General features: G+C 46.2%; 2 protein-coding genes across 2 annotated transcripts; one reads left to right on the plus strand and one right to left on the minus strand.

Annotated features, from left to right (window-relative positions):
• Positions 1–1,195: 1,195 nt before the first annotated feature.
• Positions 1,196–11,557, plus strand: LOC140134597 (phospholipase A2 inhibitor gamma subunit B-like). Its single transcript, XM_072155032.1, has 5 exons — positions 1,196–1,353; positions 6,611–6,727; positions 7,022–7,159; positions 10,069–10,209; positions 11,041–11,557. Exons 1-5 carry the CDS (start codon positions 1,296–1,298, stop codon positions 11,238–11,240), a joined length of 654 nt encoding a protein of 217 aa, XP_072011133.1. The 5' UTR covers positions 1,196–1,295; the 3' UTR covers positions 11,241–11,557.
• A 4,007-nt stretch (positions 11,558–15,564) lies between these two features.
• Positions 15,565–40,228, minus strand: LOC140134598 (phospholipase A2 inhibitor and Ly6/PLAUR domain-containing protein-like). The gene is made up of 5 exons (XM_072155033.1): positions 40,070–40,228; positions 38,220–38,336; positions 21,240–21,386; positions 20,692–20,832; positions 15,565–18,728 (listed from the first exon to the last, which is right to left on the minus strand). The coding sequence occupies exons 1-5, from the start codon at positions 40,119–40,121 to the stop codon at positions 18,535–18,537; spliced, it is 651 nt and encodes a 216-aa protein (XP_072011134.1). The 5' UTR covers positions 40,122–40,228; the 3' UTR covers positions 15,565–18,534.
• Positions 40,229–72,089: the final 31,861 nt, after the last annotated feature.

Below are 72,089 nucleotides of genomic sequence, written 5' to 3' on the forward strand. Positions count from 1 at the left end.
CTGACCCATCATTACATCACTACTGACAATAGATGATGTCACAGCTTATCTCCTCCCCCTCCCTGTACAATGACCTCTATATAGATAACACTGACCCATCATTACATCACTACTGACAATAGATGATGTCACAGCTTATCTCCTCCCCCTCCCTGTACAATGACCTCTATATAGATAACACTGACCCATCATTACATCACTACTGACAATAGATGATGTCACAGCTTATCTACTCCCCTTCCTGTACAATGACCTCTATATAGATAACACTGACCCATCATTACATCATTACTGACAATAGATGATGTCACAGCTTATCTCCTCCCTCTCCCTGTACAATGACCTCTATATAGATAACACTGACCCATCATTACATCACTACTGACAATAGATGATGTCACAGCTTATCTCCTCCCCCTCCCTGTACAATGACCTCTATATAGATAACACTGACCCATCATTACATCACTACTGACAATAGATGATGTCACAGCTTATCTCCTCCTCCTCCCTGTACAATGACCTCTATACAGATAACACTGACCCATCATTACATCACTACTGACAATAGATGATGTCACAGCTTATCTCCTCCCTCTCCCTGTACAATGACCTCTATATAGATAACACTGACCCATCATTACATCACTACTGACAATAGATGATGTCACAGCTTATCTCCTCCCCCTCCCTGTACAATGACCTCTATATAGATAACACTGACCCATCATTACATCACTACTGACAATAGATGATGTCACAGCTTATCTCCTCCTCCTCCCTGTACAATGACCTCTATACAGATAACACTGACCCATCATTACATCACTACTGACAATAGATGATGTCACAGCTTATCTCCTCCCCCTCCCTGTACAATGACCTCTATATAGATAACACTGACCCATCATTACATCACTACTGACAATAGATGATGTCACAGCTTATCTCCTCCCCTCCCTGTACAATGACCTCTATATAGATAACACTGACCCATTATTACATCACTACTGACAATAGATGATGTCACAGCTTATCTCCTCCTCCCCCCTGTACAATGACCTCTATATAGATAACACTGACCCATCATTACATAATAATATCATGTGTTTCGCTAAGAACATGACTAGAGAATATTCTTCTCTTCCAGTTTCCTTAGCTCTGACTTTACTGTTTATTGTTAAGTTGCCAAATATGACATTCCCGTCCTGTCACCCCACCCTGGCCCCGCCGTATTAACATTCCCAGGCTACAGCTGAGGACTCGCTGTCCAGTTTGCTTTGTGGATCCTTGGGATGGGGACAGGACCTCTCCCTGGAATGTTTTGGATTCTTTCTGCTCTTGTGACTTCAGGTAAGTTTTCTACTGTTCACTGCTGAGGATCTGTTACACTGTACATTCTACTAACATTCTGCTCTTGGAGAACAATGTGTAGGGTCTTGGCTTGTGGGTTATAGAGTCCTAATGTCCCAAGGCTCAAGTTTGCACCCTGCAAAAGGGGAAACTGTCTCTATTAAGGGGTGTTCACTATCAGACTGCACTAGGTATGCCGATTCTTAAAGGAGAACTGCTACAAATAGTTCATGGTGACCCTTTAAGCAGGCGTTACAATGGGATTATCCCCTCTTATTACGGATACACTGACTGTATGTGGACATTGATGTGGATTCTTAAGATCCTTTGAAGGTTTGGGAACACAGGAATAGTTGTCATAGGGACATAGGGTGAGGTCAGCAGCGGTGTAGCTGGGTGGACATTACAGAGCAGGTGTAGCAGTACTACTCCGGAGCAAGTGCCATGTTCTGTAGATTTCCTACACAAATTTGTACCTAAGATCCTGCGATCTGCTCTCAGCTGTGCCGGATGACAAACTCTGCTCTGCTACATCTCCAAAATGAATAGTATTCGATTATCGGTGATGACAAAGGACACAACTATCTCTTATATAGTTATCGATTGTCGGTGGTGATGAAGGACACAACTGTCTCTTATATAGTTATATATAGTTACTGAGATGTAGCAGAGCCGAGTGTGTAAATCGCAATGATACCTGGTTAAAGGGGAAATTCAAGCTTAAATATTCACCTATCGAGGAGGAAATGTATGTCCTGACGTCTCCCAGCGATTAGAAACTTTCAGTCCACCAGGGTCTCAGGAATAGGACCCCAATCATCTGACACTTATCACCTGACCAGTAAATATGCGACCTCCAGTCACACATAACAAACCCGGCACTGCTACACGGACACACTCCCAGACTCTCTAACTGATGGGTGTTGTAGTACTGAACGCTCCGCTGTGATGGTATCTCACAAGTGTTAGGAAATACTTGCAGAATTTGCTCTTCTAAGGAGAACAATGTTGGGAGTGATTGTCCTCCTGGGACAGAGCCGTCCTATGACCTCGTCCTGCGGAGGACCCTCCCTCCATCCCTCGCCCTAATGTCCTGGAATCCAAAACAAATCCAATGACGAATGACGATTAGAGCAGATGTTTCTATCCCATGACAGAAGGAGGAGGGGGGAGGCAGCGCCCCCGACCCAGTATACAGAGTATATACACCCCTGTCATATCTATATATATCTACGTATGATGGTGAATACATGGACATTACATGAGGGACAGAGGCTACACAGGGAGGAGGCTTCAGCAGAGCCTGGGGTTTGGAGCAGTGTAACAGCGCAGGGATTTCCCAGGTTGTGGTGTTGCTGGGTGCCACCTGCTGGTAGAATCAGTGTACAGCAGCCTGACACCAGAGAGCAGAGGAGAAGCCTCATACCACATGCAGATTATGCTGAGGGTTATCTATCATTTTATATAATAATGATAGGGATTGTAGAAGCCGCTTTCTCTTTCTAGTATGAAAGAGATTATAATAAATAAATGGAAGATTGATAGATAAGTATGAGATAGACAGAAGATTGATAGATAAGTATGAGATAGACAGAAGATAGATAGATAAGTATGAGATAGACAGAAGATTGATAGGAGATAGATAAAAAGATACATATGGGATAGATTGATAAAATACAGACAAATGGGGGACATTGATCATAGTTTTTTAGACTGTTTTTGCTGGGTTTTTTTTATCAATTCTTTGGCACAGTTATTAAATTTGTCTCTAATTTGTGACTTTTTTGGTTGCAACCAAAAGTCCTGCACTTAGTGGTTTTGAGTCCCTGACACATTGGGGCTCATTTATTTACCCGGTCCTGACGCGATCCAGCGGCGCGTTCTCAGACGAGGTTTCGGGTCTTCCAGCGATTCAGCAAGCTCGCGCGTCCAACTTCCAGCACGTGTTGCTGCTGCGGCGAGGTCCGCCGGAGTTCACCATCTTCTCCCCAGTGCATGTAAGTGCTTGATTTTGTGACACACTTCGTTTTTTAAAATTCCGCTGGTTTTCCGAATCCGTCGGGTTTTCCAACAGCCACGCCCCCGGATTTCTGTTGTGTGGAAGCGTCCCAAAACGGAAAAAGTTGGGAAACCCATCGAAAGAGCGGCTGCAAAGCCCTTAGTATATGAGCCCCAGTGAGTGGCTGTTAGACAGATGTTTGTTTGGCATCCAACACTAATTTGTGCCTAAAAAGTCGCAAAAAAGTTGCGAAAATGCACCTACTCTGAGCAGCTGCACTTCAAAAAACTTCACTTTTCATTACTGAAAACAAAGGTCATCGCTTCCGAAATGAAAAATTATCTTTATGCAACATAAAAAATCCTTCAGCGCAGTTTTAAGATGGAAAATTTCTCCAGTAACAACTTCAACATTTTCTACAGGATTTCATTTTGTTGAGTGGGATTATTGTCAATCTTAATGTGCAGATCTGAAAATGCTATCAGGCTCCATTTTTTTTCCATCTCTGTAACTTTTAGTCCCTGCAGTTACACACAATGGGGGTCATTTACTAAGTGCCCCGATTCGCGTTTTCCCGAAGTGTTACCCGAATATTTCCGATTTGCGCCGTTTTTCCCTTAATTGCCCCGGGATTTTGGCGCACGCGATCGGATTGTGGCGCATCGGCGCCAGCATGCACGCGACGGATTCGGAAAAACCGCTGCATTTAAAACAAAAAAAGTGTCGCTTGGGACGCACTTACCTTCACTTGGTCCGGCTCGGTGTATTGAAGTGCGTTCAGATGCTTTTCAGTGCAGCAGACGGCGGAGGAACTACCATCATAAATCCCGGCCGGACCCGAATCCACCGCAGAGAACGCGCCGCTGGATCGCGAATGGACCTTGTAAGTAAATCTGCCCCAATGTGGTTCAGACATTGCACAAGCTGAGGGCCCAATTCGCGTTTTCCTGACGTGTTACCCGAATAATTCCGATTTGCACCGATTGTACGTGAATTGCCCCGGGATTTTGGCGCACGCAATCGGATTGTGGCGCATCGGCGCTGGCATGCACGCGACGGAAATCGGGGGGCGTGGCCGAACAGTAACCCGACGGATTCGGAAAAACCGCCGCATTTAAAAAAAAAAATGGTCGCACGGGCCATACTCACATGCACCACGATGAAGAGGATGAACTCCCGGGCATCTCGGCGGACATCGGCGCAGCAGCGCCACCTGGTGGACATCGGGCGCAGGACCTTGATGAATCGCCGGAAGACCCGAACGCTCTTCAGAGAAGCCGCCGCTGGAACGTGAATGGACCGGGTAAGTAAATTTGCCCCTTTATGTGCAGAGATGAAGCCCTGAACCTTATGTCACCTTTTCTTGCTTTCTTGAAGTCTTGCTTCATTATTGATCATTGGTGAGAGGTAAAGAAGAACCCAAGATCACTGTGGAAAGATCACAGACTTCAACAGATATTGTCCTTTCGAAAAGTTTCACAAGACTAAAATTAAAATATCAAAATCAGTAGGTGGACGGCACTGCCGGGAATGTGCGGTGCTCCGGGTACGGTCCAAGCCAGTAAGTATAAATCAAGAAGTCCCGGCACTCGCAAATGCTGATGATTAAATTTTAATGTGCATCACTGCAATAACATCAATGGGAACGCGTTTTCGGCTCTGCACACGAGCCTTTGTCAACCACCTTGGTTGACAAAGGCTCGTGTGCAGAGCCGAAAACGCGTTCCCATTGATGTTATTGCAGTGATGCACATTAAAATTTAATCATCAGCATTTGCGAGTGCCGGGACTTCTTGATTTAAAATTAAAATATAACTTTTTTAATAAAATACTTCTAAAATGGGAACAAATAACGTTATAAAAATCAAGAGTAGTTTTGGCAAAAACAGTGATACCTGTTAGTGGCTCATCCTCCCCTGTACTAGTATCAGGATATATGCAGAGGATAGGTCACTCGTACACTCCTGCCAGGAGCAGTAGGACAGGGATGATACTTATTATGTAATAAATCTGGTTCTACGTCTCTGTCGTGACTCGGATGCGTTTCTACACCCCGTGTATTCCAGGTGAGGCATCAGGAGACGCTATATAGTACTTGAGGATGAGATAACACGGACTCTCTGACAGCAGGTTTAAAGGGAACCTACCACCACGATTCTACCTATAAAGATAGAACGAGTGGTAGGTGGATGAATGGGACGTGAGGAGAGCCCTTTTTAGAGCTAATCCTCACATCCCCGCTAACTTTTTAAAATCTTTATTGCCCTTATATGCAAATGTGGAAAAGCGGCCACTCCCCCCCCCTCAGTATTCTCTTTGATCCTTCTACCCTGAGATCTTCGGCCGAGAAGCTGGAGTTCTGCACATGCGCAGAACGCCGGCTTCTGGGACTAGGGTGCACAGCTACAAGGAGCTGCGAGCTGAAGATCTCAGGGTAGGAGGAGCAAAGAGAATACTGAGGCGTGGAGTAGCCGGGACGTGTAGCCTCAGCTCCGCCTACTCCACGCCCCAGTAGCCTCTTTAGAAAATTTACATATTAGGGCAATAAAGATTTTATAAAGATAGCGGGGACGTGAGGATTAGCTCTAATAAGGGCTCTCCTCACGTCCCATCCATCCACCTACCACCCGTTCTACCTTTATAGGTAGAAACGTGGTGGTTGGTTCCCTTTAAAGGGATCATTGGATACTGTATTATGGATCCAGTCATATCTGGTGACAAACATGGAAAGTCCTACATGAGGAGATGCAGTGGTCAGGGAGATGTCTCTTGTATAACAAGATGCCGCCAGATAGTGATGACGCCCCGGAGCTGATCCGATACGGATAATCTTTATCTACACAAAACCACATCTTGGACTCAAAGTAACCGTTAGCATCATCACCCAATGAAGGGAGTGAATAGTACAAAGTCCTTCATCCCATCCGTTTTCCCCGTTTTTAGGCGGAATTTCCATCCCGCCTCTTCCTGTAAGATCCGCCTATCCCAATCCCCGCTCCGTGGAGAAGGACGGACCCATTCAACACCCTGAGAATGTAACAGCCTTGAGTCACCATTATGATGCATCATGAAATGCTTGGCCAATGGTTGTCCAGGTCACTGGGATGACCCTGCTGACTGGTGGGGTGTGACCACTGAAGCCCCCACTAGTCATGAGCTTGGGTTTAGGTATTTGGGGGGGTAAATTACACAATAATATGTCCCGGTGATGTGTTTGTATTATGTAACAATCCACTGACTTGTTCTCTGCCTCCGCAGGTGACGCTCTGTCCTGCAAAGTGTGTACAAGCGCCAATACGAATTCCTGCAACGCCTCCAGCGTGGTCTGTCCCGAGGACTATGCCTGCGCCTCATCCTACACCCTGACTAATACACGTACGACGCATCCTCATGTATGATCAGAGTCACATAACACTGCGATATTATCAGGATCAGATACTAAACATTCTCTGTCTGTGTCAGTCTTCACCGCGGTTCTAGATTTCTATTCATTTTCCGTAATTCTTCATTTGCATGTGAGGGTCATTTCCTTTTCTATAGATACATAGGTAGGTAGTTCTATAGAAGATAGATAGAAGAAATATGTAAAAGTATGAATGTAGAACAATAGATGGATAATTAATATGTGATATTATTTAGTATTGAACCTGATTCTCTCCACATTCTCAGATGGGGGGATATTCTCCAGGTCCTGTGCCCCCCGACATCACTGTGACACCCCCGGCAGTATCAGTGCATCCAATGGAAGACTCCGGAGAAGCACAACCTGCTGTTATACTGATCACTGTACTCCACCGCCCCCTACGTGTGAGTATAATGTACTGCACCTCTAGGCTGCCTCGCTGTGCCCCTCCAGTGCCCTCTGCTACTTTTAGGATTCTTTTCACTACTGATTTATCTTTAACCCCTTAACGCCGGGGCCCTTTTTTGTTTTTGCATTTCCATTTTTCACTCCCCACCCTCAAAAATGTATAACTTTTCCATGCACAGAGCTGTGTGAGGGCTTGTTTTTTGCATAATATATTGCACTTCATAGTGACGGTATTTAACCCCTTACCGACATGTGACGTAATAGCACATCACATGCCGGGTCCCGGTCTCGCGCGCCGAGCCCTCTCCATAGCCGCTAAGTCTTTGCTGCATATTGCCGGCACCGAACGCAGGTGTTTTCCTGCTTATCGCTGCTCCCCGATGACGGGCACCGCCATCTTTCCGAGGATCGTCACTCCCCGTTACGTCATCGGGGAGCGGCGATCCATCGCCATGGTAACCTCGGGTCTCACGAAGACCCGAAGCTACTTCGGGTTAACCCATTCATTACAATGTGCTATCAGCACATTGTAACGTATGAGGAGTAAAATCCACATACTGTAGTATGGCAGTATATGATAGGATCGTACAGACACCCTAGGGTTAAAGTATCCTAGGGAGTCTGAAAAATAGTAAAAATAAAAATAGAAAAAAAAGTTTAAAAAAAAATTATAATAAAAAACCCTAAAAATTCTAATCACCCCCTTTCACTAGAACTGATATAAATATAAATAAACAGTAAAAATCATAAACACATCAGGTATCGCCGCGTCCGAAAATGCCCAATCTATCAAAATATGATAACGTTTTTTCACTGTTTTTAACCCCATAACGGAGAATCGCGGCCAAAGTCGAAAATGGCACTTTTTTGCCATTTAAAAAAAAATTAAAAATTCTATAAAAAGTAATCAAAAGGTCGTACTGTCCTAAATATGATAAAATTGTAAACGTCATCAAAATCCGCAAAAATTTACACCACCCACAGCTCCATACACCAAATTATAAAAAAGTTATTAGCGCCAGAAGATGGCAAAATCCACGCAAAAACTTTTGTACAGGAGGTTTTAATTATTTTAAATCTATGAAAACATTATAAAACCTGTACAAATGTGTTATCCCGGTAATCGTACCGACCCAAAGAATAAAGTAGACATGTCATTTGGGGCGCACAGTGAAATCCGTAAAATCCAAGCCCTCAAGAATATGGCACAAATGCGTTATTTTACCAATTTCACTGCATTTGGAATTTTTTTCCTGCTCCCCAGTACATTGCATGGAATATTAAATACCACCATTTTGAAGTGTAATTTGTTACGCAGAAAACAAGTCATCACACAGCTCTGTACATGGAAAAATTAAAAAGTTACAGATTTTTGAATGTGGGGAGTGAAAAATGAAAACGCAAAAACGAAAAAGGGCTGCGGCGCAAAGGGGTTAAAATTCCGTGCCATATATTGGGAAGAGGAAAAAAATCCAAATGCAGTGAAAATGGTGAAAAACGCATTTGCAACGTTTTCTTTTGGGCTTGGGTTTTACGGCTTCCCCTGTGCATCCCCCAAATGACATGTCTACTTTATTCTTAGGGTCATAGCGATCACGGTGATACCAAATTTGTACAGGTTTTATAATGTTTTCATACATTCATAAAAATTAAAACCTCCTGTACAAAAATTCTTTTTGGATTTTGCCGTCTTCTTGCACTAATAACTTTTTCATACTTCAGTGTACGGAGCTGTGGGTGTGACTTTTGATGACATTTTCAATGCTGCCATCTTTAAGACTGTACGGCTTTTGATTTTCAACTTCGGGCGCTACTTTCCAGTACACAGTTAATTGCAGGGAAAAAAACTTTATTATACTTTGATAGATAGGGCATTTTTGGACGTGGCAATACCTTATGGGGCTCATTTATTAAGGGTCTGTCGGACGCATTTTCGTTGGGTTTCCCGACAATTTCTGTTTTGCACTGAATTGCCACAGGATTTTGGCACACATGATCGGATTTTGGTGCATCGGCACCGGCTTGCACGCGACACAAATCGGGCGGACAACCCGACGGATTCGGACAAACCGTGGAATTTAACATTTGGAATTGTGTCGCAAGACACTCACTTACAAGCACCGGGAAGAAGGTGAACTCCAGCAGGACCTCAGCGGGAAAGCGACGGATGCAGGAACTCGGGTGCACGATCTTAGTGAATTGCGGCAGACCCGAATCCTCGTCCGACAACGCACCACGGGATCGCGACAGGACCGGGTAAGTAAATGTGCCCCAATGTGTTTATGTGTTTATGATTTTTACTCTTTATTTATATGACTTCTAGGGAAAGGTGGGTGATTAGAATTTTTATTCTAACTTTTTTTATTTTCATTCTTTTTCAGACCCCCTAGGTTACTTTAACCCTAGGTTGTCTGATTGACCCTACCATATACTGCCATACTACAGGGATTTTCCTCCTCATTCATTACAATGTGCTTATCGCACATTGTAATTAATGGGTTAAAACGAGACAGCCTCGGGACTTCGGTATACCCAAGGCTGTCATGGTGACCGATCACCGCTCCCTGATGACGTCACGGGGAGCGAAGATCGTCACCAAGATGGCGGCGTCCATGCTACAAGAACCGTCCGACCTCTGGAATTGAAAGACCAAATATCAAAGAGTTTAACAGGTAAGTACAAGTCCCTTGTAGGGTGACACATGTTATACTCACCTTGTTAATGTTTTGTTTTTCTATTGGATCAAATACGTATTACATAAAATGCTTATTTGTTATTTAGAAATCATACAATGTGATTTTCTAGAGTTTTTTCCAATACAACTGTAATAAATATGTAATAAAATATCACATTTCTGTATTGGATATTTTTTATCCCTTTACTTTGTTTTTGTACATTTATTTAGTACCCGATGCCGATTTCCAGCCCAATGGCTTGAGCTGCCAGACCTGCCTATCCCTGTACTCCCGGTGGTGCTCCTCTAAGCTCACCATAGACTGCACTGGAGAGGAAGACGCCTGCCTCCTCCAGACCAGCGACTATTATGGTAGGTGGGGTATATGGGGCATCTTCACATCACTAATAGCACTGAGATTAGTAAATCTTGACTTGCATGGGACTGCAGTTAGATTCTTTGAGTCCCATCTGGTAAACTCTGCGCTGGGATGGTTGAGTGTCCATTGAGTATTCTGAGTGCCACCGCTGGCACCCGTGCCATAGGTTCGCCACCACTGTCCTATATACTGTGGTTGGTAAGATTCTATAATAGATAGTGGACCCTTTATCACTATATGTCATGTCCCCCATCATCATCTCCAATGTGACCTGACCAGAATCACTGTCTTCATCCATTGGGGCACATTTACTATGAGTCTGAATCGCGTTTTTACGATGGGTTTCTCGAATTTTTCGCATTTTGCAATGAATTGACGCATACGATCGGATTGTGGCTCATCGGCGCCGGCTTTCACGCGACAGAAATCAGGGGCATGGCCGTTGGAAAACCCAACGGATTTGGAAAAAACGCGGAATTTAAAAAAGAATTTGTGTCGCAAGAATAGCACTCACATACACCAGGAAGAAGCAGGTGAACTCCGGCGTACCTCAGCAGCGACACCTGGTCGACAGCACGACAGAACCCGAATCAGCGTCGGAGAACGCGCCGCGCCGCGACTGGACCGGGTAAGTAAATCTGCCCCAATGTCTATTGTTATTCAAACGCTGCCCCCTAAGGGGTAATGGAGTAATTAACTTATTTTCTCATCCAGACAACTGCTATAGATTATTATGTATTTGATGCTTTTTGGTTTTTATATTTCATTTTTGTATTTTGTATATTATTTTTACAAAACTATCATTCTTATTATTTTTGGTGCAGCCCCTGTAAGAAGATCTGTTGCGGTTCGTGGATGCGCCACTAAAAGTATTTGCTCCCTCGGCACCCAGTGGATACAATTCGGCGACCTGAAAATGAGGTTCAAGTATTCGTGTCTCCTCAGTGCAGCTCCTGCCTCCCCCGTTACTGTGTCACTCGCTGTAGTCACATGGTTGTGCGTCTTGTCTCACACATTTACATAAACCTCACAAAAAGTGTTAATTGGCCTGAGATTATATAGAGTTTATTAAATATTATAATATATTCTTGTTATACAGTATATTATATTATTGTTATAGAAGTTCACTCTCCGTTACAGATAATTCTACTATAAATGTCACTTATTATAACTAGCAGATGGAGCCGTTTTTTTTGCCTAACCTGAAAATTTGCATAATACAATTTTTTTTATTCATTTTTTAATTGAACAATTATGGAGAGAGCAGAAGGGTGGGGGTCCTGCTACAGCCAGTTGTCTTACAGCCACATGTAGGGGAGTGAGGGGGTGGAGGCAGAGCAGAAGGGGGAGGCTCCTGCTACAGACAGTTGTCTTACAGCCACATGTAGGGGAGTGAGGGGGGTGGAGGCAGAGCAGATGGGGGAGGCTCCTGCTACAGCCAGTTGTCTTACATCCACATGTAGGGAAGTGAGGGGGTGGAGGCTCTTGGCTGATTTCTTGTCTTGGTTGTTTTATAAATACTAGGTGCTGGACAAAGTTTGATGGAAGTAGAGAAGGAGATTAAGAATGGAAGCACTTGGATTAGTTTAATACTATAGATTTTTATAGGAAATCTACCATCATAATCCATCCTGATAAACCAAGGAGACCGTTATCAGCGACTCAGGGTGCATTCACACTAGTGATGGGAATTCCGGCTCTCCTGGCTCCTGAACGGCTCTCTATTAAATATATAATAGGGAGCCCCAGGCCAGTCAGTCACCCCATACCACAACACTTTTATCCTGATTTTATCGGGTTAAAGGGGGCATGGTGAGACGCTTGGGGGCGGGGTTTAGTGAGCCGGCTCACATCGTTCACACGAATGAGCCGGCTTTTTTTGCCGGCTCGTTTGCAAACGACCCATCACTAGTTCACACGTGATAGTAGCGCATCAGAACAGCTGAGAAGATGAGATTTGCCTGATTTCATCGCTGTTAACATTGCGTTTACAAAAACACATGTGTTAACACATGGGTTAGTGCCACGCATGAATGCACCCTCACTGTTTTAGGAGTTTGCATCCAGACATTGATGTTCCTCAGTTGTTTCCCCTCACACAGTGGATGATGAGGCCCGAGCGCTGCCCCCGCATCACTGGATAGAAATTGCAATTGTTCACAACAAGTACAAGCTGTCAGCTACATCTGCTCTACATAAGCCCTGGAATTACTGTGCATTACTCTTGGGTGGGGGGATTCATCATTGCTATTTGTCTTTGACTTGATCTTATGTGTTCAATTCCATTTTTGTTTTAACTGAATTCATCAAGTGCCCCCATGCATGTTGTTGTATTTTTTTTTTTTTTTTGGTTTGGCTCATAATATTGTTTTTTACTTGCGTTTGGCAAAAAAAAAATTGGTGCAGGTTATAGAGCAGGAGGAGCTGAGCCGATTGTACATAGTGTCCTGTCTGCAGGCAGCATGTTATAGAGCAGGAGGAGCTGAGCCGATTGTACATAGTGTCCTGTCTGCAGGCAGCATGTTATAGAGCAGGAGGAGCTGAGCCGATTGTACATAGTGTCCTGTCTGCAGGCAGCATGTTATAGAGCAGGAGGAGCAGAGCAGATTGTACATAGTGCCCTATCTGCAGGCAGCATGTTATAGAGCAGGAGGAGCTGAGCAGATTGTACATAGTGCCCTATCTGCAGGCAGCATGTTATAGAGCATGGGGAGCTGAACAGATTGTACATAGTGTCCTGTCTGCAGGCAGCATGTTATAGAGCAGGAGGAGCGGAGCAGATTGTACTCAGTGCCCTATCTGCAGGCAGCATGTTGTAGAGCATGGGGAGCTGAGCCGATTGTACATAGTGTCCTATCTGCAGGCAGTATGTAATAGAAATGGAGGAGCGGAGCAGATTGTACATATTGTCCTATCTGCAGGCAGCATGTTATAGAGCAGTTGGAGCTGAGCAGATTGTACATGGTGTCCCATCTGCAGGCAGCATGTTATAGAGCAGGAGGAGCTGAGCAGATTGTACACAGTGTCCTATATGCAGGCAGCATGTTATAGAGCAGGAGGAGCTGAGCAGATTGAACATAGTGTCCTATCTGCAGGCAGCATGGTATAGAGCAGGAGAAGATGAACACATTGTACATAATGTCCTATCTGCAGGCAGCATGTTATAGACCTTGAGGGCTTGGATTTAGATTCCTAAATCTTATAAGGTTTATCGGTAATTATATTGCAGAAATATTTAACACTGTCAGATCCAGGATCACAGACACCAGTGTATTATGAGTCAGCCGTATGGTACTTTATGGTTCATTTTGTTGGATCGAGATTTATATTGATGATAAAATTATGGCAGTAAGATAGATGCAATACATGTTATGAGAAGACCCCATTGGGCGTCATTTATTAAGGGCCCGATTCACGTTTTCCCAACGTGTTACCTGAATATTTGTGCAGATTGTACCTGAATTGCCCTGGGATTTTGGCGCACGCGATTGGATTGTGGCACATCGGCGCCGGCATGCGCGCAACGGAAATCGGGGGGCGTGGCCGAACGAAAACCTGACGGATTCGGAAAAAACGCTGCATTTAAAAACCGAAAATGTGTTGCTTGGGAAGCGCTTACCTTCACCTGATCCAGCTCGGTGTATTCCGGGGCGTTCAGATGATTTTCAGTGCAGCAGCGCCACCTGGTGGACGGCGGAGGAACTACCTTCATAAATCCCGTCCGGACTCGAATCCTGTGCAGAGAGCGCGTCGCTGGATCGCGAATGGGCCGGGTAAGTAAATCTGCCCTATTGTGTAGGACATCCCAAGGAGATGAATGGGCTCTCATCTTATATGGGCATCAATCGCTTCCTGAAATGAGGAGAAGATAATGCAGATGACAACTCTCCACTTATAAACAGCAGGACATAAACCCAAGGAAAAGACTCAAAGTCATCTCCAAATCTTCCATCAAGAGGTCCATCGGTGGGTAAGAGTATAACGGGTGGTCCAAGTTTTCCTGTTATCCCCTTAGCTGGATATAATGAAGGACTGGCATGTCTGAGCCATCTAGTTACGTTAATGTAACCCTAAGCTCATGAACGGTTGAGATCCCACCAACCCCTATAGTTATCCCTGGCCAACCCCTTAGATTTGTATCTAGCAAAACCACAGATTCCAATGGGTATGACTGACCATCTAATATACATGGGGTCACACCATATCTCCCCTGACCACCAATGTCCTAAGATCATTGCTTCGGGCAATTAGATTTGAACTGCCCAATCTTTATGACCACCACAAGGGGCGTTGAGTAGGTCGTGTAGAGGCTTGTCCCAGGGAACAATGAAAATTCGGCAAACTTTCCTCAAAACCGAGTGGCCAGCCTCATGCCTATTGAGTCTTACGGTGGGACGATCTGATTCTTTTAGCTGCTATAGATTGTCATGGGTGGATTACGGAACATTTTTTTCCCTTTTGGAGTTCTAGGTAAGTGACCCCCTACCCATACAACAGAATTTAGCAATTTTCCATTCTATTCTGGTTGGTCCACTATTCACCCCCTAAATTGGGTATCTACAATAATAAGTGATGTCTTCTCCAGGGAGGTGGCATCTAAGTCACAGACACGCCCCCTACATTCTTCCCGCTCAGGGCAGTATAGGCGGCATATCTTTGACTTATAGGCACTTTCCCTGAAGAAGCTGGTGGCCATTGTCAGGGCTCGGGGTCAGTGAACCCCCTGGACCTCCGCGGGCGATGACACAAGCCAACACCTGGGACCGGAATCTAAGTGCCAACTGGTCTTCACCAGAGCCCACCCCAGAGCAAGATGGTTTTACTGTGGCGTGGTACCACCAGGTCGTTCTTCAGGCATGACTTGTCTACGGTGGCAGCCAAGGTACAGGTACAGTCGAGGCAGTCTCGTGGTCAGTAACAGGCAGATGGTTCAGGCAGGCGGCAATGATGCGAGGTTGAGGACGTAGCAGGTGGTCAAGGCTGGAAGCAAAGGAGCAATGCCAGGGTCAGGTCTGGGGTCACAACGGGAAGTCAGAGCCGGAACAAGGAACGCAGTGGGAAGCTTTCTCATAGGCAATAAGCACTAAGATCCGTCAGGGGTTGCCGGGAGAAGCCGGTTTTTATGGAAACCTGGAAGTGGCCAGCACTGGCCCTTCAAATCTGCGAGTGCCGGCACGGCCGTGCCTTTGGAAGCGGTGACACGCGCTGGGCAGACTGGATGGGAACAGGAGCGCGGAGAGGTAAGTGGGTTGCCTAAATAAACAAAGAGTTTAGTTTTCTGAGCAGAGGGTCTCTTGAACTTTACCCCATTCCTGTCCAGTTTCTAAAAATAAAACACTTTGAAAACATTTTCAATTTTTTGACTTTTATTTAGATAATGTATGTGCCGAATGTCAAACCAGAAAACATCCAAAATCACTTTGGCAGATTAATCGAAGCAAAAATGAACGTTGGTCGTGAGTCTGTAATGGAGCGTGATATAGTAGTACAGCAGACACTCGGTACAAGAGAAGCTCGAGACCCCCTCCACCCGCCCCAATGGTCTAACAGAGTCCTACCTTACCACAGATCTTGAGTTTGCCAAAATTTCGAGGATACATTTCGAGAAAATTTGGAAGTCGGCCAAATAAAATTTTGGCAAAGTTTACTCCAATTTTAGGAATTGAACAACTTTATGGATCAGCCATAGTTGTTTCCGTTTTGAAGGTCCCCACACCCCTCCTCCCCCCAACTAATGACTAAAGGGAAAACGTCTTTCCAAGTATAAAAATGTCCCCCAAACACATAAAAAATTAGTCTCACCTCATTCATCTCAGACTATTGGTAGCAAATGCTGAATTCATGAAAAGGCACAAGGCGTTTCAGAAAAAGAAAAGTTTCCATGCAAAAAGCAAGAAATGTAAACCTACTACGGGGTCTGGATTAAAGGGTTTGCACAAGATTAGAATTACACAGCGTCGCACCACAGGTTGTATGTAGTGTTGCAGATTTGGTTGTATGTAGTACTGCAGATCTGGTTGTATGTAGTATTGCAGATCTGGTTGTATGTAGTGTTGCAGATCTGGTTGTATGTAGTGTTGTAGATCTGGTTGTATGTAGTGTTGCAGATCTGGTTGTATGTAGTATTGCAGATCTGGTTGTATGTGGTGCAGCAGATCTGGCTGTATGTAGTATTGTAGATCTGGTTGTATGTAGTATTGCAGATCTGGTTGTATGTAGTGTTGCAGATATGGTTGTATGTAGTGTTGCAGATCTGGTTGTATGTAGTGTTGCAGATCTGGTTGTATGTAGTGTTGTAGATCTGGTTGTATGTAGTGTTGCAGATCTGGTTCTATGTAGTGTTGCAGATCTGGTTGTATGTAGTGTTGCAAATCTGGTTGTATGTAGTGTTGCAGATCTGGTTGTATGTAGTGTTGTAGATCTGGTTGTATGTAGTATTGCAGATCTGGTTGTATGTAGTGTTGCAGATATGGTTGTATGTAGTGTTGTAGATCTGGTTGTATGTAGTGTTGCAGATCTGGTTGTATGTAGTGTTGCAGATCTGGTTGTATGTAGTGTTGCAGATCTGGTTGTATGTAGTACTGCAGATCTGGTTGTATGTAGTGTTGCAGATCTGGTTGTATGTAGTGTTGCAGATATGGTTGTATGTAGTACTGCAGATCTGGTTGTATGTATTATTGCAGATCTGGTTGCATGTAGTGTTGCAGATTTGGTTGTATGTAGTACTGCAGATCTGGTTGTATGTATTATTGCAGATCTGGTTGTATGTAGTGTTGCAGATCTGGTTGTATGTAGCATTGCAGATCCGCCCTCTATACAGTGGACCTGAATGGCAATACCATATAGAACCCTGGGTCAATGGTGACGCTACTTAGTTGGAAGTCAAAACTTTTAGATCTTTGACGGTCAACCCTAACTGTAACTCATCTTTGGATTTGTGTTGTCTTTTGTTGCATAGGATGAGAGTTTTGCATCAAGGGTTAGCAAGGGAATATTTTTTGCAATATGTATTATGCAATAATTGGAGACTATGGAAGAGGAAGTGGACTGGGACCAATTGTAGGATTATTGTGTGATAGAAGAGTCAGAAGATAGAAAAGGGCTAAACTAGTGTCTGGTTTTAGATTCGATAGCTAGCTTCACCTTAATCTAGGGATTTGGGGGTAAAATTAGCCCCAAATTTTGCATTGTTTACTTGATGAAGTTAGGTTATCGACAAATGTTGTGATTAGAGATGAGTGGATCCGAATTGTAAGTGCCTCCCACCAACTAGCTATGAATGTGATTGGCTGGGGTGACTCCTCTTGCCCGTCATATCCATGGCTAGTTGACCAGGAGGATTATCTGTTTGGACACCAATCCATCATCGGGGCACCCTTAGAGTTTGATTCCTCCCATCTCTAGTTGTGATTACTACCTACCTTACCTGCCATTTTTGTATATGTTACATACAGACAGATTGTGGTGAGGACATACCGTAACATGTTAGGGCAACTCTACCGGTAACTTATGGGACATACTGTACACTTATTTTTTGGGCAAGGTAAAATAACTGTCCAGTCCTGAGTAAAAATGTAGCTATATGTAGCCAATGTAGAGTAAATATACCCTCCCTTTAAGAGCTCCTTCCCACTTTTGTCCACCATTTGCTTGTCTGTCATTGTGAAAGTCCAAAACACTCCCTCTGTATACACCCTACTAAGGAAAAGGACCTGCCATGATGACATCATCATAGGTCTTTTAATCCACTAAAATCTATGATCTATCCCCAGATTGCATAAACAGAGGGGGCAGCAATGTATGTTTACTGTACATTATCTATGTATAGCCACATTTCTATTACAGACTGGAGGATCACTTGAAGTTTAGCTCTAGTTTTACAGCAATACAGAGTATAAGGTTATTAGGTTGTAGGTTCGAGGACCCTTATTTGGATAAACATGTACCTAAACAGTAGCTGTTGTATGAGATACAGGGTAGAGGGGGTATAAGAAGAATAGGGTTACTCTTCATAGTATCTATTAGTATTTCAGACAGTGGTGTACTGGTGAATTGCATGCTCATAAGCCAATTTTTTTTTCATGGTATCAATATTGGAGGCTGAGGGCCAAATGGGGCCGTAGGAGACGTGTATACAATATCCTGCAGTGAAGTCTTGTCTCATGCACAGCATATTCATACAGTATCGATACAAACCAATGAGTGCTTCAGGTTAAGAAAACACTACAAATAATAATAATAATGTCAGTAAATGTTGTGCTCCCACTGTCCCAACCTCCACAGGACAGGATTGTAGAGCCCCGCCCACGAGGAGCTGGCTAGAAAAGAAATTTGGATGAGATTGCCACAGTTACGAGTAAAATGAAGAAACTGGAATGGATGTTGTGGCCGTGGTTGGAACAAGTGATTTCTCTTCTCTGAGTGATGGATCCGTAGTTATGACTTTGACTTCCAAGGTCACAAATCGTTTTAGGCGCGCAGCCACGGAAAGCGTTCTTGGCATATTTTGCTCCTGCAAAATTAGAATAGTAATAATGTAGCAACATATTGACAAGTTTGAAGAAGATGTATAGATTCATTGCATCATCACTCGCAGATGTCCTTATGGTAAGAATAGTCACACTATAGAAAACGGTGTCTGCTGATCTCCTGTGACAACCCTCTCTTCCCCTTGATGGTCTTGCTTATTCTTGGAGATTATAGCAATCTGCAGTAAGTATTCATCAAGCTTGGATCATAGGAGATGGGTTGCAAGGGATGAGTAGAGCAGGATTTAGACACAACCTTCCACCATCTTAACCCTTAGGGTAGTGGTGGCGAACCTATGGCACGGGTGCCAGAGGTGGCACTCAGAGCCCTCTCTGTGGGCACCCAGACCATCACCAGAGATGACTCCAGGTATCTTCCTGCAGCTCCAGACAGCCCAGGACTTGCTGTGCACAGAGCTATTTTAAAGTGACAGGGACTACTGGAGGAGTGGGAAGGTGTGGACGGATCTGGATTATCATTGTAGCTCCTGCTCCTGATATCTCTTCCTGTCTATGGGATCCTGGAGGGAAGCTACAATGATCATCCAAATTTCTTCTATTTTCTGCTTTATTGATGTCCTCAGGGTGCTAATATGAATGAAAGCTGTGGCAGAACAGGGAATTTAAATCACTATTTACATTTCTGTGTTGGCACTTTACGATAAATAAGTGGGTCTTGGTTGTAGTTTGGGCACTCGGTCTCTAAAAGGTTCGCCATCACTGCCTTAGGGTATACTCTTTCCCCTACTCTTCTACCTTCCGATATTTCTATCACACGACTATCTTACAAGCTTGATCATGTCCCTACTACATGGCCCTAGCCAATCATTTTTGTTCCCTGTTATAAAATGTCACTGTTACCCAAAGGAAGTAGCCTGAGCACGAAGGTTTTCAAGTCCACTACTCTTGTGTTAAGGTATCCAGATCCCTGCTTGCTGACAACTTCCATGTTCCTGACCTTTGACTTGTTTCTTGACTACGATTCTTGATTTTACTCAAGGGCGGAACTACAGCGGTAGCAGTCATAGCAAAGGCTATAGGGCCCAAAGTGTCAGGGGGCCCCACCGCTCTACCTGACACACTAAAAAATTCAGGATGTGCACCATTATATACATATTATACTTCAGAAACATAATTCAGAAATTTGCTGTGGGGCCCTACCCTTGGAGTTGTGCCGCTGATCTTGCTCCTGACCTCCTGTATTCTTATGATGTCTGACATTTACATCTCTACTAAAATCAGACTCTTGATCCCTGTCTAGGGGTTCCAGGGTGAATACTAAGGGGTTTGTTAGTGTAATGCCCTTTTTACTTGTACTAAGCCAAACTCTTGAGGTGGCAAAGTTGGCATGTGTTGACATAGCTGTGTAAATTTGAGAAAAATTGAGATAAATGGGGGAGAGGACTGATACATTCACTAATTTAGATTATTATCTTATTGATGGACTCTATGGGGCATATTAATCAGGACCTCTGTGACACATTATTGCTAGCACTTGTGATTATTTGCCCCAATCTGCCACCTTCACGCCAGTGGGGTATGAAGGGAGGTGCAATCGGCCGAGCGGAGGGCACAGCTGGCTGGGAGTGGGGCTTTACTGTTAAAAGTGAAAAGTCGCCGGGTGCGTTTATTTCTACGCCATGCCCTGCCTGGCGTAGAGTAAACGCTGCGCAGCAGCCTGCCCGATACATCAAAAGGAGGAAGCCTCTTGATGTACCCCGCTGCGAAAAATGCAGCAGCGGGCACAAGCTCCGGTATATGATAAATATTCCCCTATATGTATGTTTCGTTATAAAAATAGCAGGGATTTAGGGTCCCACCGTGCACGCCCTGATGGGGGGGGGGGGTGACCTATGAGGGAGATTTGAACATAAAGTAGAAATAAATTTGCAAAATGATGACTCCAGATGATAGGATGTGAAATAAAATAACACCGCTGGTCATTACCTGAGTATACGTCACTCATGATTATACACCTGTTCTCCTGCCCGGTGCAGTCAATTTTCTCTTTACCATAACACCATGCGGAATCGTGAGCTGTGCAGCTGGAACACACCAGCCCGTTCCGGCGAGTTTCATCATTAGGCACTAGAATTGCAAATGTACATAGAAATAAGTCATGTAATTATGAAGCTGCTTCTCTTTACCTATGTTGCATCCCGGTCCCATGGACTACCTTTTACCCCCCGACCCCCATTGCCTTTAGATTATATACGAGGCACCTTCCGCTATAGGAAGTTGTCTGAGCTAAAGTTCCAAGAAGATACATGTTTCTGCCTGCTGGCGTGCCATGGCCTTCAATATTTTAAGAAGGTCACATTTTGAAGAATTCAGAAATGGCAAAGCCAATGCTTCCGTTTCTGGGCATCTTTAGCTTATGTGCAGTGAGAAAGACTGGCAGCTCAGATCTGATTGGTCTATATGGTGTCCTATACTGAAAATGTTCTTTATATGTAACAATCTACTAAGTAAAAGCAGCAACATTTGGGACTTACATGCTGGGGTAGATGGATAGCAAGCATCATTGTAACAGCATGATGTTGCTGTTTTCACGTGCCCTCGTTGGTAGGCGATAATCCCCGCTACTCCACATGCATTGCGCCTTTCACAAGATCTGGTAAATGTCTTTGTCTGCATTCCATCTGAGAAATAGAAAAGATACACGTCAGAAACTAAAACAGTAAAGATTGCTACAAGTTCTGACACTGAACTCTGCAATCTACAGAACAGTGAGTGCATTGCTGGCGCTCTGGAGCTCGTTAGCAGAGGGTGTGTCGTGTGTGGAGCTGCTCTGTGCTTGTGCTCCTGAGCTCCAGGGAGGGAGTTAGGTTCTGGGGATGAGTGAGGGACCCAAGCCCCTGGCTCCTGCTTCCCGGGCCAGGCCGGCGGGGGGCAGGGGTAGCCAGCTACCGGCCAGCGCTATTGAGGACTCAGGGGTGAGACGTTCCACCAGGAGTCATAGGAATGTGGCTCCTACTCCCCTGAGAAGCGGAGACCCCAGAAGCTGGATGTCCATGATGGTGGGGGTGAGAGCGGTCCTTCCGGGGCTGTAGCTATGAAGCGGAGTGCTCACAAAGGTAAGGCTGACCATGCGGTGGGAGGCTGGGCGGTGCAGGGACCCCGGGAGTCTTTGTCCACCTATGTCTCCCGGGTCCAGAGCCACCTCTGTGAGTACGAAGAGGCGACCAGGACCATCAGGAGGCTCCGGGAGGAGCTGCGATGTGCCCGCGCCAGGGTGAATACAGCAATAGGGAAGCAAAGATCAGAAATAACTGGTGAAATTAAAAGACTGAAATCAGACATTGAAAAACTTATTATAAGAAAGTCTTTTATTTGTGAGAACGGAGGTCCATTCAAGGAAAACTATTAACTGACGACAGATTTGCAGACATGGCTGATAACAGAGAGCAAAGGCTGATGGGGTTGCAGCTTGTGTGCTTGGTGGAGGATGATGATGATGATGATGACGACGAGCAGCAGGACAGTGGTCCCCCTGCAGGACAGCCAGCAGTAACACCTCGCTCGGGGGAGGACAGTGACACCAGCAGCCAGGGAGGGGCGCTCATGGCGCAGATCCGGCTGCTCGCAGTGCGCATGGATAACTTTTCTTTTGACGATGAACTCCCAGAGGAAGCCGCTGGGGAAAGCGGCCGGAGGAAGGCTAACAAGACCAGGCCAAAGCAGCAAGAAGAGGTACATTTCATCTTTACCCCCCTCCCTGTAAACCCCCCCGGGCAAAGTTCAGGGTCAGCTCACTGTTCAAGCCCTGCTACCCAACCCCCCCCCCCCCCCCGAGTTCTGCTGTGGACCGGTGCAAGGGTGCAGGGAGATTACAAAGCCAGGTGGCGAGGCGCAAGGCTCCATCTCTGCTTGTAGTAGTGGAGATGGCACAGGGTAAGCATAGGCTGCAAGGCCGGACACTGAGTGTCGCCCCGCGGGGGGCGCTCCATCTAGCACCGGCACTGTGGCCTGCTCCCCAGGGGGAGGGGGGTAGCCTGGTGTCGGCGGCGGTTCCGGTCCCAGTCCTCCCATGAATTATTACTCCATGAATAAAAAAGTCCTGTTCTATATTGGAACTGGTAATGCTGACAAGAGACATCCTGTAGAGACTGGTGAAAGACGGACGGCAACTAAACGCAAACTGATATCTGACGCAGAAGAAGCAGAGGGCAAAAGTCAATCTGGGGTTGGGGTCACCTCTGGACAGACCATGCAGGCCAGGGGAATTGGTTCTGTGGAGGTGGCCTCTTCCCCTATGGCCAAAGATGCTGAGGCTGTCCTGCCAGTCGTTACTGCTGGTCCAGTAAGTGTGAATGGTGCTGTGGCTGAAGGGTCGTTATCAGGTGATGGTGGTGCTGCGAGTGGAGATGGTGGTGCTGCGAGTGGAGATGGTGGTATGGAGAGAGGTATTGCTGGGAGTAGTGGTGCTGCTATGGTGGGAGGTGTTGATGTTACTGGGGAGGTTGCTGTGAGTAGAGATACTGGTGTGACTGGAGGTGTTGCTGGGACTTGTGGTGCTTCTATGGTGGGAGGTGATGGTGTTGCGGAATGTTTTGCTGGTAATAAGGGGGCTGCTATGGGTGGGGGCACTATGGTGGGATCTGGTCCTGTCTTGCTCTCAGCGGTGGCCACTCCTGGCAGAAGTTATGCCATTGTCACTGCTGGGGGAGATTTCGCATCCTCCTCTGCCCGTAGTTCTGTCTTAGGTGGAGGGGCGGTGATGTGTGTCCTCCTAGAACTAAGGTGGTTGAGCTCCTCCTAGAAATGGGCTTCAAGGCGATAGACATCTTTGCCTTGATTCATCCTTATGGCACATCTGAGTTCAATGTCAGTTTTGTTCGCCCAGAGGGACTTGAGCTCTTCTGGGGGAATTAAGAGCTGAAAAAGAACATGTCCGGTTGGCGAGACTTTGCAGTTCAGGCGGTGTCTCGCCAAAATCAGGTCCAGAAGGTGACCGCTTTAACCCATAATGAATCACTTTCTTGCTATGACATCATGACTTGGCTTGGGCGATATGGTAAGGTATTAGAGACGCCAAGGAAAAATCGAGACGAGTTTGGTATCTGGTCAGGGGCCTGGACCTTTATGATGAAGTTAAAGGGCACCTACCACCACGATTCTACCTATAAAGGTAGAACGGGTGGTAGGTGGATGAATGGGACGTGAGGATAGCCCTTTTTTGGGCTAATCCTCACGTCCCGACTATCCTTTTGTAAACTTTATTGCTTGTATATGCTAATTTTCTTAAGCGGCTATTGGGGCGTGGAGTAGCCAGACATGAGGCTACACGTCGCGGCTACTCCACGCCCCAGTAGCCTCGTTCCTCCGCCTACCAGGTAATCTTAGGCGCGCAGCTACAAAGAGCCTCGTCCGAGTACCCGGCGTTCTGCGCATGCGCAGTAGTGCCAGCCTCGGAGCTAAGGCCGCAAACCCGTAGGCCTGCGTTCTGCGCATGCGTAGCTGCGCGCCGAATATTACCTGGTAGGCGGAGGAACTTGGCTACTGGGGCGTGGAGTAGCCGCGGCGTGTAGCCTCATGTCCAGCTACTCCACGCCCCAGTAGTCCTTTAAGAAAATTAGCATATACAAGCAATAAAGTTTAAAAAAGGGTAGCCGGGACGTGAGGATTAGCCCAAAAAAGGGCTATCCTCACGTCCCATTCATCCACCTACCACCCGTTCTACCTTTATAGGTAGAATCGTGGTGGTGGGTCCCCTTTAAAGGTTTCAGGTAATTCGGTTGCCCACATACCTTCATCAGCCTGGATTGCATCCAGATCTTCTACCAGGGTCAGCCGAAGCTGTGCCACAGGTGCGGTGACCCCACACATTTCAGTGCAAACTGCACCGTGCAGAAGTGGGCATTGTGTTGGGATGTCGGCCATCTTGACGCATCCTGTAAGCAGATTCGGTGTCACCTGTTTGGTGACTTAGGTCACCAGTTCAGCTGTTGTCCTCGTTCTTTTGCTAATGCGGTTCTCGCTCCATTGGGTGAAGACCATGAAGCCGAATCTGCTGGGGAGGGGATTAGCAGAGGCAGAGGAACTGAGGGGCCAGGGAAGAAAGACAAGAAAGTGATGCCATCACGACAGAGGCGTCAGGAGAGACGCCAAAGGGACAGGGAGGTGGGGGAGTAGCGGGTCACTGCCACCGACCCTGTACTTCAGCCCAATCTTGTTGCTGAGGCCCCGAAGAATAATGAGTTGCATGAGGAGGTCAGGAGGATCCAGAGGGAGGGCTTTCAGGAGATGCTGAGTCTTCCGCTGGGGATGCTTCCTACTCAGAATGGGAGACTGACCTGGAGTCCAGAGACGAGAATGAAAGATCTAAATAGGACACTACAGTGTCAAAAAAGAGAGGGAAAGGGTCTTCTTCCGAAACTGAGGAGAAGGGCGGTGGGAAAAAGAAAGCCATTTAACTCAATCACTCATGATGGCGGCACCCACTCCGTTGACGCTGGCGTCCATTAATGTCGCCAGCATTAAGTCTGATGCGGCTAGATTTGCGGCCTTTCATTCTCTCAGCCTCGTTGAAGCCAACATTTTATTTTTGCAGGAGACCAGGCTGCCAGATTTGGAGCACACGTGGAGCACATGGGCCTTCCTATTGGTCTCTTGCGGCCGAGCCGTATAGCGGAGTGGCGGTCCTTTTTACCGCACCGGTACAATGCCGACAAGTTATTGAGTTAGAAATAGGGAGGTGCCTGATCCTGGATGTCCTCATGAAGGGACAAGAACTTCGGCCAATTAACATCTATGGTCCCCAGTCCAAATGGGACAGGAAGTGTCTCTTTATGAGGATCAAGCCTTACCTTTTTACAAGTCGGCAGGTGGTCTTTGGAGGGGACTTGAATGCTGTCACGAGGTCCCAGGATAGGGGAGGTTCCAGAGACAAGATGACTTATGATAGCGTCGCTCTTAATAGCATAGCCAGTGAAGCTCGCCTGGTGGATATCCACATCCGGCACACCCCAGGCCACGTGGGGTTCACCTTTTATAGGGGTAGCTGCAGGTCTAGAATAGACAGGTTTTATTTAAAGGAGGAAGCCATTTCTTCAGCAGTGTCCGTTGTTTAGGTGGAGTTCTCCGACCCCTGTTTAATTTTGTTTTCTCTGAATGTTACAGAGACCCCCCGGATGGGAAGAGGCTACTGGAAGCTCAATTCGTCTCTCCTTGAAGAAGCAGAGATAAGACAAACCTTCAGAGCCAGGTACCATTGCTGGGCCTTTATAGCAGTAAGTCAGAGTGGTGGGAGATGTTCAAGAAAAGGGTGGCGAGATCCTTCCGCCAGCTCTCGAGCCTCAGGAGCCTGGACAGGTACCGCCTATATCAGGGCCTGAGGAGGAAACCCGAGCATCTCGTCTCGACTGGAGGAAGTCGTGAGGACATCTCCAGAGTGAAATCCTTGCTGAAGAGGTGTCAGTATGATAGACACGCATCTTTGGTTTTTGAGAGGGATTACGGGAAATACCGCTCGTCCGACCCTTACAGAAACTGCAAGATGTCAGTGAATGGTAAAGTTGTCACAGGACTGTTTGATGGTACGGGATCCCTGAAAAGGTCCAGATCAGGGATCCTGGAGGTCGTCAGATCCTTCTACTCGCACCTCTTATTCAGGAAGGATCTAGATCGGGATGTGATGTCGACTTTCCTGGCTGAAACTGTCCCTGAGCCGGTGGTAGACCCCTCTCTTGATGTTTTGACAGAGATGATCAGTGAAGAGGAAGTCAGCCGGGCGATTGAAGGGCTCGCCCTCAAGAAATCGCCAGGTCCGGATGGCTTAACATCTGAGTTTTATAAGACCTTTAAGGACGCCTTAGTTCCCCTCTTGACTGAGGTATATAATGAGTGTCTTTCCTCGAGCGCTCTGCCGAAGTCAATGAGAAGGTCTGCCCTGATCATTCTGTCAAAGGGTAAGGACCGATCTCGTGTTGAGAGCTGGCGTCCCATAGCGCTTCTCTATGCGGACAGAAAGGTTTTGGCAAAGGTGCTGTTTAATCGGCTGGTGCAGTTTGCGCCCCGGCTCCTTTCAGGGACCCAGCAGTGCTCTGTTCCAGGCCGCAGTACATTTACTGCTGTGCTTTGTATCCGGGAGGCAGTGGAGCAGGGCAGGGCTGGTAACTGGAAGGGGTACTTGCCGTCCTTGGATCAGGCAAAAGCGTTTGATTGGGTTAACCACGAGTACCTCTGGTCTGTCCTTCTGAGGTATGGCCTGCCAGGTTGATTTGTCAATTGGCTGAAAGTTTTGTATACAGGGGCAGAGAGTTTCCCGCTTGTGAACGGTTGGGTTGGCCGCTCTTTTGAGGTTGGGTCTGGTGTTCGCCAGGGTTGTCCTCTGAGCCCACTTTTATACGTGTTCGCGATTGACCCATTCCTTAGTAGGGTTGATCGTGGGCAGTTGGTGGGAGTCGGGATGGACCGGGCGGCACCGGAAGCCACTCTAAGGGTGGTAGCGTATGCCGACGATGTCACCGTTTTTGTGTCCTCGCGAGGGGAGACGCAGTGGGTGATGTCAGAGGTTACTCAGAGGCTTCTGGGTCCAAGATCAACCGGGATAAGTATGAGAGTCTCTGGCTGGGAGAGGGGGATCCAGGGTTTGATCTCCCGGACATTCTTCCAGGGCCCCAGGACTCTGCCAAAGTTCTCGGCATCGAATTTGGCCAGGGGGATTGCCCCATGCAAAACTGGGACGGCAGGCTTAAGATCGCCGCTCAGAAGGTGGAAGGGTTGGTCTTTGACCCTCAGGGAAAGGGTTTACCTGATCAAAACCTTCCTGCTCCCGTTGCTGATTTATCTGGGCAGTGTGTGCATGTTGCCAGAGCCCCTCTGGACTCGGGTTTACAGTCTGTTCTTAAAGCTGTTAAGGGGGAATAGGCTGAACTTAATCAAGAGGGAGGTTACTTACCGCACGAGGAGACAAGGAGGGTTTTGTATGGTCAACCCTGTGGTGTTCCTAGTGAATACCTTTCTTAAGATCAATGTAGCAAACCTCTGGAAAGAGAGGGCTCCTCCGTGGGTATACTCCTGTAGGGGATGGTTTCGGCCTTTCTTCCAGGAATGGGAGACAGGAGGGCAAGTGAAGGATCTTAGCACACCGCATATGGGCATCTTCCGACTTACGCTACCCCGGTTCTGAAGGCGATTCGCCGGTGGGGTCTGGGAATGTGGGAGATCAGGACCATGTCGAGGAAACTCCTTGACAAGAGGGTTCTGTTTGCCCGTTTCCAGAAGCCTCTGGCCCTCAGGGATTGCCCAAGTCAGGATCTGAGGGTGGTTTGAGTTTGTTGAATTCCATCAGGATCCCCTTGAAGTTTTGGGATGTGACTTGGCGCTGCTTCCATGGAAAGCAGTGTGTGAGGGACAATCTGAAGTGTAGGAGCTCTGAGGAAAGGGGTTGTCCCCAGGAGGAGTGCGGTGGCCTGCTGGAGAGCATGGACCACTTCCTGCTTCAGTGCCCCTTTAACACAGAGGTGTACAACCGGGTGGGCGCTTCCATCCATTGGCCCGGGTTGGCCGGTCTCTCCTATGCGGAGTGGGCCTATGGGTGGCCGGGACCACTGCACGTTATTTCTAGTTAGTGTAGGGTTCAGGTACCACACGTGGAACGCACGGTGCTTAGTTTCGACGCAGCTTAAAATCCTCCCGGTGGATGAGGTGGTTAGGAACATTCTGGGTGACCTGGTGAAAGTGCGCTCTCTGGAGTATGAGACGCTGGGAACGGGGAGGGCCTCTCTCCTTTGGAGGGGCTTCTCCTTTAGTGTCCCTTAGTCTGTCATCTCCTCTCCTGGTGTTGGGCTGATGCTGCACAGTAGATTTTTGTTTTGTGTTCTGAGGTTATAGTGATGTTGGGCTTGCAGGCGCCGAACCTGGGCTTTATGTGGTTTGGATTGATGTTGTTGAGATTTTATTTGTATTCTGTTTTCTTTGTTATGTTGTAAATACTGTATATATTGTATATATTGTATATAGTGGGGTTTGGGACATAGTGTTAGGTTGGGAGGGGGGGTGATGGTGGTGGGATTTACGAACTGACCTTGGACTCTATGTCCCTGGGCACTGGTCTGGACTACTTAACACAAACTTTGGACGTTAGACCAGTGTCTGGGGGGAAGGGGAGGGTGCGGGCGAGGGATTTAGTTTAGTGTAGTGTTGTGTGTATTTGTTATTATAATTAAAAAAAAAAAAAAAAAATGGGTGTGGGGTGGTTTGTTATTAGAGGGTGTGGGGTGGGTTTATGTATATTTATAGTCATTTATGTTTATTTGTGGGTGTGTCTTGTCTTTGTTTATTGGTTTGGTTTAGGTTGTGATAATCGGTTGGGTGGGGGTTGTGGTATTTGGTGTTTATTCATTTCGGTGTATTGTAAGTTATTGTTTTTTGCTAGGTGTGAATGGGGCTGGACCAGCAGGTAAGATATTGTATATATTGTATATTATGTTTGGTTTGTATTGTTATGTTTTTTACTTTTATATAAAATAAAAGATCTACAGGATGTAACTCAGGATCAGTACAGGATAAGTAATGTCATGTATGTACACAGTGACTGCACCAGCAGCAGAATAGTGAGTGCAGCTCTGGGGTATAATACAGGATGTAACTCAGGATCAGTACAGGATAAGTAATGTCATGTATGTACACAGTGACTGCACCAGCAGCAGAATAGTGAGTGCAGCTCTGGGGTATAATACAGGATGTAACTCAGGATCAGTACAGGATAAGTAATGTCATGTATGTACACAGTGACTGCACCAGCAGCAGAATAGTGAGTGCAGCTCTGGAGTATAATACAGGATGTAACTCAGGATCAGTACAGGATAAGTAATGTCATGTATGTACACAGTGACTGCACCAGCAGCAGATAGTGAGTGCATCTCTGGTGTGTCTCGTTACCTCGTTAGCTGTCTGTTGCTGTGAGAGGCTGTGTGCTGCTGCTACTCCTGAGCTCCAGGGAAAACCACCTCCACCTGGGGCCTGCTCTCTCCTCTCCCAGGGAGGGAGAGGGTTTCCAGGCATGAGCCAGGGCAGCAAGTCCCAGGCTCCTGCTTCCCGGTCTAGGCCGGCGGGAGGCAGGGGTAGCCAGGAACCGGCCAGCGCTGCGGAAGCCTTGGGGGTAAGAAGATCTGCAAGGAACAGCAGCAATGCTGCTCCAAGTACCCCCAGGCCAGCTAAGGCTTCAAAAAGCACCAAAACCCCAGGAAAGCTGGATACCTCGGGAAAGCTGGGTACCTCGGAAAAGCTGGATACCGCGGGAAAGCTGAGTGCTCAGAGAGGTGAGGCTGACCTCAGTGAAGAGGGCTGGGGAATGCTGAGGACCCAGGAGTCTATTTCCACCTATGCCTCCCGGGCTCTGGGCCACCTCTCTGAGTATGAAGAAGCCAGCAAGACGGTGAGGAGGCTGCGGGAGGAGCTGAGGTGCGCCCATGCCAAGGCAAGCTATGTCCAGAAGAGGAAGAAGGAGCAGATTCTGGCAGAGATATCCAGGCTCCAGACTGACATCCAGGCCTTGGAGGAGAGGAAGGCGTATCTGCTGGAGAGGAGTGGGCCGTTTAAAGAAAAGATCCTTAATGATGAGAGGTTCCGGGAGATGGAGGAGGAGAAGCAGAGGCGGCTGATGGGGCTTCAGCCTGAGAGTCAGACGGAGGAGGAAAGTCCGGTACCGTGCAGTGGGCCCCCTGCAGGACAAGCGGCCATGTCATCTGGCTGCAGTTCTGCCGGCCTGGGTGAGGATAGTGACAGCCACCAGGGAGGGGCTCTGATGGAGGAGATCAGACGGCTCGAGTCCCCCATGCACCTCCAGGACTTTACTTTTGGAGACGATCTGCCGGAGGATGCACCGGGGGGCAGCAAACCACGAAGGAAAAAGACCAAATCCGTGGAAGTGGTGAGTCTAGTCTACAGCCCCCTCCCCGTAAAACCCGAGTCGGCCGCAGGGTCAGCTCACTGTGCGAGCCCCATTACCCAGCCCAGCGCGGGTCCTGCAGTGGACTCAGTGTCAGGGAGCGGGGAGATTACAGGTGTGACATCTGATGTGGCGATGGGCTCCGTCTCTGTTTGTGGTAACAGTGGGGGAGCAGGGGAGGCATCGGCCGCAAGGCCGGACAGTCAGGGCAGCTCGGATGTGGCGATACGATCAAAATCCAGTGCTGTGGTGCGTCCCCCAGTGGGAGGGGGGGATAGCCCGGCACTGGTGGCAGCTTCCGGTGCCTCTTCATGCTGTTGCCGCTGATCACTTAGGTGGGGGGCGGCGGCAGCGTGGAGGGGTCGCTGAGGCTGAGGGCTCCGGACCTCCCAGACAGGACAGTAAAATTTTATTTTGTGCTGGTGTTGGGGATGATCCAAGTCCGGATGCAGGTGAAGAAAAGCGGTGCCTAATACCTGCGAAGGATCAGCGGCGAATTCTACCCAATTATAAGAAAGCTAAATTAACATCTGCTACTGATGATGTGGGGGGCACAAGTGTGACAAAAGTTGGGGTCCCCTCGGGGGAATGCCCTAAAGGGGGACCCTCGTCCCTTGTGCCTGAAGATGCGGAGGTGGTTATGCCCCCTATTTCCCTTATGGCCCCTAATGTTGCTGCTGGTCCAGCTGGAGCAAATGCTGGTGTGAGTGGTTCAAAAACATTACCAGTTATGGGAGTGAGTGATGGAGTGACTGATGGTGCGAGTGGCATGGAGGTAGGTAGTGTTAATGTGGTGGGTGCAGGGGTTGGTCCGGTTGCTCCCCCAGTGGTGGCCCCCGTTAAGAGCTATGCCAGTGTCGCTGCTGGGGGAAGTAGGGTTCCATCATCCTCGTCTCTGGGCTCTGGGGACGGCTTTTTGCAACGGCGCCTCCTGCAGGCCTTACAGAAGGGTGAAAGGACGATCAATGTAGCGGGGCAGGAGGTTGATTTGTCGTTTTGGATAGAGAGGCACGGCCTGTCTGCCTTCCGAGAGCAAAGAGGCAGGGAGACATCATGGTCGCTCCCGACAACCAGGCCGGGTGCTAACCGTAGGAATGTGGTCCGTCTTCGGTGGCGTGGCAGTGATGTGTGTCCCCCTCGGACACGGGTAGTTGAGCTGCTGCTGAAGATGGACTTCAAGGCGGCTGACATCTTTGCCTTGATCCATCCCTATGGTACATCTGAGTTTGATATCAGCTTTGTTCGGCCGGAGGGGCTTGAGCTCTTCTGGTCCAACTATGAGCTGAGATACAACGAGCCCGAGTGGCGGGACTTTGCTGTGCAAGCAGTGTCCCGCCAGAGCGAACTCAAGAAAGTGACCGTTCTTACCCGTAACAAATCACTATCTTGCTTTGACATCATGACCTGGATGAATCGTTATGGAGAGGTACTAAGAGTACCAGAGAAAAATCGAGACGAGTTTGGTATCTGGTCAGGGGCCTGGACCTTCATGGTGAAGTTGAGGCGTTCAGGTAACTCAGTCGCCCACATCCCTTCATCAGCCTTCCTGGGGAGGGATCGGATCCTGATCTTCTACCGGGGGCAGCCTAAGCTGTGTCACAGGTGCGGTGACCCCACACATTTCAGTGCAAACTGCACCGTGCAGAAGTGTGCGTTGGGGGTGTCGGCCATCTCGCTGCATCCTGTACAGGGCAGATTAGGTGTAACCTGTGTGGTGATCTCGGTCACCCATACAGTCGTTGTCCTCTTTCCTTCGCTAATGCAGGCTCAACCTCAGCGGATGAAAGCCATGAGGCTGAATCTGCTGGGGAGGGGACTAGCAAAGGCGGAGGAATGAAGGGGCCAGGGAAGAAAGACAGGAAAAATACGCCTGCCCAGCTAAGGCGTCTAGAGAAGCGTCAACAGGAGAGAGAGCGGGGGAAGTCTCGGGCTGCTGAGACAACCTCTGGAGCTGTCCTGGAGACCACACCTGTCGCTGAGGCCCCAGGGGATGATGTACTGGATGAGGAGGTCAGGAGGATCGAGAGAGAGGAAGGTGCCACGTCCTCAGACTCCTCCCATTATGAGAGTATGGACGAGGATAATAGGGCGTGGCTAGAGGAAAAGCGTAAGCGTGGCGCCTAAAAGAAGAAAAAGGATAAAAAGAAGGGAGGTGTAAGATCTTCTCCCTCCCTGACTAAGGTACCCAAGGAAGGTGCAACCGACCCCCCGCTGGTCGAACTTTCAAATCGATTCCTGGCCCTGGATGGAGCCTCTCCTGCCGATGGAGGGGCTGAGGGTGAAGGGCCAGAGGTGGCGGAGCCTGCAGGGGGTGCCGAGTCTCCCCCTAGAGACTCAGGGTCCTCAGGAGGGGAGACTGGCCCAGAGTCTGGAGACGAGGATGAGGGGGCAGGTCCTGGATCTGCCCCTGAAGCATCAGAGGTGAGGGAGATGGACACCATCTAAAAAGGGGGGTGTTCATTTCCCGAGCGTGGTGGTAAGATGGGTAAAAAGAAAGCCGTCGGCACCCACTCCGTTGACGCTGGCGTCCATTAATGTCGCCAGCATTAAGTCTGATGCGGCTAGATTTGCGGCCTTTGATTTTCTCGGCCGTGTTGAAGCCGACATTTTGTTTTTGCAGGAGACCAGGCTGCCAGATTTGGCGGCCGTGTTTAAAGCTAAGAGGGAATGGAGACACGGGCCTTCCTATTGGTCTCTTGCGGCCGAGCCATATAGCGGAGTGGCGGCCCTTTTTCCCGCACCGGTAGAATGCCGACGAGTTATTGAGTTAGAAATGGGGAGGTGCCTGATCCTGGATGTCCTCATGAAGGGACAAGAACTTTGCCTAATTAACATCTATGGTCCCCAGTCCAAGTGAGACAGGAAAAGTCTCTTTATGAGGATCAAGCCCTACCTTTTTACAAGTCGGCAGGTGGTCTTTGGAGGGGACTTCAATGCTGTCACGAGGTCCCAAGATAGGGGAGGTTCCAGAGACAAGCTGACTTATGATAGTGTCGCTCTTAATAGCATAGCTAGTGAGGCTCGCCTGGTGGATGTCCACATCCGGCACACCCCAGGCCACGAGGGGGTTCACCTATTATAGGGGTAGCTGCAAGTCTAGAATAGACAGGTTTTATTTAAAGGAGGAAGCCATCTCTTCAGCAGTGTCCGTTGTTGAGGTGGAGTTCTCCGACCACTGTTTAATTTTGTTTTCTCTGAATGTTACAGAGACCCCCCGGATGGGAAGAGGCTACTGGAAGCTCAATTCGTCTCTCCTGGAAGAAGCGGAAAACAGACAATCCTTTGAGGACTTTCTTCAGAGCCAGGTACCATTGCTGGGCCTTTGTAGCAGTAAGTCAGAGTGGTGGGAGATGCTCAAGAAAAGGGTGGCGAGATTCTTCCGCCAGCTCTCGAGCCTCAGGATCCTGGACAGGTACCGCCTGTATCAGGGCCTGAGGAGGAAACTCGAGCATCTCGTCTCGACTGGAGGTAGTCGTGAGGACATCTCCAGAGTGAAATCTTTGCTAAAGAGGTGTCAGTACGATAGACACGCATCTTTGGTTTTTGAGAGGGATTACGGGAAATACCGCTCGCCCGACCCTTACAGAAACTGCAAGATGTCAGTGAATGGTAAAGTTGTCACAGGACTGGTTGACAGTACGGGGTCCCTGAAAAGGTCCAGATCGGGGATTCTGGAGGTTGTCAGATCCTTCTACTCACACCTCTTGGGCAGGAAGGATCTAGATCGGGATGTGATGTCGGTTTTTCTGGCTGAAACTGTCCCTGAGCCAGGAGTAGACCCCTCTCTTGATGTCTTGACCGAAGTGATCAGGGAAGAGGAAGTCAGCCGGGCGATTGAAGGGCTCGCCCTCAAGAAATCGCCAGGTCCGGATGGCTTAACATCTGAGTTTTATAAGACCTTTAAGGACGCCTTGGTTCCCGTCTTGACTGAGGTATTCAATGAGTGTCTTTCCTCGGGCACTCTGCCGAAGTCAATGAGGAGGTCAGCCCTGATCATTCTGTCAAAGGGTAAGGACCGATCTCGTGTTGAGAACTGGCGTCCCATAGCGCTTCTCAATACGGACAGAAAGGTTTTGGCAAAGGTGCTGTTTAATCGGCTGGTGCAGTTTGCGCCCCGGCTCCTTTCGGGGACCCAGCACTGCTCTGTTCCAGGCCGCAGTACATTTACTGCTGTGCTTTGTGTCTGGGAGGCAGTGGAGCAGGGCAGGGCTGGTAACTGGAAGGGGTACTTGCTGTCCTTGGATCAGGCAAAAGCGTTTGATCGGGTTAACCACGAGTACCTCTGGTCTGTCCTTCTGAGGTATGGCCTGACGGGGGAGTTTGTCAATTGGCTGAAAGTTTTGTACGCAGGGGCAGAGAGTTTCCCGCTTGTGAACGGTTGGATTGGCCGCTCTTTTGAGGTCGGGTCTGGTGTTCGCCAGGGTTGTCCTCTGAGCCCACTACTGTACGTGTTTGCGATTGATCCATTACTTAGGAGGGTTGATCGTGGGCCGTTGGTGGGAGTCGGGATGGATCGGGCAGCACCGGAAGCCACTTTAAGGGTGGTAGCGTATGCTGATGATGTCACCATTTTCGTGTCCTCAGGAGGGGAGGCGCAATAGGTGATGTCAGAGGTTGACCGCTACTCAGAGGCTTCTGGGTCCAAGATCAACCGGGATAAGTGTGAGAGTCTCTGGCTGGGAGAGGGAGGTCCAGGCTTTGATCTCCCGGACACTATTCCAGGGCCCCAAGACTCTGCCAAAGTTCTCGGCATCGAATTTGGCCAGGGGGATTACCCCATGCAAAACGGGGACGGCAGGCTTAAGATCGCCGCCCAGAAGGTGGACCAGTGGAAGGGTTGGTCTTTGACCCTCAGAGAAAGGGTTAACCTAATTAAAACTTACCTGCTCTCGTTGCTGATTTACCTGGGCAGTGTGTGCATGTTGCCAGAACCCCTCTGGACTCGGGTGTACAGTCTGTTCTTCCAACTGTTATGGGGGAATAGGCTGAACCTAATCAAGAGGGAGGTTACTTACCACACGAGGAGACAAGGAGGGTTGTGTATGGTCAACCCTGTGGTGTTCCTAGTGAATACCTTTCTTAAGATCAATGTTGCAAACCTCTGAAAAGAGAGGGCTCCTCCGTGGGTATACTCCTGCAGTGGATGGTTTCGGCCTTTCTTCCAGGAATGGGAGACAGGAGGGCAAGTGAAGGATCTTCGCACACCGCATGGGCATCTTCCGGCTTACGCTACCCCGGTTCTGAAGGCGATTCGCCGGTGGGGTCTGGGAATGTGGGAGATCAGGACCATGTCGTGGAAACTCCTTGACAAGAGGGTTCTGTTTGCCCGTTTCCAGAAGCCTCTGGCCCTCAGGGATTGAGTCAGGATCTGAGGGTGGGTTTGAGTTTGTGGAATTCCATCAGGATCCCCTTGAAGTTTTGGGACGTGACTTGGCGCTGCTTCCATGGAAAGCTGTGTGTGAGGGACAATCTGAAGTGTAGGAGCTCTGAGGAAAGGGGTTGTCCCCGGGAGGAGTGCGGTGGTCTGCTGGAGAGCATGGACCACTTCCTGCTTCAGTGCCCCTTTAACACAGAGGTGTACAAGCGGGTGGGCGCTTCCATCCATTGGCCCGGGTTGGCCGGTCTCTCCTATGCGGAGTGGGCCTATGGAGCATTCAGAGGCCTGGGTGGCCGGGACCACTGCATGTTATTTCTAGTTAGTGTAGTGGTCAGGTACCACACGTGGAACGCATGGTGCTTAGTTTCGACGCAGCGTAAAATCCTCCCGGTGGATGAGGTGGTTAGGAACATTCTGGGTGACCTGGTGAAGGTGCGCTCTCTGGAGTATGAGAGGCTGGGCACGGGGAGGGCCTCTCTCCTTTGGAGGGGGTTCTCCTTTAGTGTCCCTTAGTCTGTCATCTCCGCTCCTGGTGTTGGGCTGATGCTGCACAGTAGATTTTTGTTTTGTGTTCTGAGCATATAGTAATGTGGGGCTTGCAGGCGCAGAACCTGGACTTTATGTGGTTTTGATTGATGTTGTTCAGATTGTATTTGTATTCTGTTTTCTTTATGTTATGTTGTAATCAGTGTATATATTGTATATATTGTATATAGTGGGGTTTGGGACATAGTGTTAGGTTGGGAGGGGGGTGATGGTGGTGTGATTTTGGGATTTATGAACTGACCTTGGACACTGGTCTGGACTACTTAACGCAAACTTTGGACGTTAGACCAGTGTCTGGGGGGAAGGGGAGGGTGCGGGCGAGGGATCTAGTTTAGTGTAGTGTTATGTGTATTATGTGTTTGTTATTATATATTCAAAAAAAAAAAAATGGGTGTGGGGTGGTTTGTTATTAGAGGGTGTGGGGTGGGTTTATGTATATTTATAGTCATTTATGTTTATTTGTGGGTGTGGCTTGTCTTATTGTTTATTAGTTTGGTTGAGGATGTGACAATCGGTTGGGTGGGGGTTGTAGTATTTGGTGTTACAGGATGTAACTCAGGATCCGTACAGGATAAGTAATGTCATGTATGTACACAGTGACTGCACCAGCAGCAGAATAGTGAGTACAGCTCTGGAGTATAATACAGGATGTAACTCAGGATCAGTACAGGATAAGTAATGTCATGTATGTACACAGTGACTGCACCAGCAGCAGAATAGTGAGTGCAGCTCTGGAGTATAATACTGGATGTAACTCAGGATCAGTACAGGATAAGTAATGTCATGTATGTACACAGTGACTGCACCAGCAGCAGAATAGTGAGTGTAGCTCTGGGGTATAATACAGGATGTAACTCAGGATCAGTGCAGGATAAGTAATGTCATGTATGTACACAGTGACTGCACCAGCAGCAGAATAGTGAGTGCAGCTATGGGGTATAATACAAGATGTAACTCAGGATCAGTACAGGATAAGTAATGTCATGTATGTACACAGGGACTGCACCAGCAGCAGAATAGTGAGTGCAGCTCTGGAGTATAATACAGGATGTAACTCAGGATCAGTACAGGATAAGTAATGTCATGTATGTACACAGGGACTGCACCAGCAGCAGAATAGTGAGTGCAGCTCTGGAGTATAATACAGGATGTAACTCAGGATCAGTACAGGATAAGTAATGTCATGTATGTACACAGTGACTGCACCAGCAGCAGAATAGTGAGTGCAGCTCTGGGGTATAATACAAGATGTAACTCAGGATCAGTACAGGATAAGTAATGTCATGTATGTACACAGTGACTGCACCAGCAGCAGAATAGTGAGTGCAGCTCTGGGGTATAATACAGGATGTAACTCAGGATCAGTACAGGATAAGTAATGCCATGTATGTACACAGTGACCTCACCAGCAGCAGAATAGTGAGTGCAGCTCTGGAGTATAATACAGGAGGTAACTCAGGATCAGTACAGGATAAGTAATGTCATGTATGTACACAGTGACTGCACCAGCAGCACAATAGTGAGTGCAGCTCTGGAGTATAATACAGGATGTAACTCAGGATCAGTACAGGATAAGTAATGCCATGTATGTACACAGTGACTGCACCAGCAGCAGAATAGTGAGTGCAGCTCCGGAGTATCATGTATGTGACATACCCATGATAGTAATGGAGCTGGTGGCCGCACACACATAGTCCTTAGGACAAGGTCTTTCTTCTCCAGTGCATGAGAACTCTCCTTCCGCTCTACAGACAAAACAAGTGATAGAATAACCTGAAAGAAACAAGGATGAAGCTTCATAAGGATTAAGTTATTTATTCTGTACACGGTCCCAGACCTGCAACGTGCCCTTCATAATATTGTTGTCCCATATATGAGCCTTGGGGACTATAAAGACAATTCCATCCCTGTGAGTATTTCGGATTGTGAGATGTAGCAGAGCTGAGTGACATTATGCACAGAGCTGCGGCCCCGTTCCTCTCAGCTCCTCATCTGCATATGTTTGCATCATTTGATTTGCATATTCATTGTCTTGGCTGCACATCTGCAGAGCAGGGATTACAACAATAGTCTGTAATTTATTAATTCCCACAAAATTAAAGCAGATGTCATATGAGAAGAGGCAGAGAATAAGAGGGCAATGTCAGGGTGGTGACAATGGGGGTGATTATCCTGCAGGTGGCCATTACACAACATCTATATACATGTATATACACTGCAAGCCACACCCACTGCTGGGAAAACCACTCCTACAGTGCCACCACAGGACAAATGAAGCATTACACTGTTCTCCTTCTATTCCCGCAATAGTAAGAGACGTGTTTTATAGTTGATGCAGCTCATAAATTCATAAAAACCGTCTGCGTTTTTTCTATCCATGCGAAATGATTGGTAATGCATGTAATACCCACAGTGTCCACTAGGAGAACCAGTGTCCTAACTCATCAAACGGGTGTGATACGCAGCAGAAAATCTACTCCCTACCAATGGATTGCGATCGATAAATTTGATTGTTTCATGGTGATGCAAGCAAAGGGTTAATGCATATTGTATTACAAGACATTATTAGGATTTTTTATCTATACAGGAGGTCCCCTACTTAAGAACACCTGACTTACAGACGACCCCCTAGTTACAAACGGACCTCTGGTAATTGTTAATTTACTGTACTTTACTCCTAGGCTACAATAATCAGCTGTAACAGTTATGACCTCATTAAATGTGTCTGTAATTAAGATTTATGGTTATTCCTGGTTCTGATGACAACCCAACATTTTAAAAATTTAATTGTCACAGAGACCAAAAAAAATTTGGTTGGGGTTACAATAATAAAATATACAGTTCCGACTTACATACAAATTCAACTTAAGAACAAACCTACAGACCCTATCTTCTACGTAACCCGGGGAATGCCTGTACCTTTAATTGATGATGTAGGGTGGTGTAGATGTAGCAGAGCTGATGCTGTCCCGTTGTGATTGGATACGCAGTAGATTAAGTTGCTGCAGTCCTGGGATGCTGTGTCAGATACGCTCAGCTCTGCTACATCTGCATTCCTGGAACTTGTCTACGCAACATTATAAGGTATAGAATATAATCGTCCGGTGCCACTTAAATTGAGAATGGCATGAGGCTCACACCCCTTCCTGCTGTGTTTGGTGCAGTCTACTGCAGATACAATCCCGGCCGCTACCTATGAGGTTCTCCGCACTGTGCATCTGCAGAAAAGCAGCAGCGAGAGGGGACAGGACTGTGATCACACGGCAGAAGCTAAAAATATCACAAGTTACAGGAGGATCAATCCCTGCACCAGGGAGGAAGAATCTGCACCGGGAGGGGTGCGGAATCTTTAGGGTTAAGGGATGGAAGTGGAGATGATACAATGTATCAGTATAAGCAAAATAGATACAAACAAATAATAATAATAGAGATGGTGGGAGAAGTAGTGCTACAGATTGTAGACAAATAGTACAACAAATACATAACAAAAAGAATCGGGCACTTACCTGCAGACACGAGGCTGGACAGGAGGCAGGTGGTGAGGAGCAGGGAGCCCATCCTGAAGCTTCTCAGACTGCAGTGCAGGACACCACCAGCGAGAAGGAGGACTGACTGATGTCTGAGGGGAGGGAGGGTCCTGGAACAAGCCGAGGCATCAACATGCGAGAACTTCAAGACCGAGGAGCCAAAACATGCCCTTCCCTCAACGCCATCAAGTCATTTAAAGGAACCGTACAGAAAAATGTGCAGGATTTAAAGAGACACTCAACCAAAATTCACCTCCAGTTATTCTCTCCAGTCAGAATCTGCAGATGTTACATTATATCTGTTTCTGGAAAAGTTGGGTGGAAATCGTGGTGGATACCAAAGTAGTTTATCGATTGGTGAGAAATATGTATCCACCATCTGCCGCTCACGTGTCAACGCAATGAAAGTCCCCATTCCTCCTTATTACATGATCTACACGTCATTCAAACCTTCTTTCAATACTACAAATACCATCAACATGAAGGTTGCTCCTCTCTACCCAACTTTCTGGAAACAGAAGGAGGAGCAAAGGTTGTGGCATGTCCACCATGACACATTTCATGCCCTTTTCAGGGACGCTTACCTTTTGGTGGCACCTAATGCCGCAATACCTATAACATGAGAGCCTAACACACCGCTATATGCGGCCGACTCCTGACCTCTTCTAATGCTACAAACTGTGTCTGAAGAAGGTCACATAGGGGGTCATTTACTAAGGGCCCGATGCGCGTTTTCCTGACGAGTTACCCGAATATTTCCGATTTGCGCCGATTGTACCTGAATTGCCACGGGATTGTGGCGCACGCGATCGGATTGTGGCGCATCGGCGCCGGCATGCGCACAACGGAAATCGGGGGGCGTGGCCGAACGAAAACCCGACGTATTCGGAAAAACCGCCGCATTTAAAAACCGAAAAAGTGTCGCTTGGGGAGCGCTTACCTTCACCTGGTCCGAGGTGGTGCATTCCGGCGCGATGAGATGACTTTCAGCGCAGCAGCGCCACCTGGTGGACGGCGGAGGAACTACCTTCTTAAATCCCGGCCGGACCCGAATCCAGAGCAGAGAACGCGCCGCTGGATCGCAAATGGACCGGGTAAGTAAATTTGCCCCATAATGTTTGTTGTGAGAAAATAATTTCAGTAATTAAGAGAAGACCCAATAACAGAAGCTTGCTGATGGTTTCCAGTTATCAATTAAAAATAGTACAAGAAATCTGAAAGATATCCGTACATTTTAAAAATGTCCGTTTGGTATTGCTTCTCATACTTTTGGAAATATAGAAACAACAACTTGTTTATGGTTTTCAGGTACCAATAAAAAAAACTGTATTTCAGCTTAGACTACAAATTAGCTTAAAGATTTTTGAAAATGTTAACAATGTACATCGGTGTATATAGGTGTATATAGGTGTATGTAGGTGTATTTAGTGTATATAGTGTTTAGCTTTGCAGCTCAGTCAAGTGTTACTAAAAACTAATATTAATGCAAGATCCATAAACAGCAACTTGTTGATGGTTTCCAGGTATCAAAAACAAGTAATGCAGACTACTCAGAGTTCAAACAGATAAGATACCTGTAAACTCTAAAAATGTTCATTGTACTAAATAATGTTACATAATAATAAAAGATCCATAAACAGCAGCTTGTTGATGGTTTCCAGATATCAATGACAAGCAATGTGCACTCCACGGAGTTCATACAGATTAAAAGATACCTGGAAAGTCTAAAATGCTTTTTGTAATAAGTAATTACACATAGGGGCTCATTTACTTACCCGGTCCTGGTGCGATCCAGCGGCGCGTTCTCCGACGAGGATTCGGGTTCTGCAAGGATTCACTAAGGTCGTGCGCCCGATGTCCACCAGTTGTCGCTGCTGTGCCGAGATCCGCCGGAGTTCACCTTCTTCTCGTTGGTGCATGTAAGTGCTGATCTTGTGACACAATTTTTTTTCTGTAAATACCGTGGTTTTTCCGAATCCGTCAGGTTTTCCGACAGCCCCCCCCCGATTTCCGTCGCATGCAAGCCGGCGCCGATGCGACACAACCCGATCGCGTGCGCCAAAATCCCGGGGCAATTCAGGGACAAACGGCGCAAATGATATATTCGGGAAAAACCGACGGAATAGTGTGCATACAAGATCCAAAAACAGCAGCTTGTTGATGGTTTCCAGGTATCAATAACAAGCGATTTAGAACACACAGAGTTCAAAAAGATTAAAAGAGACCTGGAAACTCTAAAAATATTTAGTGGCTGTGCTTGGTATTGCAATTTTTAGCTCAATTATTTGTACTAAATAATGACACATAATAATACAAGATCCATAAACAGCAGCTTGTTGATGGTTTTCACACTGCACAAAGCAACATTACATCGCTGTCTGTGGGGATCATAGTGTTAATTACAGGTGGAGTTTCCCTTTTATTCCCCAGTAAGTTATATATAGGATTTTATACTCGTCACTCACCAGCAGAGACAAGAATTCAGATATAATCCAGAGCCTGGGGAGGTCTCATAGTGGATGGAGATGGCACACAGGGGTATATATGTATACACAGGGGTATATATGTATACACAGGGGTATATATGTATACACAGGGGTATATATGTATATACAGGGGGGTATATATGTATACACAGGGGTATATATGTATACACAGGGGTATATATGTATATACAGGGGGGTATATATGTATACACGGGGGTATATATGTATACAGGGGGGTATATATGTATACAGGGGGGTATATATGTATACAGGGGGGTATATATGTATACACAGGGGTATATATGTATACACAGGGGTATATATGTATACACAGGGGTATATATGTATATATAGGGGTATATATGTATACACAGGGGTATATATGTATACACAGGGGTATATATGTATACACAAGGGTATATATGTATACACAGGGGTATATATGTATATATAGGGGTATATATGTATACACAGGGGTATATATGTATATACGGGGGTATATATGTATACACAGGGGTATATATGTATATACGGGGGTATATATGTATACACAGGGGTATATATGTATACAGGGGGGTATATATGTATACACAGGGGTATATATGTATATACAGGGGGGTATATATGTATACAGGGGGGTATATATGTATACAGGGGGGGTATATATGTATACATAGGGGTATATATGTATACACAGGGGTATATATGTATATATAGGGGTATATATGTATATACGGGGGTATATATGTATACACAGGGGTATATATGTATACACAGGGGTATATATGTATACACAGGGGTATATATGTATATACAAGGGGGTATATATGTATACACAGGGGTATATATGTATACACAGGGGTATATATGTATATACAGGGGGGTATATATGTATACAGGGGGGTATATATGTATACAGGGGGGGTATATATGTATACATAGGGGTATATATGTATACACAGGGGTATATATGTATATACAGGGGGGTATATATGTATACAGGGGGGTATATATGTATACAGGGGGGGTATATATGTATACATAGGGGTATATATGTATACACAGGGGTATATATGTATACACAGGGGTATATATGTATACAGCTCTATAGGTGTTACATAGGAGATGGCAGCGGGCACAGGTCTGGGCAGAACACTCCCAGGGCTGAGGGCATTTCCTAAAATAAACCTGAAACATTGTATCATGTGACTGAGTCGCCTTCCTGTGTAGTGATTGACGGGTCCAGGGCCACAGCTGCTTCAGGACAAGAATAGGATTTAAAGGGGAAGGTTATACCACAGGTCTGTGAGCAAACATAGGACTACAACTCCCAGCATTCTGCAGATGGCACTAGAGGTCAGCGGTAAAATTACTATATACTGCATTACAATAGGAGTGCAGCATACAGTATGAGCAATCAGACCCTGCAGGGATAAGGCACCCTGGAGAGTCTGAAATAATAGTTACAAAAATGTAAAAAATGTATGTTTACATTACCCCCCTTTCCCTAAAACACATATAAAAATAAACAGTAAAAATTTTAAACTCCCCAAAGTGCCCGATCTATCAAAATATATATAAAAAAAAAGATTATTCCCGGCCGTGAACATAGTAACGCAAAATAGCGCCCAAATGTCTGGACCATCCATGAATATTTGAATTAAAAAATGATTGAACGGTCCCAAATTGATATACACGAATACGCCACCACATACCGCAAAAAAATGACATGAGAAAAAGTGATCGGCCACAGAATTTGGCAAAATGGCAAATCAATTTTTTTGGACAAAATAATTAATTTTGTAAAAATCTATTAAAACCGAATACAACCTATAAAAATGTGGTGTTCCTGTGATCAGACCGATCTAAAGAATAAAGGGGAGGTCATTTGGAGCGCAGAATAAAACCCGTAAAAACAGAACTCACAAAAAACGCCACAAATGTGGGGTTTTTTTTGTCAATTTTACCGCACTTGGAATTTTTTTCCAGCTTTCCAGTACATTGCATGGAATATTAAATGATGCCACTAAAAAATACAATTTGTCCCACAGAAAACAAGCCCTCGCACATTTCTGTTAATGGGAAAATAAAAAAAGTTATCAATTATGTGATGAGGGGAGAAAAAACAGAAACACAATAAAAATAAGGGATGAGTCCCTGTAAGGGTTATAGGAAATCCACCATCAAAATCCATCCTGATAAACCAGGGACATTACTCATAGATCCAGGCACCGGGACTGTGGGATCTTCTTATATTTCTTATCCATGGCCTCATTCTAAATGGGGCAGAAGGGCTCTGGGGAGCATTACCAGTGCCCTTCCATGCTGTAGCTTCATAGGATGTTACACTGGGCAGAAGCACCAAATGTGTGATCACTGCTGCTGAGATTACAGGAAGTGCAGGGGGGAGGATGAGAATTAGAGCTGCTGCTGCTGCAGTGTAACAACAAGTTGTAAAGCCTGAGCACAGAGGGGCTTCTTTAACACACCCAAAGCCCTTCAGGCTTATTAGCATAATTTTAAATTTTGATTTTAGAAGGAAGAGGGTAGATTCCCTTTAATCAGATTAGGGCGGCATTGTTTAACCATCCATGCTAGTATCCATCCATGCGCTGCATGGCAGCTGTAAGGCTGGATTCACATTGCTGTTGCCTGCTGTAACGTAGCACGATGGGAACACGGCGGCTATATATATATATGGCGCACGGCGCTGTATGCCGTGAAAAGATAAGTGTGCTGCACCGTACCGCTCCCGTAGGGCTCCCTGAGGCTATTGAAATGTATGGGGGACGTATATCGGCCATATGTACGTCCCCCATACATTCGTGTGAATGTAGCCTTAGAGTGTAGAGTGTGGTTTCGGTATTATATGGCAGGTTAAGGTCATATATTTGTGCACAGTTGGGGCCTCTTCGCTGTTCCCTCCCACCATGGACATGAACTCTTTGGAATTGGACGCTGTGCGACCCACTAACATCGGACTGTTCACCGTTTTCACAGCTTTGACAGGTATTTCACAGGAGTTTGCGCTGGGATTGCGTCGCACGCGATTGGATTGTCACACAGCCGCGCTGGCTTCCATGTTACATAATTTAGGGGGCGGGCCATCGGACGATCCGACTGATCCGGACTGAGCGCGGGATTTAACTTTCTAATTGTGTCGCAAGATCAAGCACTTACATGCACCAGGAAGAAGAAGGTGAACTCCGGGGACCTGAGCGGGGAAGAGACACATGCAGGATATCGGGCGCACGATCTTAGTGAATCGCGGCACAGTGCATTATACACGGAGAATGGGCTTTAGGTGACCTCCGCAGGACCAGGTAAGTAAATGTGCCCCAATGTTCACAGTCACCAATCACCCTCCTCTCAGTGTACATTGCCCATTGCTACTTTTTAAAGAGAACCCGTCATGCAAAATAACCCCCTAAACTAAATATATTTTCATAAACTGCCATTAGAGAGCATTGCCTCTATCCCTTCATTGTCCCTCTACATGCCTGTAAACCTAAGCAATGAGGTCCTAAAGCTGTATGCAAATGACCTGTGAAATGTCCAATGAAGCATTAGCATATTCAAGCTGTCCACTCTATTCATGAGTGGGAGGCACAGCCACACCCCCAGTGCTTGACTGACAGCCTGTATAATGGTGTGAGGCTGTATAATGATGTGCTTCCTGGTGCTGGGGCCCCCTGCAGCCTGTGTGTGCATGTGTGTGTATATAGGAGAGATACAGCAGCTCCAGGCTGCAGCCATGTTATAGCAGAACATGTCAGATTCATGTGTAGCTGATGTCTGTGTCTCTGTGTATTAGGAGGATGCAGCATGTCAGCAGATGCAGCACACACACTAGCCATGCTTTACTATACATTACACAGAAATGAGCAGGGGGAGGAGAGGGGAGGGGGAGCAGGGGTGACATCACTGCCTCTGACCATGTGACCAGCCTCATTTACATAATAAAGAAAAGAAGATTTTATAATGATTAATGTATGAAATAACTAGATAAAGGCTGGGATGGGATCCTTGTGAGCTGCTCCAACAGGTAGAGGTGACAGGACTAGTGACACAGACCTGATGACAGGTGTCCTTTAAAGGGCCGGCATGCACCCTCTATTCTGTCACTAGCCAATCCCCAGTGACCTCTGATTATACAGTATCAGGCGCCTCCCCCCAGGCAAAGTGACTAAACCATAACTTGTTACTAAATTGTGACTAATTCAGATAATCCAGATTCATGTAACTAATCAATAACCCGCTGACCTCTCGTGTTGGGCCCAGATTTCTTCTGCCTCCTCTTCCTATTTGTGCTGGCCAAAACTTGATTTGCCCCGACCTTGACCTGTTTGTATTGTTGGTGTCCAGTTGCCTTTTCTGTCCATCTCCCACATATGGATTCCAGGAGGAAGTGGATGTTCTATTCCCCAGAACAGGTTTTGGAAAATGAAATACAGTCACTAGGGAATAACATTTGATACACAGTTTCAACCTCCCCCACCGGGGCCCGGCCTTTCTTGGGGCCTGGAGGCAGCCGGGGCCCAGAATACCTGAGTGGCTGGCAGTTGTGGCCTAAGCACGCTAGTGTCACGGTGCTTGGTATGGGGACAGGAGGGCTGTCCTACAGTCTGGCAGGTCTCCAGCAGGTGGTGTGTGCAAGAAATATAGAGGAAGAGGCTGATGTACTGGTCCTCCCTGGGGCAGCCCTTAGAATCTCCAGTAGGTGTCCCTGGTAGATAGATGGGGCGCCCTTGATGGTGATACAGCCGTAGCAGGGGCCAGGCGGAGGCAATGTTGTGCAGAAAAATAACTTACAGTTCTTTATTCAAACCAACAGCAGGCAACGTGCCAAACAATTATGTACAAAGGCAGATGACTGGAGTGATCTTGGAGAGGAACCTCAGGAGTTTGGTAACCAGCCTGGATGCAGGGGCAGGCTGGGATGTATCTGTGTCCAATCCTGGAAGCTGCAGCTTTAGTCCTGGGTATTGTTCAGTATCAGCCCTGAAGGTGGACTGACACTCTGTGGCTCTATAGTGAGAGCTGAGGTTTTAGAGTCCTGTAGTAAGAGCAGGTGCTCAAAGAGATGCTCCTCTGTCAGAAGCTGAATCCTAAGAGAGTTTGTCACTTCCTGTTCAGGGGTTTTGTTACTCCCTCTGGTCAGGTGGTGGCTCACTCTCCAATCACACGCCAGTTACAATTAAGTACATTGAGGCATGTCATTGGATGATAAACATTAAACACATTTTTAACCCTTGCCTATACAGGCAGAATCTACGGCTGCACAATTACCTGAGTAAATGTATAGTGTCCTGCAGAGGAGCTGATCAGACTCTCTACTAGGGGAACACACATATTAGGGGCTTATTCGCAACAACTCCTCTGCCTTGCATTGGCAGGGGTGTTGCACAGTAAATGAGTTTTTACAACTATGTGCCTAAAAAAAAAAATAAGAATAACACAAAAATGGAAAAGGGCCTGGTTGATGAGGGGTTAATGGAAATTGAAATATTGATATTTTTTGCCAAAAAGACCTTCATTAATATAAAACCAAATCACAATCCTTCTTATATCCATTATTTTCATCAAAACAGATCACATACATGATATTAAGTCTATAGTCATTCCCGCAGCGTCCACTAGATGTCCTCAGCGCACAGATAATTCCTCAGCAATTTATAGACAGAGCAGGGAGACACATGCATAGTTAAGGGGGCGGGGCCACAGTAACATACAGTAATGTCCCTTATAGTATTATTTTAGCCTGAATTGTTCCAAATGCTGTAATTCCCATTTTTTTTTAGGTTCTGCAGCAGCTGAGGTTTGTATTATGCAGTTCTGCAGCAGATGGGATATGCATTATGAGGTTTTTACAGCAGCTGAGGTGTGTATTAGGAGGTCGTGCAGTAAATGAGGTGTGAATTGTAAGGGTCTTCAGTAGCTGAGATGTGTATTATGAGGCTCTGCAGCAGCTGAGGTGTGTACTATGAGATTCTGCAGCAGCTGAGGTGTGTATTATGAGGTTTCTACAGCAGCTGAGGTGTGTATTATGAGGTCCAGCAGCAGATGAGGTGTGGATTGTGAGGTTCTGCAGCAGCTGATGTGTGTATTATGAGGCTCTGCAGCAGCTGAGGTGTGTATTATGAGGTTCTGCAACAGTTGAACTGTGTATTATGAGGTTCTGCAGCAGTTGAGCTGTGTATTGTGTGGTTCTGCCGCAGTTGAGGTTTGTATTATGAGGTTCTGCAGCAACTGAGGTGTGTGTTCTGAGGTTCTGCAGCAGCTGAGGTGTGTATTATGAGGTTCTGCAGCAGCTGATGTGTGTATTATGAGGTTCTGCAGCAGCTGAGGTGTGTATTATGAGGTTCTGCAGCAGCTGAGGTGTGTGTTCTGAGGTTCTGCAGCAGCTGATGTGTGTATTATGAGGTTCTGCAGCAGCTGAGGTGTGTATTATGAGGTTCTGCAGCAGCTGAGGTGTGTATACTGAGGTCCAGTAGAAGCTGTAACGCCTCTTTCAGTGCAGAAATTTGTGTCACATGATGCCTAGTGCAGTCGCATGCAGCACAATTACGGCGCCGACAGAAAACTGGCGCAAGGACCTTAGTAAATGTGCATTTTTCTTCTGTTCATCTTACTTAGAAATTCTTGTATTTGTGTCACTGTTATATTCTTGAGAGCAATAATCTGAATGTCACCCATGACCTTTGTGTTAACCCCTTCAGTGCTGTGCATCAAGTTAAAGGAAACTTACCCTATAGTAACTAATATAATCAGTCGTACCGCGTGTTCTATACATATACACAGTGCCTACAAGTAGTATTCAACCCCCTGCGGATTTAGCAGGTTTGATAAGAAGCAAATAAGTTAGAGCCTTCAAACTTCAAACAAGCAGGATTTATTATCAGATGCATAAATCTTACAAACCAAAAAGTTATGTTGCTCAGTTATATTTTAATAAATTTTAAACATAAAAGTGTGGGTCAATTATTATTCAACCCCTAGGTTTAATATTTTGTGGAATAACCCTTGTTTGCAATTACAGCTAATAATAGTCTTTTATAAGACCTGATCAGGCTGGCACAGGTCTCTGGAGTTATCTTGGCCCACTCCTCCTTGCAGATCTTCTCCAAGTTATCTAGGTTCTTTGGGTGTCTCATGTGGACTTCAATCTTGAGCTCCTTCCACGATTTTTCAATTGGGTTAAGGTCAGGAGACTGACTAGGCCACTGCAACACCTTGATTTTTTCCCTCTTGAACCAGGCCTTGGTTTTCTTGGCTGTGTGCTTTGGGTCGTTGTCTTGTTGGAAGATGAAATGACGACGCATCTTAAGGTCCTTGATGGAGGAGCGGAGGTTCTTGGCCAAAATCTCCAAGTAGGCCGTGCTATCCATCTTCCCATGGATGTGGACCAGATGGCCAGGCCCCTTGGCTGAGAAGCAGCCCCACAGCATGATGCTGCCACCACCATGCTTGACTGTAGGGATGGTATTCTTGGGGTCGTATGCAGTGCCATCCAGTCTCCAAACGTCATGTGTGTGGTTGGCACCAAAGATCTCGATCTTGGTCTCATCAGACCAGAGAACCTTGAGCCAGTTTGTCTCAGAGTCCTCCAAGTGATCATGAGCAAACTGTAAACGAGCCTTGACATGACGCTTTGAAAGTAAAAGTACCTTACGTGCTCATCTGGAACGGAGACCATTGCGGTGGAATACGTTACTTATGGTATTGACTGAAACCAATGTCCCCACTGCCATGAGATCTCCCTGGAGCTCCTTCCTTGTTGTCCTTGGGTTAGCCTTGACTCTTCGGACAAGCCTGGCCTCGGCACGGGAGGAAACTTTCAAAGGCTGTCCAGGCCGTGGAAGGCTAACAGTAGTTCCATAAGCCTTCCACTTCCGGATGATGCTCCCAACAGTGGAGACAGGTAGGCCCAACTCCTTGGAAAGGGTTTTGTACCCCTTGCCAGCCTTGTGACCCTCCACGATCTTGTCTCTAATGGCCTTGGAATGCTCCTTTGTCTTTCCCATGTTGACCATGTATGAGTACTGTTCACAAGTCTGGGGAGGGTCTTAAATAATCAGAAAAGGCTGGAAAACCAGATAATTAATCCAAACATGTGGAGCTCATTGTTCTTTGTGCCTGAACTACTTCTTAATACTTTAGGGGAACCAAACAGAATGTTGGTGGTTTGAGGGGTTGAATAATAATTGACCCACACTTTTATGTTTAAAATTTATTAAAATTAAACGGAGCAACATAACTTTTTGGTTTGTAAGATTTATGCTTCTGTTAATAAATCCTATTCTTGTTTGAAGTTTGAAGGCTCTAACTTATTTGCTTCTTATCAAACCTGCTAAATCTGCAGGGGGTTGAATACTACTTGTAGGCACTGTACATATATATATACACTCACCGGCCACTTTATTAGGTACACCTGTCCAACTGCTCGTTAACACTTTATTTCTAATCAGCCAATCACATGGCGGCAACTCAGTGCATTTAGGCATGTAGACATGGTCAAGACAATCTCCTGCAGTTCATACCGAGCATCAGTATGGGGAAGAAAGGTGATTTGTGGCCTTTGAACGTGACATGGTTGTTGGTGCCAGAAGGGCTGGTCTGAGTATTTCAGAAACTGCTGATCTACTGGGATTTTCACGCACAACCATCTCTAGGGTTTACAGAGAATGGTCCGAAAATGAAAAAACATCCAGTGAGCGGCAGTTCTGTGGGCGGAAATGCCTTGCTGATGCCAGAGGTCAGAGGAGAATGGGCAGACTGGTTCGAGCTGATAGAAAGGCAACAGTGACTCAAATCGCCACCCGTTACAACCAAGGTAGGCAGAAGAGCATCTCTGAACGCACAGTACGTCGGACTTTGAGGCAGATGGGCTACAGCAGCAGAAGACCACACCGGGTGCCACTCCTTTCAGCTAAGAACAGGAAACTGAGGCTACAATTTGCACAAGCTCATCGAAATTGGACAGTAAAAGATTGGAAAAACGTTGCCTGGTCTGATGAGTCTCGATTTCTGCTGCGACATTCGGATGGAAGGGTCAGAATTTGGTACAACAACATGAAAGCGTGGATCCATCGTGCCTTGTATCAACGGTTCAGGCTGGTGGTGGTGGTGTCATGGTGTGGGGAATATTTTCTTGCCACTCTTTGGGCCCCTTAGTACAACGCCACAGCCTACCTGAGTATTGTTGCTGCCCATGTCCATCCCTTTATGAGCACAATGTACCCAACATCTGATGGCTACTTTCAGCAGGATAATGCGCCATGTCATAAAGCTGGAATCATCTCAGACTGGTTTCTTGAACATGACAATGAGGTCACTGGACTCAAATGGCCTCCACAGTCACCAGATCTCAATCCAATAGAGCATCTTTGGGATGTGGTGGAACGGGAGATTCGCATCATGGATGTGCAGCCGACAAATCTGCGGCAACTGTGTGATGCCATCATGTCAATATGGACCAAAATCTCTGAGGAGCTTCCAGCACCTTGTTGTATCTATGCCACGAAGAATTGAGGCAGTTCTGAAGGCAAAAGGGGGTCCAACCCGTTACTAGCATGGTGTACCTAATAAAGTGGCCGGTGAGTGTATATAGTGTGTGACAGTAACTATTACTACTCCTCATAGTGAGATATATCTCAGCCATCGCCTCTGCACAGGACTGGGATGTCCCTTCACTGGAATCTAAAGAAACATGAGACTGTAGTAGCTCCATGTCACCACTAGATGTCACTACATACCAGCAAATCCAATGCAGCCAACATACAGGGACAGATGGAGTCAGAGAACAGAGAAACATGTTATATACCAGTGATGGCGAACCTTTTAAGGACCGAGTGCCCAAACTACAACCAAAATCCACTTATTTACCCTGATGTGCCAATGTGCCATTTTACGCAGTTACTTATTGCTACCTGTTCTTCCACTTCTTTAATTGTATCGGCCGCCTGAGGCCACAAATACAGTTGAAACAAGGTGTGCAAATTCAGACTATCATTGTAGCTTCTCTTCAGGGTCTCTCTGTTTAGGAAGAATGGTGGGTCCAGAATGAGGACCTCCAAAGATAATGCCGTTTCAACACATTCTCACTTTTCAAGCTGTTCCAAACAGTCAATGAAGTGTTAATGTAAAATAGTGCTGAGCGCAGCATCTCGTAAGTTGCCTAGGACTGCAGGAAGATTTAATGGATTTGTTCCTGTTTCATGAACTCTGTCCTGGGCTGATAGCCTGAGTGCCCACAGAAAGGGCTCTGAGTGCCACCTCTGGCACCAGTGCCATAGGTTCGCCATCACTGTTATATACAGTGCAGGGTCTTGTTATACATACAGTCATGGCCATAAGTTTTGAGAATGACACAAAAATTATATTGTCACATGATCTGTTGCCCTCTGGTTTGTCAGATGTATTTATCACATACAGAAGTGCAATCATATTATGGGGACCAAAAGCTTTTATTGTCAGGTAGAAGGAGTTACTGCAGCGAGTCAGCATTTGCAGTGTTGTCCCTTCTTCTTCAGGACCTCTGCAATTCTCCCTGGCAGCTCTCATCACCTTCTGGACCAAATCCTGACTGATCGCCGTCCATTCCTGCACAATCACCATACCTCCCAACATTTGTGAAAGGGAAAGAGGGACACGTGCCGCGGCGATCCCCCTAAGCCACACCCCCAATCACTCCCGGGCCACGCCCCAAATTTTAGCCATATTATAATAATGAAAATCATCTCAATAAAAAAAAAAAAAAAAATTACCCTTATTGGGAATTGACCCTAAAACCTTCAGTGTCCATGAACAATAATGACACAGTACCTCAACCACCTGAGCTATGACCTCTGTGATTATCTAGTTTTAGAATTTTGGTAACTAAGAACTGTGACTGCTACTGTTACACTGTGACACAGATTTAATGCCTTGGTATATAGGGAGGGATCTTCTCAGAGATGATTGCAATTATTGAGACTATTATTATTATTGGGTTGATTATTATTATTATTATTATTTATTATTATTATTATTATTATTATTATTGAGATGATTATTACTATTTTTACTATTATTAATAATCGTCTCCATAATAATAAAAATAATAAAATTTATAATAATAATAATAGTCTCAATAATTACAATAATAATCTCTGAGAAGATCCCTCTCTATCAGTGCATTAAAGGGGTTCTCTGGAGGTGGAAAAACATGGCTACAGTCTTCCAAAAACAGCACCTCACCTGACCATGGGTAGTGTGTGGTATTGCAACTAAGCTCCATTCATTTCTATACAGCTGAGCTGCAGCACTGGCAGTAACCATGGTCGGGTGTGGTGCTGTTTTTGGAAGACTGCAGCCATGTGTTTCCACCTCCTGAGAACCCCTTTAAGTCTGTGTCACAGTGTAACAGTGGCAGATAACATTTCTTAGTTACTAAAAATCCATAGTTAGTATCACTGAGCCTCTAGCTCAGTCAGTTAAAGCTCCTGTCTCTAGGTTCGAATCTCAGCCTGGGCAAAGATTTATTTAATTTAATTTAATTAAATAAAGAGCTTGTGTCTGGAGAAGCCCTGGAGACCATATATGGACAGATACTGATCTGACCTGATGACGTGGTCCCTGCTCTCCGCTAAGCCGACACTTCTCTGAAAAGGATTCCCTGCCCGATGTCTGCTCTGGGGAACCCTAGGAGATGCAGCGACCATATATGGACAGATCTGAAGCTGATGACGTGGTCCCTGCTCTCTCAGCTAAGCCGACATTTCTCTGAAAAGGATTCCCTCCCGATGTCTGTAGAAGCCATTCTGTACTGTGAGTTCAGGCTTTCAAAGTATTTACTATGCGGACACAGCGCCGGGACCTGGGGGGAAAATCCGTGACAATCTGATAGCTGCCCGTGACGCGGGGCAGAGGTAAGAAAAACGGGACTTTTCCAGCAAAATCGGGACGGTTGGGAGCTATGAGTTACTGCTGCATTTTGTCACAATGTGTTGGGTTTTGTTTGTCCCCCGTCTCTTGATGATTGACCACAAGTTCTCGTTGGGATTAAGATCTGGGGAGTTTCCAGGCCATGGACCCACAATCTCTATGTTTTGTTCCCTGAGCCATTTAGTTCTCCCCTTTGCTTTATGGCAGGTGCTCCATCATGCTGGAGGAGGCATTGCTCATCACCATCTGCTCCTGGAGGGTTGGGAGAAGTTGCTCTTGGAGGACATTCTGGTCCCATTCTTTATTCATGGAGGTGTTTTTAGGCCGATTCCCTGGGCTGAGAAGCCGCCCCCCCACACATGAATGGCTGCAGGAGGCTTTACAGGTGGCAGGAGACAAGACTGGTGGCATCGCTCTCCTTGTCTTCTCCCAACAAGATGTTTTCCAGATGTTCCAAACAATCGGAAAGGGGATTCATCAGAGAAAATGCCTTTCCCCCAGTCCTCAGCGTCCACTCCCTGCACCTCCTGCAGGATATCAGTCTGTCCCTGATGTGTTTTCTGGAGAGAAGCGGCTTCTTTGCTGCCCTCCTGGACACCAGGCCTTGCTCCAAGAGTCTCCGCAGTGTCACAGTGCGTGCAGATGCCTCACACCTCCTGCTGCCATTCCTGAGCAAGCTCTGCACCGCTGGGAGCCCCATCCCCAAGCTGAAACACTTGTAAGAGACGGTCCTGGCGCTTGCTGGTCCTTCTTGGGTGCAACAAGAACTTAAAGTCTATGAGGATGAGGAGGTGACACAAGAGCTTACAGTCTATGAGGATGAGGGGGTGACACAAGAGCTTACAGTCTATGAGGATGAGGGGGTGACACAAGAGCTTACAGTCTATGAGGATGAGAGGGTGACACAAGAGCTTACAGTCTATGAGGATGAGGAGGTGACACAAGAGCTTACAGTCTTTGAGGATGAGGGGGTGACACAAGAGCTTACAGTTTATGAGGATGAGGGGTGACACAAGAGCTTATAGTCTATGAGGATGAGGGGGTGACACAAGAGCTTACAGTCTATGAGGATGAGGGGGTGACACAAGAGCTTACAGTCTATGAGGATGAGGAGATGACACAAGAGCTTACAGTCTATGAGGATGAGGGGATGACACAAGAGCTTACAGTCTATGAGGATGAGGGGATGACACAAGAGCTTACAGTCTATGAGGATGAGAGGGTGACACAAGAGCTTACAGTCTATGAGGATGAGGGGGTGACACAAGAGCTTACAGTCTATGAGGATGAGGGGTGACACAAGAGCTTACAGTCTATGAGGATAAAGGGGGTGACACAAGAGCTTACAGTCTATGAGGATAAAGGGGGTGACACAAGAGGTTACAGTCTATGAGGATGAGGGGAACACAAGAGCTTACAGTCTATGAGGATGAGGGGGTGACACAAGAGCTTACAGTCTAGGAGGATGAGGGGGGGCACAAGAGCTTACAGTCTATGAGGATGAGGGGGTGACACAAGAGCTTAAAGTCTATGAGGATGAGGGGTGACACAAGATCTTACAGTCTATGAGGATGAGGGAGTGACACAAGAGCTTACAGTCTATGGGGATGAGGGAGTGATACAAGAGATTACAGTCTATGAGGACGAGGGGGTGACACAAGAGCTTACAGTCTATGAGGATGAGGGGGGACACAAGAGCTTACAGTCTATGAGGATTAGGGGTGACACAAGAGCTTACAGTCTATGAGGATGAGGGGGTGATACAAGAGATTACAGTCTATGAGGACGAGGGGGTGACACAAGACCTTACAGTCTATGAGGATGAGGGGGTGACACAAGAGCTTACAGACTATGAGGATGAGGAGGTGACACAAGAGCTTACAGTCTATGAGGATGAGGGGGTGACAAAAGAGCTTAAAGTCTATGAGGATGAGGGGGTGACAAAAGAGCTTACAGTCTATAAGGATGAGGGGTGACACAAGAGCTTACAGTCTATGAGGATGAGGAGGTGACACAAGAGCTTACAGACTATGAGGATGAGGGGGTGACACAAGAGCTTAAAGTCTATGAGGATGAGGGGGTGACAAAAGAGCTTACAGTCTATAAGGATGAGGGGTGACACAAGAGCTTACAGTCTATGAGGATGAGGGGGTGACACAAGAGTTACAGTCTATGAGGATGAGGGGTGACACAAGAGCTTACAGTCTATGAGGATGAGGAGATGACACAAGAGGTTACAGTCTATGAGGATGAGGGGGGACACAAGAGTTACAGTCTATGATGATGAGGGGTGACACAAGAGCTTACAGTCTATGAGGATGAGGGGGTGACACAAGAGATTACAGTCTATGAGGATGAGGGGAGGACACAAGAGCTTACAGTCTATGGGGATGAGAGGGTGACACAAAAGCTTACAGTCTTTGAGGATGAGAGGGTGACACAAGAGCTTACAGTCTATGAGGATGAGGGGGTGACACAAGAGCTTACAGTCTTTGAGGATGAGGAGATGACACAAGAGCTTACAGTCTATGAGGATGAGGGGTGACACAAGAGCTTACAGTCTATGAGGATGAGGGGGTGACACAAGAGCTTACAGTCTATGAGGATGAGGGGGTGACACAAGAGCTTACAGTCTATGAGGATGAGGGGGTGACACAAGAGCTTACAGTCTATGAGGACAAGGAGGTGACACAAGTGCTTACAAACTATGAGGATGAGGAGGTGACACAAGAGCTTACAGTCTATGAGGATGAGGGGGTGACACAAGAGCTTACAGTCTATGAGGATGAGGGGGTGACAAAAGAGCTTACAGTCTATAAGGATGAGGGGTGACACAAGAGCTTACAGTCTTTGATGATGAGGGGAGGACACAAGAGCTTACAGTCTATGGGGATGAGGGGGTGATACAAGAGATTACAGTCTATGAGGATGAGGGGATGACACAAGACCTTACAGTCTATGATGATGAGAGGGTGACACAAGAGTTTACAGTCTATGAGGATGAGGGGGTGACACAAGAGCTTACAGTCTATGAGGATGAGGGGATGACACAAGAGCTTACAGTCTATGAGGATGAGGAGATGACACAAGAGCTTACAGTCTATGAGGATGAGGAGGTGACACAAGATCTTACAGTCTATGAGGATGAGGGGGGTGACACAAGAGCTTACAGTCTATGAGGATGAGGGGTGACACAAGAGCTTACAGTCTATGAGGATGAGGGAGTGACACAAGAGCTTACAGTCTATGAGGAGGAGGGGGTGACACAAGAGCTTACAGTCTATGGGGATGAGGGGGTGATACAAGAGATTACAGTCTATGAGGACGAGGGGGTGACACAAGAGCTTACAGTCTATGAGGATGAGGGGGGACACAAGAGCTTACAGTCTATGAGGATTAGGGGTGCCACAAGAGCTTACAGTCTATGAGGATGAGGGAGTGACACAAGAGCTTACAGTCTATGAGGAGGAGGGGGTGACACAAGAGCTTACAGTCTATGAGGATGAGGGGGTGACACAAGAGCGTAAAGTCTATGAGGATGAGGAGATGACAAAGAGCTTACAGTCTATGAGGATGAGGGGGTGACACAAGAGCTTACATTCTATGAGGATGAGGGGGTGACACAAGAGCTTAAAGTCTATGAGGATGAGGGGGTGACAAAAGAGCTTACAGTCTATAAGGATGAGGGGTGACACAAGAGCTTACAGTCTATAAGGATGAGGGGTGACACAAGAGCTTACAGTCTATGAGGATGAGGGGAGGACACAAGAGCTTACAGTCTATGAGGATGAGGGGTAACACAAGAGCTTACAGTCTATGGGGATGAGGGGGTGATACAAGAGCTTACAGTCTACGATGATGAGAGGATGACACAAGAGCTTACAGTCTATGAGGATGAGGAGATGACACAAGAGCTTAGAGTCTATGAGGATGAGGGGGTTGACACAAGAGCTTACAGCCTATGAGGATGAGGAGGTGACACAAGATCTTACAGTCTATGAGGATGAGGGGGGACATAAGAGCTTACAGTCTATGAGGATGAGGGGTGACACAAGAGCTTACAGTCTATGAGGATGAGGGGGTTGACACAAGAGCTTACAGCCTATGAGGATGAGGAGGTGACACAAGATCTTACAGTCTATGAGGATGAGGGGGGACATAAGAGCTTACAGTCTATGAGGATGAGGGGTGACACAAGAGCTTACAGTCTATGAGGATGAGGGGGTGACACAAGAGCTTACAGTCTATTGGGATGAGGGAGGACACAAGAGCTTACAGTCTATGAGGATGAGGAGGTGACACAAGAGCTTACAGACTATGAGGATGAGGGGGTGACACAAGAGCTTACAGTCTATGAGGATGAGGGGGGACACAAGAGCTTACAGTCTATGAGGATGAGGGGGTTGACACTAGAGATTACAGTCTATGAGGATGAGGGGGTGACACAAGAGCTTACAGTCTATGAGGATGAGGGGGTGACACAAGAGCTTACAGTCTATGAGGAGGAGGGGTGACACAAGAGCTTACAGTCTATGAGGATGAGGGGGTGGCACAAGATCTTACAGTCTATGAGGATGAGGGGAACACAAGAGCTTACAGTCTATGAGGATGAGGAGGTGACATAAGAGCTTACAGTCTATGAGGATGAGGGGGAGACAAAAGAGCTTACAGTCTATGAGGATGAGGGGGTGACACAAGAGCTTACAGTCTATGAGGATGAGGGGTGACACAAGAGCTTACAGTCTATGAGGATGAGGGGGTGGCACAAGATCTTACAGACTATGAGGATGAGGGGGTGACACAAGAGCTTACAGTCTATGAGGATGAGGAGGTGACACAAGAGCTTACAGTCTATGAGGATGAGGGGGAGACACAAGAGCTTACAGTCTATGAGGATGAGGAGGTGACACAAGAGCTTACAGTCTATGAGGATGAGGGGGAGACACAAGAGCTTACAGTCTATGAGGATGAGGGGTGACATGAGAGCTTACAGTCTATGAGGATGAGGGGTGACACAAGAGGTATAAGAACTAGAGATGAGCGAGCACTAAAATGCTCGGGTACTCGTTATTCGAGACAAACTTTTCCAGATGCTCGAGTGCTCGTCTCGAATAACGAGCCCCATTTAAGTCAATGGGAGACCCGAGCATTTTTCAAAGGGACCATGGTTCGGGAATAAAATGTGTTATTTAATTGAAAAAGAATGTCTTCTGATAAGTGATCAGATGTATGCAAACATCTGCAATCTATTCTTCACTGTTCCGTGCGTATATTATCTCCCGACAAGTTAACAGATGTGAAGAACAGTGAAGAATAGAATAAAAACAGTGAACACAGGATGATTTAAGTGAAAAACACAGTGAAGAATAGATTGCAGATGTTCGGCACATCTGCTTACTTGTCGCGGTGATACGCTGTCCCGGGATCCGCTCCTCTTCTTCCACTGAAGTCTCCCCCGTGCTGCCCGATGTCTGTGTCCCCCGTGCTGGCAAATGTCTGTGTCCCCCGTGCTGCCCGATGTCTGTGTCCCCCGTGCTGCCCGATGTCTGTGTCCCCCGTGCTGCCCGATGTCTGTGTCCCCCGTGCTGCCCGATGTCTGTGTCCCCCGTGCTGCCCGATGTCTGTGTCCCCCGTGCTGCCCGATGTCTGTGTCCCCCGTGCTGCCCGATGTCTGTCTCCCCCGTGCTGCCCGATGTCTGTCTCCCCCGTGCTGCCCGATGTCTGTCTCCCCCGGGCTGCTGCCCGATGTCTGTGTCACCCGGGCTGCTGCCCGATGTCTGTGTCCCCCGTGGTGCTGCCCGATGTCTGTGTCCCCCGTGGTGCTGCCCGATGTCTGTCTCCCTGCTGCTTGATGTCTCCCTGCTGCTTGATGTCTCCCTGCTGCTTGATGTCTCCCTGCTGCTTGATGTCTCCCCCGTGCTGCCCGATGTCTCCCCGTGCTGCCCGATGTCTCCCCGTGCTGCCCGATGTCTCCCCCGTGCTGCCCGATGTCTGTGTCCCCCGTGGTGCTGCCCGATGTCTGTCTCCCTGCTGCTTGATGTCTCCCTGCTGCTTGATGTCTCCCTGCTGCTTGATGTCTCCCTGCTGCTTGATGTCTCCCCCGTGCTGCCCGATGTCTCCCCCGTGCTGCCCGATGTCTCCCCGTGCTGCCCGATGTCTCCCCCGTGCTGCCCGATGTCTCCCCGTGCTGCCCGATGTCTCCCCCGTGCTGCCCGATGTCTCCCCGTGCTGCCCGATGTCTCCCCCGTGCTGCCCGATGTCTCCCCGTGCTGCCCGATGTCTCCCTGCTGCTTGATGTCTCCCTGCTGCCGTTCCGCGCGTATCTCCCGACAAGTAAGCAGATGTGCCGAACATCTGTAATCTATTCTTCACTGTCTTTTTCACTTAAATGATCCTGTGGTCACTGTGTTCACTGTTTTTTATTCTATTCTTCATTGTTCTTCACTGTGTTTTTTTAATTAAATGCTCGATCTCGAGCAGGGGAAATACTCGTCCGAGCAACGAGCCGTTTCGAGTACCTTAATACTTGAACGAGCATCAAGCTCGGACGAGTATACTCGCTCATCTCTAATAAGAACTTGTGTAATCGTCCATCCATTCTTTAACAGAATAAAATTATTTCAGAAATAAAAATGCTGCTTGTACCAGTCATCAGCCGCATCTTCTATACTCCTGATACCAGTGTGTGAGGCAGCGTCAGTCTGTGTAGTCTCAGTCATAGGTGTCCGTGATCCGTGGTGCTGTGTGGGGATATTATTAGTAATGTTGTCAGTACTTTAATCAGGTTTTAGATGCTTTTTAAAGATGTGTATGTAAATACAGTGGGCTGACTATAGGAGCATATTGGGGGGGGGGGGGCATTTCAGTTTTTGGCTGCAAAAGCATAAGCATAAATATGAAAATAATGTAATTATAAATTATATACAAATTGATACAAATAAATACAGAAGTGCCTGTGATTGGTTAGATCCGTCTCTAAAATCTGAAATAAATAAATAGACAAGTAGCTCATCAAGAATATAAACTGGAGTTTTAATAATGATAAATATCCGTATAGATGAGACATTGGGGGACATTAATCATAGGGGGTCTCAGGTTTCGCCTATTTTTGCGCCTGGTTTGCTCTTCTTTTTGGCTCCTGATCTATGATGGATCTGGTTCTGCCTTAGTAAATGCGTTTTGGATTTGTTGCATGTCCGATTCATTAGCGCCTAATTTTGCGCCAAATTTTTCACGGAAATATTCGTGAAACCCGACGGAAGTGCACGATTCGGACCCTTAGTAAACGAGCCCCATTGTGATGTAACTGCAGGGACTAAAAGTTACACATATGGAAAAAAAAAAAAATTCTTGCTGAAATGAGTCTTTTCCTTTTTTATTATAATTTACATGAAATGGAGACTGATAATATTCTCAGATCTGTACAATAAGACAATAATCACTCCCAGAGATGATCCCATAGACAATAATCACTCCCAGAGATGATCCCATAGACAATAATCACTCCCAGAGATGATCCCATAGACAATAATCACTCCCAGAGATGATCCCATAGACAATAATCACTCCCAGAGATGATCCCATAGACAATAATCACTCCCAGAGATGATCCCATAGACAATAATCACTCCCAGAGATGATCCCATAGACAATAATCACTCCCAGAGATGATCCCATAGACAATAATCACTCCCAGAGATGATCCCATAGACAATAATCACTCCCAGAGATGATCCCATAGACAATAATCACTCCCAGAGATGATCCCATAGACAATAATCACTCCCAGAGATGATCCCATAGACAATAATCACTCCCAGAGATGATCCCATAGACAATAATCACTCCCAGAGATGATCCCATAGACAATAATCACTCCCAGAGATGATCCCATAGACAATAATCACTCCCAGAGATGATCCCATAGACAATAATCACTCCCAGAGATGATCCCATAGACAATAATCACTCCCAGAGATGATCCCATAGACAGTAATCACTCCCAGAGATGATCCCATAGACAATAATCACTCCCAGAGATGATCCCATAGACAAAAATCACTCCCAGAGATGATCCCATAGACAATAATCACTCCCAGAGATGATCCCATAGACAATAATCACTCCCAGAGATGATCCCATAGACAATAATCACTCCCAGAGATGATCCCATAGACAATAATCACTCCCAGAGATGATCCCATAGACAATAATCACTCCCAGAGATGATCCCATAGACAATAATCACTCCCAGAGATGATCCCATAGACAATAATCACTCCCAGAGATGATCCCATAGACAATAATCACTCCCAGAGATGATCCCATAGACAATAATCACTCCCAGAGATGATCCCATAGACAAGAATCACTCCCAGAGATGATCCCATAGACAGTAATCACTCCCAGAGATGATCCCATAGACAATAATCACTCCCAGAGATGATCCCATAGACAATAATCACTCCCAGAGATGATCCCATAGACAATAATCACTCCCAGAGATGATCCCATAGACAATAATCACTCCCAGAGATGATCCCATAGACAATAATCACTCCCAGAGATGATCCCATAGACAATAATCACTCCCAGAGATGATCCCATAGACAATAATCACTCCCAGAGATGATCCCATAGACAATAATCACTCCCAGAGATGATCCCATAGACAATAATCACTCCCAGAGATGATCCCATAGACAATAATCACTCCCAGAGATGATCCCATAGACAATAATCACTCCCATTGATGATCCCATAGACAATAATCACTCCCAGAGATGATCCCATAGACAATAATCACTCCCAGAGATGATCCCATAGACAATAATCACTCCCAGAGATGATCCCATAGACAATAATCACTCCCAGAGATGATCCCATAGACAATAATCACTCCCAGAGATGATCTCATAGACAATAATCACTCCCAGAGATGATCCCATAGACAATAATCACTCCCAGAGATGATCCCATAGACAATAATCACTCCCAGAGATGATCCCATAGACCATAATCACTCCCAGAGATGATCCCATAGACAATAATCACTCCCAGAGATGATCCCATAGACAATAATCACTCCCAGAGATGATCCCATAGACAATAATCACTCCCAGAGATGATCCCATCGACAATAATCACTCCCAGAGATGATCCCATAGACAATAATCACTCCCAGAGATGGTCCCATAGACAATAATCACTCCCAGAGATGATCCCATAGACAATAATCACTCCCAGAGATGATCCCATAGACAATAATCACTCCCAGAGATGATCCCATAGACAATAATCACTCCCAGAGATGATCCCATAGACAATAATCACTCCCAGAGATGATCCCATAGACCAGTGATGGCGAACCTTTTGGTGGGTGAGTACCCAAACTGCAAACCAAAACCACCCTTATTTATCGCGAGGTGCCAACCAAAAATTAAAGCATTAACTTATTGCTCCCTGTTATCCAACAAGTTTTGATCATATTGGCCTCCTGAGGACAAGGAGGAAAATTTGCATCATTTTAGCTTCTTTCCAGTGTCCCTCTGCACATAAATAATTGTGGGGCCAGCAGAAGGTCTTCCAAAGATAATTTGGCCCTGTCTACTCATTCTCCCTCTTCCTCCAGTCCCAAGTAGCGAAGTAAGTATCACTTTAATATAGGACTGAAAGCAGCATCTTTTAAGTTGCTTGGAACTGCAGGAAGATTCTTTGAGTCCTGTCTGGTATGCTGGGGTGATGGCCTAGGTGCCCACAGAAAGGGCTCTGAGTGCCACCTCTGGCACCCGTGCCATAGGTTCGCCACCACTGCCATAGACAATGATGAAGTCGTTACTGGAGAAATATTACATTATAAAACTGCTCCGAAGTATTTTCCATGTTGCATAGAGGGAATTCTTCATTTGGAAAACAAAAACCTTTGTTTTTAGTAATGAAAAGTGAAGTTTTTTTGAAGTGCAGCTGCTCGGAGGAGGTGCATTTTTGTGCCCTTTTTTCAACGTTTTAGGCGCAAATTAGTGATAGATCCGGTGCAAACATCTGTATAGGACGCACTCACTATGTCAGATAAGGAGCAGGGACTCAAAACCACTACGTGCCGAACTTTGCCGTGCGCCAGAAAATGGCCAAATTGACGAACTGCACCAGATTTTTGTGCAAAAACACCATCAAAAACATTATAAAAAAACTATGATTAACGTCCCCCCTTATTCCTGCCACTAGATACAATTTTCTAGGAAACATTTGGGAGGACATTTGGTCCGTGCACCGGCGTATAATAAAGCCCCCCACCACCACCGCCACGGGGTTGGCTACTCTTCAATAAATCTCTTCCATTAGACATGTCTCTGCATATATTTGCACCTGTGTCTCTGCCTCATTTGAGAGCTTCATCCTTTCCTTGATCTCCCCATGCTGCCCTCTGCCTTCATACAAAGCTATCTCTTTCACTCCTTCAGTCTGTCTTCATGGCATCACCAACTGTGTCCTTCTCTCACAGCCTGTCCTCAATGACAGACACAAGAGGAGGAGAGGGGGAGGGATCAGGATGAGTCATTATCTCCTGCTACAGCTCCACCTGTTCATCAGAGCTCAGACATGTAAACATAGATCCTCAGAGAGTCCGCAGACAGCACTAAAATAAGTAGCAGAAATGCTGAATCACTTAATGGACATTCATAAATCATCTACAAGGCTGTAAAGCCACATGAGCAACTCATATAAAAGAGTGTCCAGCACCTATAAATGCACCCTGGCCCCTAAAAAGTTTGAAAGTTCTGTGTGCTTTTCCATGTGCCCATAAAGCCGTGTACAGACACATGAGGCGTTGTCTTGCTCAAAAGAAATGACATAACAAACTGTGGGGTGCAGCCATTATCTAATCCCTTGTGAATTTGGAAGTTTTAGGGCTAAATAAATGTATTTAATATATATATATTATCAATTCTTCCTCTTGCACAACACTGACAGACTTGAAAAACCTCCTAAAAGCCGTGTTGAATACTTTGAGGGGTGCAGTTTCTAAAATGGGGCCATTTATGGGGGGTTTCTATTATTTATACCCCTACTGATTTTCATTATCATGCTTGGATAGTTCTTAGCCTCCGAACAGCCTAAAAAAAAGAAAAAGATACAGGCAGTCCCCTACTTAAGAACACTCAACTTACAGACGACCCCTAGTTACAAACGGACCTCTGGATGTTGGTAATTTACTGTACGTTATCCTTAGGCTACAATAATCAGCTGTAACAGTTATCACAGGTGTCTGTAATTGAGATTTATTGTTACTCCTGGTTCTAATGAGAACCCAACATTTTTAAAATCCAATTGTCACAGAGACAAAAAAAGTTCCGTCTGGGATTACAATGATAAAATATACAGTTCCGACTTACATACATATTCAACTTAAGAACAAACCTACAGACCCTATCTTGTATGTAACCCGGGGACTGCCTGTACTTAAATACTTAAACTTAAATTAAATTTTTTTTCAAAATGTCATCAAATTTTCACTAAAAATTGCAGTTTGCCTCATGAATGTGCAGGGGGCGGCAGATTATTGAATATTGGTGCACGGTCGTCATGAATCTGACGCCCCCTGCGCTGCTCGGGAAGTGAGCGCCAACTTTTTTGGTGCACCTTTATTATAGAGGGGCACATTTACTTACCTGGTCCGGGGGAGATCACCGAAAGTGCATTGTCTGTGTGTAAGAAGGGACCGTTTTGGTTTTTGTGATTTTTAAAGACTGTTCGGAACCGAACCAGAAACATTAGTCGGTCCTGGCATTTAATGAACTGGAGCGCTATACTACAATAGGTACAATATAATCTTCATCTGTGTATGTTATACACATCACACAGTACAAGAACTTATAAGACATTTCCACAAAAACTTTATACAATCCCCAACCTCCCCAGGAATGGGGTCCGAAAAAATAAATAAATAAAAGAGAGAGAGAGAAAAAAAATTGTACATAATAAAATTAATAAAAAATTAAAAAACAATAAAAGACTTCATCTCGCGTCCCACCCCTGAGGTGCCGGTGGTTGTATATTATGTGCCATTACACTCATACCCGTACAAACTACTCGTATTTTGGCTCTCTATACGCAGACGTTAGGAATTCAACATACAAAAATATTCTCCGACCTATGAATAGTCTCAGCCCAATAGCGATGCAGCCGAAACATCTCCAGATCAGGTGCATCATTGTGACGACATCGAGGACATTTTCATTTCTTTCTTTATTGAAATGATTTACAGGTGGTCCCCTACTTAAGAACACCCGACTTACAGACGACCCCTAGTTACATACGGCCCTCTGGATGTTGGTAATTTACTGTACTTTAGCCCTAGGCTACAATAATCAGCTGTAACAGCTATCACAGGTGTCTGTAATGAAGCTTTATTGATAATCCTGGTTCTTATGATAACCCAACATTTTTAAAATCCAATTGTCACAGAGACCAAAAAATGTTTACACTTTACAGTTATAAAATATACAGTTCCGACTTACATACAAATTCAACTTAAGAGCAAACCTTAAGGACATATCCTGTATGTAACCCGGGGATTGCCTGTATTTGTTTTGGGGTATAATAAGCTAAAAAAAAAATTGAGATATGAAATATGATTGATTTTTTTATTAGCTTCTTGATTATATTGAAGAAATCAACCCATTCAACTATTGACAGATCAAACAGATCACATAGATCATAACACTAGACAATAGTCAGAGAGCCACCATACCAGTCAATAGTCATAGTACACCAGAAAATAGTCACAGTACACCAGACAATAGTCATAGTACACCAGACAATAGTCATAGTACAACAGACAATAGTCATAGTACACCAGACAATAGTCATAGTACAACAGACAATAGTCATAGTACACCAGACAATAGTCATAGTACACCAGACAATAGTCATAGTACACCAGACAATAGTCATAGTACAACAGACAATAGTCATAGTACACCAGAAAATAGTCATAGTACACCAGACAAAAGTCATAGTACACCAGACAAAAGTCATAGTACACCAGACAATAGTCATAGTACACCAGTCAATAGTCATAGTACCACTGTAATTGGAGGTATTTGTTAAAAATAAAACTTAGCTTTTATTTTACTAATATAAAATATTTGTCATATCCGTCATACACGCTGCTTTGAATGATTCGTGTAGAATCCTAGTTGGAAACCCACGACGTACAAATCGATCCTGTAATTCCTCAGACTTTTTTCTAAATTCTTTGAAACCACTGCAGTTTCTTCGCATTCGAAGGAACTGTCCCTTGGGAATTCCTTTTTTAAGGGAATAGGGGTGGCAGCTATCCCACATAAGTAAATTATTGGTGGCAGTTGCCTTCCTATATACTGTGGTTGATATTTGCCCATCGGTGGTTTTCCTAATTTCAAGATCCAGGAAAGCAATTTTTTGTTCCTAGTGTAAACATGCCTAATCATAGACCCCTGAGGAATCTCTGGCAATGAGGAAACGCGTAGGGTCCTAGGGTTACTGTCAGCCGCCAGCTGAAATTAGATAGCCGCGTTTACTAATAACATAGAAACGGAGTAGCCAGCAACAAATAGAAAGTGTAATTAAAACATTGTTACACACTGGTTACTAGCGGCATAACAATATCTACAGCTGCACAACTTTATATACACAGTGTGGGGTGTGAAATACGAGAACACTCACACTGTGGGGGTCATTTACTAAGGGCCCGAATCGCGTTTTCCCGACGTGTTACCCGAATATTTCCGATTTGCGCCGATTGTACCTGAATTGCCTCGGGATTGTGTCGCACGCGATCGGATTGTGGCGCATCGGCGCCGGCATGCGCGCGACGGAAATCGGGGGGCGTGGCCGAACGAAAACCCGACGTATTCGGAAAAACCGCCGCATTTAAAAACCGAAAAAGTGTCGCTTGGGGACCGCTTACCTTCACCTGGTCCGAGGTGGTGCATTCCGGCGCGTGGAGATGATTTTCAGCGCAGCAGCGCCACCTGGTGGACGGCAGAGGAATTGCCTTCATGAATCCTGGCCGGACCCGCATCCAGAGCAGAGAACGCGCCGCTGGATCGCGAATGGGCCGGGTAAGTAAATTTGCCCCTGTGTGTCTAAACTATCTGTCTCTTGAGTCCAGTTGAGACAACGGCAGCCACAGGCTGCAGTGTACAAATACACTATCGTGAAGAGCCATAAACTGGGTCTATAGTCCACGATCTAATGTCATAAAACTGGACTAATATAACGACAGATTGCTGTTAAAAATAGTTTCAACATCTGTAGGTTTAGTCCTGACAAATATTTTATATTAGTAAAATAAAAGCTAAGTTTTATTTTTAACAAATACCTCCAATTACAGTGAATCTAAAGAGCAGGGAGATATTATTTATAGTACCGCATATAATAAAGAATCAGTGAATATCAATAGTCATAGTACACCAGAAAATAGTCATAGTACACCAGACAATAGTCATAGTACACCAGACAATAGTCATAGTACACCAGACAATAGTCATAGTACAACAGACAATAGTCATAGTACACCAGAAAATAGTCGTAGTACACCAGACAATAGTCATAGTACAACAGACAATAGTCATAGTACACCAGACAATAGTCATAGTACAACAGACAATAGTCATAGTGCACCAGACAATAGTCAAAGTACCCCCGACACCAGACAATAGTCAGATTATCCCGACACCAGACAATAGTCAACCTACCTAACCATAGAACCTACTAGCTAAGGATTGTCCCGGTCCTTAATGTAAACGTCATATTTGCATAAATGTAATGTAAATACTTTTTATTCCCATGTTTTATAGCTTTTGCAGTAACATTGCGTTTGAGTTTACATCACTTTTACATTATGTTATTATATTTGCATACGCATTGCGTTTGTGGTAACATCGCATTTGCTTTCACTACGGCGTTTACTTTACTTGTAGATCCCATTTACATCACAATTTGGTAACATTGTGGTTATGTAAGCGCGGTATATTTGCAGAATGTGTGTGAGCACAACCTCTACATGAGATATCACAGCTCACTACTGTTCTCAGTAGCTTCTCTGACACTGTCTGACACTGTTTGGACAGTATTAGAGTAGATTGGCATAACACACGCCTCCAGTCCAAGCTCCTCCTCTCTGCCAGAACACAAGTTAGAATGGTCAGATACAAGGGCTGATATCTCACCCCTGGGTGCTAGAAAGAAAATTCAGAGTGTCCTTGAATCTGTGTAGCTGCCCCTACAGAACGATACACTCATTGTAAGTCACCACATGCCTGCAGGGTGACCTTAATTGGCAAAGTCGCCATAAGTAAAGTTCTTAGCTCCTGTCCCTGAAGGTGCTGTCACACGGTGCATTTTTGGTCAGTTCTTGGTCTGTTCTCCATACTTTTTGTATGTCTACCATGTTTTTGGCTGGTTTTAATCAGTTTTTCTTCATTTGTGGAAGTTCAAGCAACTGAGAAAATGTTAATACAGCTGCTTACACTTTCATAAATGAAGAAAAACTGATTCAAACCAGCCAAATGCACCGTGTGACAGCACCCTGAGGCTTTGAGGCTGAAATATTATATAAGACACAAGCTTAAGAGGTTTTTCAGGAATTTGGGAAAAAAGCATGCCATTTGCGGGGGGGGGGGGGGGGGGGGTGGGATCCACTTTAGTCAATAGGTAGCCTCCATGGACACAGGACTTTACTATTGTTTTCCAGGGAACATCAATTCCTTTGTTGTCTTCAGATCCCAGGAGGCCATCCATTGGCTGAAAAAGATCTTGTGACCCCCCCCCCCCCCCCCCCTAGAAGGTCTGGCCTGGTGCAAACCAAACAGCTAAGAGAACCAGAGCAGCATGGGAACCAGGAGCCGGAGCGGGGTACGTATAGGAGCCCAATATGTTATATACTGTATGCAATGCTGGCACCCAACTCCTAGAATAACACTATTCGGAACGCACCAGACTGTTACGGCTTATACATATTTTGAAGATCCCTTTAAAAACAAGGGTTCATAGACAATTTTATTTTCCATTAGGTTCTCTGTCTTTTCGCCCTGTTCTTTTGTCTTATTACGTCCTGTGCATTTTCTTAATGTAAAATGTATCTAATAGATGGTAATGGAATATTAATAAGGGATGATCTGGGCACTTTATGGAAAATACAATATTCTTTCCTGATAATTAGTAGCAATAGTAATAATATACTGGAGTGACCCATCAGTACAAGGACTATGAGGAAGCCCTGTGATAAGCCAAGGTAAAGACAATGGGGCAGATTTACTTACCCGGTCCATTCGCGATCCAGCAGCGCGTTCTCTGCGGTGGATTCGGGTCCGGCCGGGATTCACCAAGGTAGTTCCTCCGCCGTCCACCAGGTGGCGCTGCTGCGCTGAAGTTCCCCGAGGCCCGCCGAAATGCACTCAAGTTCACCGGCCTATACCTGGCGAAGGTAAGCGCGAGTCCCGCGACACTTTTTGTTTTGTAAATGCGGTGGTTTTTCCGAATCCATCGGGTTTTCGTTTGGCCACGCCCCCCGATTTCCGCCGCATGCATGCCAGCACCGATGCGCCAAAATCTGATCGCGTGCGCCAAAATCTCGGGGCAATACAGGGAAAATTGGCGCAAATCGGAAATATTCAGGTAACACGTCGGGAAAACGCAAACCGGGCCCTTTGTAAATGACCCCCATTGTTTTGCATGTAAATAGTGGTGGATTATATTGTAGGTAGTTTGGTCGGTAGTCCAGGGCCCAAGCCTTCTAGGTAGCCCATTGGGGATCTCAAACCACCCACCAAATTTTAGACCAAAAATCTCATACATCTGTTACTGCTCTTGATACACATCTAGTCACAAGCCATATCAGGACATTTGACGGTCCTGAAACCACAGATTGAAAGCAGCAGAAGCGACGCATCCTCCATTCCCCAAGAAGCTGATTCTAGTACCAGATGTAGGAAGTGATTCCAGACTTGTAGGGTCTATAATATTCATACAGCCCAGGGCCCATTGTGGTATAGAGGGTTTGTCGTGATTGCATCTGCTGTGCTTGTGCTCCTGGAGCTCCATCTAGCCACCCGAGACCTCCTCTTCCCTCTCCAAGGGATGAGTAAGGGAGGCAAAACCCCGGCTCTAACATTTCTGGAAGGGAAAGAGAGCCCCACCCCCAATCACTCCCTGGACACTCCCCAAATGTTTACCATATTATAATCATAAAAATCATCTTCTCAATAATAAAAAAAGTTTTACCTGGGTTGGGATTTGATCCTAAAACCTGCACAGTCCATGGGCCATGGGCCATAGAGACACAGAGCCTCTATCCACTAGGCTACAAGCTTAGCAGATCACAATAAGATGATTTTTGGTAAGTAAGAGCTGTTACTGCTACTGTTACACTGTGACAAAGACTTAATGCACTGATATATAGAGAGGGATCTTCTCACAGATTATTATTATAATTATTGAGACAATTATTATTTTTATTATAGCTTAGTGGGTAGAAGCTTAGTATGGCATAGTAGTTATGGCAGTTGGACTGCGGAGGGTCTGGGTTTGAATCCCGGGCTAGG

The sequence above is a fragment of the Engystomops pustulosus genome, chromosome 6 (assembly GCF_040894005.1).
Source record: "Engystomops pustulosus chromosome 6, aEngPut4.maternal, whole genome shotgun sequence".
Lineage (NCBI taxonomy): Eukaryota > Metazoa > Chordata > Amphibia > Anura > Leptodactylidae > Engystomops > Engystomops pustulosus.

Excerpts from the sequence above, each read along its gene's own strand:
- LOC140134598 (XM_072155033.1), bottom strand. The coding sequence starts at position 40,121 with ATGGGCTCCCTGCTCCTCACCACCTGCCTCCTGTCCAGCCTCGTGTCT. Across the intron at positions 21,387-38,219 it reads CAGCTCCATTACTATCATGG|ATGGAATGCAGACAAAGACA; the intron begins GTATGTCACATA and ends TCTATTTCTCAG. Across the intron at positions 18,729-20,691 it reads CATGAGTGACGTATACTCAG|GAGCAAAATATGCCAAGAAC; the intron begins GTAATGACCAGC and ends CTAATTTTGCAG.
- LOC140134597 (XM_072155032.1), top strand. The coding sequence starts at position 1,296 with ATGGGGACAGGACCTCTCCCTGGAATGTTTTGGATTCTTTCTGCTCTT. Across the intron at positions 7,160-10,068 it reads TACTCCACCGCCCCCTACGT|TACCCGATGCCGATTTCCAG; the intron begins GTGAGTATAATG and ends ACATTTATTTAG. Across the intron at positions 10,210-11,040 it reads CCAGACCAGCGACTATTATG|CCCCTGTAAGAAGATCTGTT; the intron begins GTAGGTGGGGTA and ends TTTTTGGTGCAG.